Raw genomic sequence first — 72,089 nt, 5'->3', positions numbered from 1 at the left:
TGTCTAAAAATTTTCGACTTGCCGCATATATCGTACGATACGCAAAGTTATCAAGTGACGGCGGGGCAGAGTCAGTAGCAGCTCACTCACGTGCCAAGGGTCCTGGTTTCGATTCCGCTGGAGTGAACTTTTTTCTACTTCAACCAATAAAGTAGACATTTGTAGCTACAAGTAAAATGTTAATTCACCATATGTTTATAATGAATTAAAACAATAGAAATATTCAAATCTGTTCTAAAATCTTTCAATGTTCCATGTTAACTATCAACGAAATGTAATCTATTTCTTAAATATTTTGATATCACGAGTTATTTTATGGTAACCACAGTCGCTGTGTAAAAAATGTTCTTGACGCTTCGTGTCTACATCTGTTGATAGTGTGAATTAACAGCACTGGCGCAAATGGCACGGGGGTCGAGGGGAACATGTACCCTCCAATCTTGGAATTGGGGAACTATACCCCAAATAATCCGATTTGAATTTTTTTGGGGGGGGAGAAATGTGATGATTTGTGTCCGATTGGCACAAACGAAAGTGAGATTAAATTGATATCCCCCCAGAATAAGCCTCAAATCTGCCGCCTGCCATTGTTGAAGATAACTCTGCTCCCCTGATCTTGTACAATTGTTTTTCGACTTCATAAATATTTTGAACATCGCTTTAAAAATATGGGAACGGTCTTACCCGTCCGCCCCAATGTTGAAGACAGATTTGCGCCGCTGATTACAAGAAAAATAAAGGGGAAATCTCCTTTGGTTATATCAACATCCAGTATTTCCAAGCGGATTTCCTTCTCATCCCCCTTGTAATTCTCAGACTGTCAACAGATGTAGACACGAAGAGTCAAGAACATTTTTACACAACGACAGTGATAACCAAAATATAACTCGTGATATCAATATATTTACAAAGTAGTTGCTAGTTAACATAGAACATTGAAAGATTGTATAACTGATTTGAATATTTCTATTGTTTTAATTAATTATAAACATATGGGGCCTTATGCAGAGTCGTTTTGACGTCTGATTAAAGCTATATTACGGGGTTGACTAAAGCATGGTTATCAAAACTGTATTCAGAGTCTCAGATTAGGACTTAATATTTGACGAAGTTAATCACTTGTGACTAATTAATCTACAGCAGAGACTAATCTTTTACCCACGGTTCAGCGTGCGACACATTTCGTATTTCATGTATTTTCATTTTTACAGACTACGCATGCGCTCATCTACTTTTCTGTAGTTGCCACATTTATTTTTCTCATCTGATGCATTGCGGTTATATAAGTTAATCATACACAAATCAACTTTTTAGTTGTACTAAAAGTAGACTCTGAATACCAAAAAGTGCACTTTCCTTAGTAGAGAGAGTATTCAACTTAGGGGAAACCATACAGTTATTGGCACTTTAAGGATTTGTTTTCATTCATATCTTTATAACAGACTTATTTTATAACATATACTGGAGATTTTTTAATATATACTTTCTGGGAATCTCTAATTGAATAATTTGTAGAGAAATTACAATACAAATGTAAAGTTTGGCTATAAAAATATATTTTGTAATGTGACAATGATCTTACAGTTATTGGCACTCAAAAAACAGTTATTGGCACCCAATGAGGACAGTTATTGGCACTATTATAAAGCATACAGTAGAAGATACGATTGACAGAAATAAGGCTTGTAGGCCTGACTGGAAGTAATATCAGTTATTATATGTATTAATAGACAAGAAATAGACATTTTAGACCTTGAACATTATGAAGTAAAAACAAATTGAAACCGGGGAATGCGCAACATATTTTTAAAATTAAAGAAATGGGAAATGCACAATCAAAATTGTATGTTTCAATGATTTATGTCAATCCGTTTCATTAATCTCGTCCTCATCTGAGACCACATTCACTGTCATCCTGTAGAACGTAGCACCCTTGACACACAAATCCATCTTCTATGTCTTCTGGTATGTGTTCTTTATGGTACTATGGAATGCAACGACTGTGGCACAACTCGCATTCAAGATCCATCCTTCCCGAAAAGAATGGCTGAAAACAGTGTTTGCAGGATATTACGTTGCTTCTCGCAGCTGATGACGAATCGAAGTTCAGCATCCTTGTGAGCGTTCCATTTTGTAATAATTCCGTCAGCCCTTTGTCTTGTTCAACGTTAGAAGTTGAAGGACCGCTTATCTGCGTTGAATAATCGAGATAGACCTCATGCTTTGATTTCTTTGCAGATGCTTTTCCTCTGCGTTTTAACTGTTGTTTCTTTCTCTCAGACATCTTCCTTGTTTGCTTTCTGATCTTTTCTTGTTCAGCTAATTGCTTTCTTCATTTTTGTCTTGCAAAATAGTTTGAAATTTATGAGACGTTCTTACAAACGGCAGTCTTTCTACATTTTGTTTCCCCTTTCTCTTAGGAGTTTCTTGCCATACTAAAACATCTAGCAGCAATGGGTGTTCGGTCTTTAACTTTTTTGGAGTTGAGCCGGAACCTTTTTGTAAAACATTTGCATCTGTAGTACTGCCATTGGTAGGTGTACTAGGGTTTACTTCACAAAGAGTATGAGCATCACTAGCAGTGTCTGAGTGGTTGAAATCATTGAGTTGGATACATGCAGATGATACAGGTGAATCTTGCTGATTGTTCGCCTGCCCCGACTGAAGATTAACACATCTCTCTACCGAAGACTTAGGCCTACTATTATCTATAAAATGTTGAAATAAGCGATACAGTACATGTAGTTCTTTGTTCTTATTTACAAGGACTTGTTCATTGTCAACTTCCTGAAGTCTTCTCATTACATCAGTTCCTACTATACTTTCAAACTCGGTTCTGATTAATACTACATCCTTAGTTTGCTCATTACCACCGCATATTTCTTGAACTGTTTGTATTGTTTTTGCAAAGCATTTAGTGTATTCTATGTCGTTGGGATCAAATGGGTGTAAACCGCATGCCCTAAATCCATTTTGTATAATAGATGGCGAAATGTAAGTGTCAAGTGCTTGTTTCAACAGAGGAGCAAATTTAGCTTTCGTCAGAGACTGCAATTGATTATAAAGTTGCCACTCTCGTACCACTTGCTTCCACCCATCCTTCAATGGTGTAAATACGGCAACGTCAGCAGGTTGCAATATTCTTGTATAATTGGGATACAGAACAATGAGTTCAATTTGAAGCTTCCAGCAAAGTTCGCTAAGTTGGTAAGTAAGATGAGTTTTATGACCGTCCACAAAATATATAATCGGGAACTTGACATTTTTCGATTTTAATTACGGATACAACATATTACCTATATATCCATAAAGTACTTCGGCTTTCATCCACCCGTTCTCACTGCGACCGATACCCTATCCTGTAGGCACAGATAGAGCCACATCATTAGGCACACGAACATAAGGGAAAACTATCATTGGGGGTGTTACGTCACCTGCAGCACTGAAAGTAAACATAAAAAACTGTTAAAGACTCCTTTGCATTTCCGCTAACACCTTTCCAGTTTTCGGCCAAAGCAAAAAGTTTGTTTCATCACCGTTGTAAACACGTGTTGCATCCTGCAGAACATCTGTAAGGTTATTGGCTTCAAAATACTTCTGTATATTACGAAACCATGATCTTATGTCGTTTTCTGTTACACAAGCACTCGCACCTGTAACAGATTCGCACGTTCTTTCCGCAACCTTACGATTTCTTTGAAAGAACGATTTATACCATCCATCTCCCGGCATGTTATTTGGAAACGGATTAGAACGAGGATGTTTCACGAGAAAGTCCTGAACACTTTTAAGAATATCCTGTTTCTTTCTGGGAAAACTCTTTTCAGCACATTTTATTAACAATTTCACCAACAATGGTTCTTCCTATTTAAAATGGGTCGTGGTCCGGAAGATGATTTCGCATCTTGATTTCTCAGATGGAATTGTAATGTAGACCGAGGAACGCCATACTGCTTCGATCTGTCTTTATTCCTACACTTTTTGATATTGCTTAAAGGGAAGCACTTCTCTGTTATAGTGTATATCTTTTTCTTCCAATCTTTGGCATTGCGTGCCGATTTCTGCAACAATAAGAAAACGTTTTGTAATTAATTTTATATGAAATAATTAAAGTTTGACATTGAGCTAGGCCCTACCATTAAAAAAAAAAAGTAGAAAATAAATGCCCATGTTGCTAAAACCAACAATGTCCATAACCGTCCAGACGTTTGGGACTAACGTTTTGAATCTCACAGCAGACTTTTCTTTACCGGAGTTTCTTTACTCCGTTACTCACATTGACTTAGGCTAGCTCGCTATTGTTAATAACTATGTTTGTGTCTGACCACGCGCACTTTATGGCCGACTAGCTGAGTTTTGAAAAATACTTTCTTGCTGTAACTCAAAGTTCAAACTATTATAATAAATTTTGATGGTGGGCTAACTCTGTAACTCAGCCGGGTGGGCCAAACTTTGCCAGTCTGCCCCTGAACTCGACTAAATGAACAAATAATTTCAATAGGCATATTAGACATATTTCATTACCAGAACCTATTCTGCTGCAAATCCCTACAGTCATTGGCATGGTCATTTATACAGTTCTTGGCACTGTGCCAATAACTGTTACTTATTAGAGTAGGAAACTAAAATTTTGACCAAGAACAGATGTGGAGATGGAAAGCACTATCGGACAGTTTTCAAGCTATTTTATTCTTCAGCATCAGAGACAGTGATTGGCACTATAGTGCCAATAACTGACATTTTATATTTTCATTCGTACAGTTATTGGCACCCCATGCATTCACTCGCAGGACAAACAAATCGGTTGAAAATGTACCATTGGAATGATTAGTAGACCCAATTCCTCTCGTGCAAAAAATATTAGAACATTTTAAACAATAGCAAACTAATTACATTTTTCTTAAGCTGATAGATATCCTTAACAAAAAGTATAAGAATTACCTGCAAAATTGAAAAATCCAAATAGCTTCCACTGTCGACTAGAGCTTGCCTCCAACTGAAAGGTTTCCGGCAAAACAAACAACGGGAACTAGGGCAGAGAGGATCAGAGCTGCCAGCTGCAGGAAATTTTTACCAACACGTATTCATTTTTCCTTAGTAAAGAGAAAAAACTAAGGAAAGTGCCAATAATTGTCAGAGTGCCAACGACTATACGGTTTCCCCTACTAGTCTGTGACTACACATCGATTAACGAATTCTCTCTGAATACCGCCCATGGTGAATTGACATTTTACTTGTAGCTACAAATGGCTACTTTATCGGTTGAAGTGAAAAAAGAAGTTGACTCCAGCAGGAATCAAACCCAGGACCCTTGGCACGTGAGTCACAGCTGCTACTGACTCTGCCACGCCGTCCCTTGATAACTTTGCGCATCGTACGATATATGCAGCGAGTCGAAAACTTTAAGACGCTTTTTTTCTCCGCTATATTAGACCATTGCGCGCTCTCAGTTTGTAATGTGAACACTTTATAATGTGCACTATCATCTTGCAAAAAATGGCCCCGAAGTTCACTTACGAAAGTCTGATTTCTCCTTGTAAGTATTTCTCAAAACATGTTTATGTATAAGAGTTGTCTCAAGACTGCAAATTTACCGAAGATTAGTCTAAACACGTTTTACTCAAAACAAGATGTTCGTAGTGATAAGAAATAGTGTCTGATGAAACCAAAGTGGATAGTTGACGAAACTGTTATACACTGTTAATAATTTTTACAATTAACGTATTGTTCTGCTCAGCGAGTAGTTCAAATCAAATTTCAGATCTTTAGTGAGCATCATCTATGAATACGGCAGTAAGAATGCATTTTCTACTAAACAGAAGTTCAATGATAAAAGTTTCTGAGAACTGTATGTATTTAGAAACATCAACTAACTTCTTTCCATGCAGATGTCTCGCGTTCTTAACAGTTCTCCGATACGACAACACAGCAGTAACCACTTTAGTTGCTGTTCCTGTTCCTGTTGCGCCGAATATGACACAGAGAGGTTGCCTCCGTCTTGTATAAGACCTAGCGGCAATTTACAGAAGTAACAACAAAACAGTAAGATAGGTCAAAGAGGGTAGAGAATAAACTCTCTGAAAGTTAATAGATAAACTGTCGGCAAGAGAGAGCACTATTAACTACAGGAAAACATGCGATTTGTAGAGAGGTAAAAGAGAAAAAAATTGAGAAGAGAAATCGGCGCCGTGAATAGAATGGAATCCAAATCGAAAGGTCCCAAACCATAAGTTGTATACAAGAGAGAGTAGAACTGGGAACGATAAAGGGAGTAAAGAGGACATGAAAAAACAAATGATTACCTGTACCAAGGTCCACCCCACAGTCACAGCAGGGAGAGGGACGTTGACGGAGGCGATAGAGGCGAACGGGAGTAGGTGCGACATCAAGACGGAGTTGGAGTAAGATACGGATTTGAAAGGTGGAGAGGGAGGTGGAAAGAAACCATGGAGGGGAGGGGAGGGGAGAAGGGTGATGCCAATACCAAGTAGCTGTAGGACTTTGAGAGTTATAATGTTTCCAGCGCTGTATATGACGAGAAAGGGAATGGGAGCGGTAAGACGAGGGGGTGAGTTTGAAAGAAATCGGGTGACCAAACAAACTTCCAACACGTGCAACGAGGTCCGCTGATTCATTGCCAACGACACCCACGTGACTTTTCACGAGTAAAAAGAAAGTAGAATAGCCATGAGTGGTACGTAGAGCTACCAACGATTTGATCTCTAAAATAATACGGTCAGATGTAGAAGTCCAAGGGTATGATTGTAATGTGAAAAGAAGGGATTTGGAATCAGTAACGAGACATACTATAGCATAAGAATGGTGAAGAGAGTGGCGGAGGGCAGCAGCTACAGAGTAAGCTTCGGCTTGAAAGATAGTAGTAGAAGGGGGCAATTTGTAACTGAAATGTTGCTTGAGAAAAGAATCGTAAAAACCCGAACCGACACAGTCACGTGATTTAGAGCCATCTGTATATAAATAGCGAGTGTTGGAGGGGAAGTGCGAAAGCCAGGAATGGAAAATAGAAACATAAATACTGGGGAATCGGAGACCAATCGAAGAGGGAGGGTAAGGGGGAAGTTCGATATTGAGATCTAAAGGTGAAAGAAAATAATATACAAATATGGCAAAGGAGTCCGAGATCGGGAAAGTAGAAGAAGGAGAGGGGAAAGAGTGGTATAACTGTAATAAATAAAGAAAAGAGAGGAATGATAGGGACGATGATGAGATGAGGTATGTAGATAGTACAATAGTTGGAGTTTGGGTAGGAAAACAGTGGAGGTACTGGGGAAGCGAGAAAGGCAGAAGGTATCACTAAGGAATTTAACATATATTGTGAGGGGAGGAACACGTGCTTCCGTAAAGAGAGCTATGGCGGCAGTAGTGGGAGGGAGTAAGAGGGAACTACAAAGGGTGCGATATTGGAGGGATTGGAGGGTTTTAATACGTTTAACAGGTTTCGGAGAAAGGAGGAAAAGGCCATAGGTAAGCATAGGGAGGTAAACTTGACGGAATAGGGTAAGAAGGTGACGAATGTCAACACTCCAACGGGGATTACTGATCATTCGGAGAAGATGAGTATAACGGTCAGTTTTAGTTTGTAGGTATCGAAAGTGAGAAGTCCAACGCAAAGAGGAATCCAAGTACATGCCCAAATATTTAACAGATGTGACCTGAGGTATTGAAACGCCACGAATGACTAATTTGAGAGGGGAAGTAGAACTTTTCCGGGTAAATTCCACAAGATGTGTTTTTGTCCAGTTAACTGAAAAATTATATTTATCACACCAAAGGGCGAAGGATGTGAGAGCCGTAGTAAGAAGGTTTGAGGCTAGGGAAGGAGAAGAGGCTGTAGTATATACGACAATATCATCTGCAAAGCACAAAACACGAACAGTATTACTAAGATGACGGATCTGCCGAGCGATATATAAATTGAATAAAAGGGGGGCTAAAACAGAACCTTGAGGAAGGCCTTGGGAAGTAAGTCTGGAGGAAGTATACTGATGACCAATGCGGATGTAAATAGTACGATTGATGAGTAAATTATGTATGACACGAATAAATTTAGGAGGAAGACCTAGTTGCCAGAGTTCGTCTAAAAGAGAATAAAAGGAAACAGTATCGTAGGCACGTTCAAGATCTAAAAACACTGCAAACAGAGATTTACGTTGAGTGAAAGTCAACCAGATATCAGAAACCAAAGTAGTGAGACAGTCATAAGTACATCGCCCCACACGAAATCCAAACTGATATTGGGACAGTAGATTATGATGTTCCACAAACCACTGCAGTCGATTTTTAAGATGCTCAAAGACTTTTAAAAAACAGGAAGAAAGAGCTATAGGACGGTAATGAGTAGATATCCCAGGGGTTTTCTTTGGCTTTAAAATAGGAAGAACGACATATTCCTTCCAGAGGGGAGGAATATGTTCAGTGGTCCAGACGGTGTTGTATAGATGTAAAACTCGGATAGAAGGGGAGGAGGTAGATGTTGAAGGTGACTAAACGAGACGCCATCTTTACCGGGAGCAGTGGATTTAGGTTTTAAAAGGGCTATGGTTGATTCACGTAGAGAAAAGGGTGAATCCAGTGACGTAACAGAAGGATCTTGAAAGAAATGAGAAAACCAAATGGGAGGTAACATAGTCGTAGCAGGGGCTAGTTGGGCATGAAATTGGGAAACCCAAGAGGAAGAAATATGTATCCCAGATGTAAGGGAACGAATCGGACGAGTAAGGGAACGGTAAAAGGACCAAAGTTTAGAAGGTTTAGTACCGGAAGTAAGAGTAGAACAGAAGCGTCCCCAGGCTAATCGACGAGAAAGGTGGATAAGAGCTTTGGTACGTTGGTGAAGAAGAAAATTAGCTGTGGAACGGGTGCGGAGATAGGTTTGCTGAGCATGGAAACGGTGATTTATCCATTTTTGACATTCAGAGGTCCACCACGAGGGAGCGAAACGGCGAGTAGGAGAAGGGGTAATAGAAGGGTGTAGGCGTGATTTACGGGTGCTTATAGCAATTTTATGTCGAAAATGGATTGCTTGGTCGTGGGAAGAGGTAGAAGGCGGTGTGGAGGGTAAATGATGGAGAAGAGTTTGATAGTGGGTCCAGTCTAAAGAGGTGGATAGGCGAGTAAAGAAGGGAGGAGAGGGAGGTAAAGCCGATGACAAAGGCTGAGAAGGAGGGTGGGGGAGGAGGCATGGACAAGAAGTGGGAAATGATCACTGCCCTAAGCGTCAGCGAAGACTTCCCAACGGAGGAGTCGACTGAGAGAAGGAGAGCAGACAGACAGATCAGGAGCGGAAGGAGATTCGGAAGGACGGGGAATACGAGTAGGAGTGCCATCATTTAGAAGATAACAAGAGGAATGAAAGTAAGCATCATAAAATTCATTACCAGCTGTATTGGCGAATGTAGCTCCCCAGAGGGGGTGATTACAATTAAGGTCTCCAAGATACCACGGAGAACGTAAAGATTGAAAAAGAGATATCCAATCAGAGGCTAACAGATGAAAATGAGGAGGTACATACATATTAATGAAGGTGACAGAGCCAACTCGAATAGCCTGACAATGTATCTCGGAGTGTTGAAAGGGAGGGGGAGAAAGAAAATACGGAAGCGATTTACGGATTCCGATGGAACTAACGCCGTAGCCATCAGCACGAATTTCATGAAGCCAATGATAATTAGAAAGGAGACGGGGAGAAGGAGTTTTAAGCCATGTTTCCTGTAGGAATATAATATCAGGGTGAAAATAGGTACAGAGTTTTTGGAGAGCATAAATCTTGGGAGTACAACTACGCAAGTTCCATTGGAATATGGAGGGAAAGGATACAGTTAAGGGTTGCATAATGAAAGTGAAGGTAGGGATTTTAGGACTTGTAAACAGGTATTCAATTCGTGGGAAGTAAACTGTGTCGGACGTGTTTCCAGAACTTGAAGGATAGTCTTAAGAGCACTAGAGAAATGTGGTTGAATACCACTCAATTTGGTAGGAGAAGAGGAAGGAAAAGAGGAGACTCGAAAAGGTGAATGTAGAGTAACATCTGATTTAAGATAAGTGTGCGTGGGCGACGAAGGCCTTGAAACAGGTTGGACCCGATCCTTAGAAGGATTAGAAGGGACGTGAGCAAAGGAGCGTTTCTTTCGGGGTGTGTCAGGAGAAGTAGAACCAACAGTGAAAACGGGAGGAGGTAGTTTTGCAGTATCTGCAAAGGATAACGGGCGGCGAGACGGAGGGGGAGGAGAAGATGAGGAATGTGTAGGAACTTGAGGCGAAGGAACGGAAGAGGTTGAGGTAGTATGCACGCGACGTTTGGTTCGTGAAAAGAGAGGTTTTCCAGGGCCATTAGCTGATGGATTTGGGTTTGGAAGGTCCGTTCGGGACAGGTACGGGATGTGGCAACATGTGCACCAGAACAATGTAGACAGTGAGGTAGTGCTTTACAGACAGATAAAGCTTGCCCTTCTAAGCCACAATTTGCGCAATGGGAGCGCCCTTTACAATTTTAGGAGTAATGACCAAAATAGAAGCACTTGTAACATTACTCCTAAAATTGTAAAGGGCGCTCCCATTGCGCAAATTGTAAAGGACCCCAACTGAAACAATGACCAAAATAGAAGCACTTGTAACATTGTTTCAGTTAGGGTATATAAGTGGCCACCGGAAGGCGCATGTAAAAAAGAGTACAATTGTCGGGTAGAATATTGGTATTAAAGGTTAAAACAACTGTACTAGTCGGTGTTTTTAGAGAGGAAGAAGGGGGTGTAGACGGGGGACGGGGAGGAATCGTGGAGGATGGAGCATCCTCGACCGCTGTAGAGGGAGGGTGAGAACTCGGAATAGGAGAAGAAATGGTAGGAAATATACGCCTCACGTGCGTGATTTTAGCGGAACTTTTGATATGGGACAGAAGATCGGCTTCACTAGGAGACGGGTCCACATTACGGATAACTCCTTTGCGGGAAACTTGATAGTTAGGCACATAGGCTTTCCAGTTGTTTGCCTGTAATAATGGATTTGTACGGAAGTAGTTCGCTGCATAACCAGTACGAAAATAAACTTTAAGTAAACTACGACCTACTTGTTTGAGATCCAAGACGTCAGCAACACCATGTGTATGTAATAAGCGACCCAATTTCATAGGATGTTGTCTACCAATAGTGCCGGAATCCCTAACATGAACAATATAAGGGCCCAAATGATGAGCAGCATAAACATTATTAGAAACAGCAGGTGCAGAAGTTGAATGATTTTCTGTAGAATCGATCACCATAGCATTAGAAGAAGTAGAAGTAGTTGGCGTCAAAGTGGCCTGGTTAGGCACAGAACCGTCGGATGTTGCCGCCATCAAGGCGGAAAAACAAGAATATAAAGAATAGATAAGAACGCTACACAAAAAACTGACAAGGAAACACAAGGCACAGTTACAAATGACACCGAGGTATAGAAAACACAAAGTCAAAAGTCCAGCACTCGTAGCACTAGCACGACAGAAAAATCAAACCGCACTCGAACAAAACTGCTATCAGACCACTTTAGTTGTTCTATTGCAGTAATAATCGTGTAGGTATTCAGCAAATTCCCCTTAGCTGCACCTCCACTCACAGCTACGAAAAGGCTGCAAAGTAACACCAGTGAATTTTGGAGATATCTGCGAATTGTCTCGGTCATCTTGAGCCTCTTTCCATAGCGGTTTGCGTCAACACAGCTGTTACAAAAGGACTAGCTCAGGAGAGTAATGCTCCCGGAAGTAGGAACGAAAAACACAGTTCTGCTTGGTTGGCGTTATCTATGTCTTGCCACGTTGCATTCAAATAACAGAATTCAGACGATTGTTGTTGTCGGTACTCGTCGAGCGGGCTAGCGCTATATGCTATAGTTTATTCAAGGAATGTTCAGTACCTTATGTAAACAAATACACGTGGTGGTTGTTTCATCGTATTGGTTAAAGAGCCTTGGAACATCCATGCTGCAGTAGAAAATAGTCCATCATGAAATAAACTGTTTGTCAATGTTTTTGTTGCTTAAAAGGCTCATTAACAAAAATGCAATTTTCTTACAACTAAATAACACAAACAACACTGTACCTAAGAACTAAATTGAATTAATGCAGTAAAAGAGAATACGCATGCGTAGAAAGTGGCTTTGACCCACTTTATGCGCGAATCACAGTTTACAATATGGCCGCGGGCGGGGATTATGTAAAACACGGAACAGGGTACAAGCACGTGTTTCTCGAAAGAAGCGCTGGCCGATAACCAATCATCCAATGACTGGCGGAGTAATATCATTCTACAATGTTTACATCAGGATCAGAAGGTTCGTTGAATGAACTTTAGTAACGAAAATCTCTTTTGGTGTGAGTTAAAACCCGGCCCGAGGAAAGTTTTTTAAACATTTTTTTACATTTTTATAACACTTTTTAAATTAAAATAATACGAAAATAATACTAAAAAAATGTGATTTACTTACTTTTGTGCAGATAAGTAGTAGTAGTAGTAGGAACGGGTTACAAGCCCCTCAGGGCTCGTTTTGTTGCCCTTGTACTAAATGATATAGATTTTGTGACCAACTTAAAACAACTGACTAGGATAGCGCGTAAAACAGCTGGCTAGAGTAGCGCGCGAAAAAAACGTACTTCCGGAAGTATTACTCTCCCGAACGGGTCGTGTTACAAACACTTGTTTCATTATTTGCGTTTCGTTACGAAAGCTCTTAGAGACTGATGCTCCTTCACTGGCTAATCGCCTATTTCAGAGTTCCTTAGTACTTAGACAACTTCAATTTATTTTGGTGAGTAGGATTAAACTTACGACCTTATGGGGCGTTTACACTTAGTCGATTTGCGTTCGATTCAGTTGAATTGACGTCACTTTCAACTTAATCGACCGTGTAAACGGGAATTCAACTTAATCGCTTGTTGATCGAAAGCGACTAATCGACTGGCAACTGAATTAAAATACGTTCTATTTTCTGTGGTTGAAATAATTGAACACATCCATCGATCTGATTCGGCCTAGTTGCTTCGATTTAGTGGCAAATGCAGCGAGTCGATTTAGTCGTGCGACTAAATCGACCAAGTGTAAACGCCCCATTAGGTCGTAAGTTTTACGTCGTGAATCGCAGCCTTACTTCAGTCCCGTCTGAGACAGGCTTTAATTGCACAGATGCTGGCGCATCAGTCATCATCATCATAGGTATTCTGCCTTTATTGGCAGGTCACTTGCCGCGGCTGAGAAGCTTCCATGCTCCACGGTTCTCCGCTAACTTCTTCGTCTTCGCGTATGATCTTTCTGTTTTTATATCATCCATTAATTGTAATCCCCATCGCCCCCTTCCTCTCTTTCCCGCCACCAAACCCTCCAGGACGTCCCTCATGATACAATCTCTTCTTAGGCAATGCCCCAACCAGTTTCTCTTCCTCTTCCTAATAATATCTAAAAGTGTTCTTTTCTCACCCACCATTTCTAACACTCTCTCATTCGTTTTCCGCTCGACCCAACTAATTCTTCCCATTCTTCTCCACACCCACATTTCGAAGGCTTCCAGTCGATTTTCATCACCTTTACGTAATGTCCACGTTTCCGCCCCATACAGTACAACACTCCACACGAAGCATTTTATGAGTCTTTTTCTCAACTCTTTATTCAAGGTCTCACAAAACAGACTTTTCTTCCTTCTAAAGGCTTCTTTCGCCATTCCTATCCTTGCTTTTATTTCACGTTCGCACTTCATGTTATTATTAAGAATACTACCCAGATATCGAAAACTATTCACTTGTTCTATTTTCTCCCCTCTTACTTTTATATTTGACACAGACCCCTTCGTTCCAATCACCATGGCTTTTGTCTTTCTAACATTTATTTTCAACCCATAGTCTTCAAAGCCCTTTCTCATTTTTTCTAACATTTTATTGATTTTCTTTTCAGATTCTGCTTCAGATTCAGAGGCGCATCAGTAGTGACAGGAAAATATTACTAGATTGAAAACTATAGTTCAATAAAAATATCCTCAAGTTTTATTTGGTCACTACTACAGCCATATTCTAAATTTAATTTTGCAACAAACCACTTCTTCTATTCCAGAATGTCGTATTTCCTTTAAAAACACTATCAGACTTAACTACTCCTTTCTCAGCTCCCCTCAAGAGGTCAGAAAAGTTAAAAAGAAACATTTATAAGTGAAAACTTTCAAAAGTAGCACCAACCAGATGGAATTTTAGATCTTGACTTGTAAATACAATGCTGCGTTCAACATTATCAAACCGAGAATTAAACACGGGGCCACATCCATCAAAGGCACGTGCGCTGGCGACTAGATCAATATTCAGAAGATAGGCATTACTAGAGGAAAACTAGGCCCCCTAGCAATTATTAATTACTCCAAAGGAAGGTAAGCTCGTGTTATTATTAATAATGATAATAATAACAACGTACAAGTGTTATTAAGGTTAGTGGTAGCCCAAGCCATCAAACCAGTATACGCCACTCATAAAATTATAAAAACAGTATGAAAAGAAATTTGATCGATCATTGGTCGCAACCCATCCACTTTTTCCACACATAAGTAACTGGCATCACTGTAAAGGTTAAACATTACGCTTACAGCATTACGTCCAGGGATGCCACTTTTAGTGATTTCGTACTAGATTTAGTGATTTTATCATTGAATTAGTGATCTAGTACGTACTTCGCGTAAATATGTACAATCTAGTGATTTTTGTCATTTCATTTCTCATGGAGTTAAATGACAAGGAAATGATTTTTCAAATAACAAGGAAAACTGTGTTTCGGCTCGGAAAGAATGTTCAAACTTAAAGAGTTAATCTTTTTGTTCCTCTCTGAGAGCAACCCCTGCTGTGAAATGACCATGGGTAAACAGACAGTACTTTTGGCCTCCACCTCTTTATGTTCGCCGACATGGGATGAGATTGTGAGTTACTTATCGTGAGCAGGTAGGTTTCTGAAGCAAGTGGAGAAATAATAATTCTCTGCTTCAACGTTTTGTCACGTACGGAGGCGCTGGCAGTATCATTCCCTTTTCTTTTTTCCCAATGAGTCTAAAGAAGGAGGAAACCATACTAATATATGTATTAATAAAATGTACCAGCAAATAAGCACAGTACCGACGAAAGTTCCATCTGTGACTCAGTTGTTGAGCATAAATCTATTGATATTGTCACGTACAAGCACTCTAAACTTGTCTTACCCTTTCGTATTATCTGTACAATTTTTAACCTCACTAATTTCTCACGAGAAAATTTCTAGCATATGGGATTTGAAATCTGCACACTTGTACTTTCTTCTTTCGCTAATGAGTAAACTAATTTAGGTTTCTAAGAAAGACATCAATAAACAGGAAGGTCAATAATACTAACCGCCGCTGTTTGGTAGATTTTCAAATCAGCTCGTTACTCTTATATTAGTTTAGTTAGTAATTTCGTGCAGTATCTTGTGCAGCGCGAGTCGCTACGTAGGTTGTTCTCGTTGTTCATAATATCCGTAGTGATTTCCACCAGAACTTTCAGTTTGAGGTGTTAATTAATTTCTCGCGAATATCTTTTCTTTTGCTTAAGTTCGGGCTTGTGTTGCAAGTCACTGACCCATAGTGTGTCCCATCGGTGGTGCTGATGAGTTGAGGACATGGGTGATAATCAAAAGTCAACTCTATTAAAGTACTTTAAGAAGGCGTGTGTGCGTGAGGTGTCTTCAAATTGTTCTCAAGTTGGGGGTGAAATTTCTAATAGTACTACTGCGTGTGTGATTACTAATAACCCTGAAGTGAAAAAAAGTGCGCGTAACTGTGTTGGTACTTCCAGTAATTGTAACAATACCGAGATTCAGAATGAACGCGTTTCTAATGATAACAGTAATTTCGACAACATTCGTACAAAAAGAAAAGCTAACGAAAGTGTGACACCAAGTGATATGAATGATGTCGAACACTCAACTAAAAAAATCAAGCATTACCAGCAGAAATATAAAAAAAGTTGGGAAGACAAACCGCAATTTAAAGACTGGCTTACGTGTAGCCCTAAAACCCCTGGGAAAGCATATTGTAAATATTGCGATATAGAGCTTTTAGGAAGTGTATCAGCAATGGAACGCCATTTACATACCTCAAAGCATTTGAAACGCGTCGAAGAAAGGAAAACCACTGTTACTTTGGACAGTGCGTTTCGAATACCTGTTGAAAATAGCTTAGGGGATCAAGTGACATAAGCCGAGGTTAGATTATCTGCATATTTAGCAGAGCAAAATCTACCTATTTCGGTCATGGACACTTTACCTGAACTCTTAAAAGTGTGTTTTCCGGATTCCCAAATTGCGAAACAAATTCGATGTGGTCGTACAAAATCCGCTGCTATTATTAAAAATGTTTTAGCGGAAGAAAACATTGAAGTGATCGCCGAAGAACTGCGAAACAATTATTTTTCAATTATTATTGACGAATCTACAGACATAAGTAATTCCAAAACTCTAGCTGTTGTAGTTCGTTACTTTAGCTCCGGAAAGGGTCAAGTATTGGATAGTCTTTTAGGTTTATTGGAAATTCATAGTGGGAAAAGCAATACAATTTTTGAAGCAATAATTACGCTTTTCCAAGAGAGAAATACCCCAATTTCAAATTTAATTGGATTTGCTGCTGACAACGCCAGTACTATGATGGGAGTTAACGCAGGTGTAAGCGCGAAACTAATGGAATTGAATAGACATCTTTTTGTTGCGCGCTGTATTTGCCATAGCTTTCATATATGTGCATCTGAGGCTTGTAAAGAACTTCCTCAATCACTTGAGAACTTTTGTAGAGATATAACCTCTTTTTTCAATGCAAGTTCTAAACGAGTCTCAGAACTGAAAGAAATTCAAGATTTTTTCAAGATGAAACCCCATAAATTATTAAGTTTAAGCCAGACACGATGGCTCTCACTCCAGCAAGTTATTTCCCGAATTATTGAGCAATGGGATGTATTGCAGGCATACTTCCGATCACTATCACTAGAGGAAAAGCGTGACAGCCGCCCCCAAGATCTGCTACGAGGCCTGGAAAATGTAATAATGAAGGCCTATTTCTATTTTCTAACATTTTTCCTCCCTCATGTGACGGAATTGAACTTAGAATTCCAAAGCGAAAAGTATAGGCTGCACACTCTATTAGAAAATGTAGGAGCAACGCTTAAAACAATTTTAAAATATTACATGGATAGGAGTTACGTAGACAACACTCCTCTAAATCAAATTAACCCTGCAAATTCCAAAGAGTTCTTGAAAATAGAAGATATGTATTTGGGTGCTCGAGTGCAGGCGATTTTTATTAGGAATGAAAATCTCTCGAAAGAATTCATGGAGTTCAGACGTAGATGTCAGCGATTTTATATTGAATTCTGCAGACAATTGTTGAAACGTGTTGAATTTGGGAATCACACGTTGCAATCTCTTCTGATGCTTGACCCTTCAAACGTACAAAAGTATAATTCTGTGATCCCTTTGGCTGTGCGTTTTCCTAATATAGTGGAAGAGAACGAATTTGAAATTATTGATTCCGAGTGGCGTCGATTACAGAACTATAAAATCGATTTCAAGGATAAAGATATGGAGGAATTTTGGTGGCAAGTGTGTAAATTGAAGAACGGAGCAGGAGAAATTGCTTTCCCGACATTGTCAAAATTTGTAAAGGGGATGCTGGCATTACCGCATTCATCGGCCGCTGCAGAACGAATATTCTCAGCGGTCACCTTGAACAAAACTAAAATTAGGAACAAACTTTCGGTTCCAATGTTAAATAGTATTCTCATAACAAAACAAGCTTTGAAGGGACAAAACAGTGCAAGTATGGTTGTTTCAAAGAAACTCATAAAACGCGCTAAATCGTGTTTATCTTCACCAAGGCCCCAAAATTGAAAGACAAAGTGCATCAATGTAAATATGTAAATATGAATATCATACATAATTTCTATCTAGAACAATTACCGAAATTTGATAATTATATAGTGTGAATTGCAACGTAGGAATTAGTGCCTTATTTGAAGACGTCTATGCTGCATGGTAAGTTTATTATTATTATTATTATTATTATTATTATTATTATTATTATTATTATTATTATTATTATTATTATTATTATTATTATTATTATTATTATTATTGTAGACCCCTATTCAATTGTGTTTCACACACATATATTTATTTCAAGTCTTTTAGGTTCAGTTCCTAATGAATTCTTAATTTTGGGAAGTTGCTAAAATCACATTTGTGCTAATCGTTCAGTGTATTTCAAATGATTTGTTTCTACGTAGTACATAATAATAGCGTTTATTTATGTACTAAAAAACTACAGATGTATAGGAGGTCATATGGTAAATATTTAAATTTTATCGCTAAGCTAAGGGAAGAAATACCTAATGTATTTATTCTTGTATACATTATAAGGAATTAGCGCATGGAATAAGCTTTCTTTCCTTAGCTTGTAGCAGTAAAATTGTAATTTAATTTTTTACCAATATGACTTCCCTCTAGAGCCGCCACTGAGTTATTCATCCGAAATCTTTTCGTTCCCCTACTGTCCTGTTCCGGATACGGGGCATACTAGAAAGTAGGAATAGTATCTAGCCATTATAGTTTGATAAAGTTAATTCAGATTTTCTCTCTCCATTACATTATATATATATATATATATATATATATATATATATATATATATATATAGTATGGAGTGTTAACATTTGGTGATTTTTAGTGATTTTCTACTCTCTAATCTAGTACTAAATGTTAATTGTTTGTTGGCAACCCTGATTACGTCAACAGCTATTGCCATTTCTACTTGTTGCTTTCATTTCACTAACCCTCAAGAGGAAATATAAATATGAAATTATCACAATATCCTTGAGAATGAACCTGATTATATTCATTATTTTCACAAATTCAGTTATTTCTAAACAAAACTAATTATTACTTGTAGACGGCGTAATTAGAAATGAAAAATTGACAAGATCGCCAGGCTGAAAGTGAAAGTACTTGTTTCATTCTAGCCTGTGACACATGTCATAAAAAAAAGTCGCATGTCTTTTGTCTACAATCATGCGGTGCGGTGTTTGGAAGTTATCGTCAATGAAATAAACAGTAGGCACACGTGACGGTAAGAGATGCATATAAAATTAATAAATTAAATGTGCATACCTTGTAAAAAATATAAAACTCATCTCTGACCGAGAAAAATATGTATCAATAAAAGCTTTAATGTCTCCCATAAATATGACAAGGTATTAACTGGATATTTTTGGGAAACAACAACCTGGGCGTACACGGAAACAAATTTTCCTTCTGCTATTAAGTTTTTTAAAAATATAATTCGTCCCATTACAGTAAAGATGTAATGTAGAATGATAGAAAGAATTTCTTACAAAAGTAGAAGCGTAGCAAACCATAATCCAACTAAAAGCATAATAGAAGGTTGGGGAGGCCACATCAAACGTTATAATGGAATTTTTATCAATATTTCATGATTGCTAAGGATATTTCCAGAACACCTAATATGCTCGGAATGTAGAAAAACGAATTATTTTAATGTTTAAGTACTTGAGGATACGTATACCGGTATGTTCAAATGATTAATAGATAACTTGACAAGGCTTGATGTGTGCTGTCATCGGTTGAAATCCATTGTGTATGAGTAGCAAATTTTCTGATAGTTCGGTGTTCTAATTGTGTATATCAAAATATGACAAGTAATCAGCTTATCTGCATGCTAACCCAGAGTCGTTACGGTGCCTTCTTTCGTGCTACTCAGTCTATCCCTGCGTGAATTCATATAATGTGTACTTTCATCAGGAATTGCACTCCTTGTATCTTGAGTTATTTCTTGTGGGAGACGTTGCGTTCGTAGATTCCTGAGGTGAAAAGTCCCTTTAGGAGAGCTTAAACGTTATGGATATAAATACAGCATCTGGACATGTGCAAAAATTAGTGCAGAAAAACGAACTCACGTGTGCTAGATAGGCACTAAATCCAAGAAGTGTATCGGGATATATTATTCCGCAGATGTTTTTAGTGTAAGTCTGGCTCCCATCTGAGGATCAAAACTCGGTTTATCTAAGCGAGTCAGGGCAAGACGAAGTTGGTGGGCTCGCACTAGAATATGCCTTTCTCACGTTATTAGGCAAGTCATAGGTAAGATCTTCATATATGTTTATAACTTACGTATTCCCCTTTTGAAATATATTTAGGTATTTCTTCTGTAAATTTTATAAATATATGGATTGGTGAACTCTGAAAGCACTTCTTTATGCGCACATTGCTATAGAATGACACTATTTTATTGAAAGGAACTCATATATAATGTCATCTTTGATTAGATATTGAATTGAGCCTGCTTATTGAGATTGATTTTTTTATGTATATAAAAGGGTGGCGTTTTTAAGAATAACTAAAATTTTGACTTTCTTGACGTTTTCATTTTCTTCCTTTCTTCAAACTTCCAATCTTGCTTTCCTGTAGTAGACACTACTGAGTCCTAGATTCGATCTGCGATTAGCTACTAGTCTTGGATTAGTTTTCAAAGCAGCAGTACATTACCGGTACATTAAATATAAAGTAATCGATTTTATTTGTATATGTTCTCGCGAATTGAATTGTTCACTACAGGGTTCCTACTGGTCAGGGAGAATGGTGCAGGTCAGGAAAACTCAGGGAAATAGACTGGAAATCAGGGAAAGTCAGGGAAATTTTATAAAATGTATATATATATATTTTTTTAAACAGTTGTACACCAATCTTAGCTTAGCCAAGATCACAGTATGGAGCGTTGCACAAATTTTTTATGGATGATAAGTGGAATGTACGTATGAACAATTGGTTACTATTTGTTCTCATATATAAATGTTCACCGTTATTTATTCCTTATTTATGTCAACGTCATCCGACACCTGCCATGAAAGTCACAGAATTTCTTGCCAAAGATCAGGGAAGATTTCTTCAGATCAGTAGGAACCCTGCACCATTTGGCTATATGGTTGAATCATGCAATCCAGCTTAAATGCAGATTTAGAATAACCCTGCATCATAAAAATAGAAAATTAGGGTAAAAATCTCTTACTGCACAAAGAGAGTAATTTCTGAGGAACTACTATAGCTATTTGCTAAATGAGGAAATGACCGATTTTATGTAACACCTATGTAGATATTGAGTCACCTAAGTACGACAGAAGTAGAGTACCTGTGATCTGAGTGACAGAGCACCGACGTAAAACGTGGAAGAATGTGTGATGTTTAGGAAGCTGAGTGGGTAGCATAGTGAGCATCACATCGTCACAATCAGCCGAAAACCATTTTTTTTTTTTTTTTTTTCACTCTGTTTATCGTGTCTCTGAAATTAGTTTGTTAAGAAGTAAATTTGCAATTATAATATTAAGATGGAAATAATATATATCATGTTAGCCTGACTTATATAAGCCTCCATTTAGAATGGAAAAAGTGCTACATTGCTGTTGAAGCTTTTTAAATCTCGTTGACTTCAAATAGCTTCCTTGCCGCCCCAGCTTCGTTACTCATCTACCGTCAGTCTATCTGGCCCGTGAATTTCCCTGTGGGCTACGACAAATCTTATCCTGCAAGCATGCGTAGCAACAGAATAAGTCTTTACAAGACAATAAGATGTTGCTTTTGCTTTTTAAATAAGAAAATATGTATTTTGTGGCACTAATATTACGCAGAGCTATTCACAATTTGCACTTCAACTTTAAGTTGTATTGTTTGGGTTCTCTAATGTCAGCCGTATCGGTGCCGGAAGGTTGTACACTTTGTCATTTGGATAACCTATATAGTATTATTCGGCCAATTTTCCTGAACATAGCTATAAGCAAATATATAAATTAACGGTCACTATAACTAGTAACTTAAGCTAAGGAAAGTGTCTAAACATGAAATTTTCAATGTCTCCGCTATATATATAGTGGTTCACAAGGAAGTGGAAATACTTTGGTAGTGATGGTACCGGTATTAGTGATTTTAAGAAAAAAGAACTTCTTGAACATAGGTATGATTCTCAACGGTTTGCGAGCCACAGGTTACTAACCATCTCGAACACCTGCCTACAGTAAAATACTTTTTATTCTGCATGTAATTGCCGTTCTAGGAAGTATAGCGTGTTGGAAAGGTAAGGAAGTGACCTTATATTAAACTAGTTTCCATTACCACATTCTCACATATTAGTCTCAAGAAATGAAAGTCTAGTCTTATTTGACATAACATTTTAATTCTGCATAAAGATAAGTAATACACACAGCTTTCAAACACTAATGCTTCCAAAATATATGTACAAGTTCCAAAACATAGGCCTACTACAGATTCCAAAGCAGATCACTTTTGTGCACTCTGCCTAGGCTGTAACTGAAATTAGTAATTCAGTGAACGTAAAATGTATTCAACTTTATCAGTATCGTCCTTTGATGTTGAGTGATGTTTTCCTGTTAGAACCAACAGGAACTGGGTTACCCGCAATCTTTGAAGCATCGCGAATTGGAAATGAACACTGGTGGTAATGTTGCTGTCTTGCAAGTACAAATCTATATCCAGTAGCTGGTTCATATGACAGCTTGATGTTCATGATGATTTCGTTTAACTCACAACTAATATCCTTCTCTGCAAATCACCAGTCACAATCATATACGCAAGCCACATCCCTCTTTCTAGGTTGTGAATCTGAATATTCTCGTGCCATTTCTGAGATCTTGGTTGAACAAATGAGATTTCTATTTTGCTTTTGAAAGTTCGTGAGTGGGACGAGTAGCCAAATCGCAGTGACAGGAACATGTGTATGTGCTGCAGCAGAAATATCGCGAGAAGCAGACAAAATAACTTTCCTTTTCACCAATCAGTAAATACTCGTGCTCGCAGTGATACAACATCTAGTTACGCGGTTTGTTTTGGAAGGCTGGAAAGGAATATGAAAATCGCTTTTGAAAACAGTGTTATGTTATTTACAAGGGTTCTGCTGACATTTGTGTAGCTTTTTTCTTTCTTTCTTTCTTTGCTTTTCTTCCTTTCTTCCGTTGTGGTTCTGATAAGGGTATTCGAGATGAAATTTAGTTTGTATGCAGATTCTCTAAAGAACTACTTGATCCAACAGGATGCATATTCTATATTCATTAAAAACTACTTATCCCAAAAGCACCCAAAATTCTCTAATTATAAACGTTTCGGCAGAAAGTTATTGCATTCTTCAGCACATGTCTTTGCAGAAAACTAAGCATGTCTGTTGAACTACATCCCGGTGATTGTCTTCTTTCGAATAGCATTACTTTTCTTCCAGTAATCCTCCTTAAAAATAACCCTTGTACCTAAACATTCTTTTGTATGACCACTAACAAGCATCTTATATAGCTGATTTGTAATAAAAATAATAATAAAAACTCAGTCTCATTAGTTTTACAATATTTTTATTGCACTCCAGTAATAACGTAATCGGTCAAAAAAAAAAAAAAAAAAGTGTTTACACTAATGGATGAGCTAATAAATATGACGTCTTTTCGCTAGTCCTTTCAGCATGATTTGTTTGCGATCGAAGTTAGGAAATTATATTTCTTGGTTTTCGGATTCTATGGACAGTTTAGCCCATGGCATTCCAAGCTGATCATATTACCCGAGGAAGTGGGGAAGGAAGTGGCCTGGGACCTTTATGTTACCATCCCGGGATTTGCCTCGTGTGAATGATGAAAACCACGAAATGCCTCCTCAAGCTGGTTTGCCGGAAAAAGGTTTTACACCTTTCCGACGAGTGTCCCCGCCTGGAATCTAACCTGGGATTGCTCATACCCAAGGCGAGAGCAATTAGCGATTATGCGCGGAGCCATTGTTTTCGGTGGATTCCAAAGCAATGCACTACATATGGAACTTAAAATCGTTATGTTTTGTGTTCACTGATTATATTGTAATGAAGAAGATAATTAAATTGTTATTTAAATTTCTTAAAGAAGGTGATTTAAAGAGGATACAGCTCAAATATTAGGAAAGTAAGGAAAAGTATTTACAAAAATATGTGGTGAAACACACACTGGCCCATAGTTTGTTCACCTAACAAACGTTTTGTTTGTAATCGAAATTATGGCTTTTGCAGCCTTGTATTTAGGTTTGAGAGAGTAAGTGACGAAGCTACTTGACTCATCCATTTGAATCTTTTCAATAGTTCTCAAAAATTTGACTTGTACTTCCTTTTTAATCATTGTATTCTTTTATACTAGGAAGTAATGCGACTTGAATTAAAAACACGTAAGCTGAAGTTTGAAATATATTATTTCACTCAACGCACAATATTTCTTCCCATTTCAAATTTTACATATTATGTTCACGACACTCATGGACCTTCCGCACTGGTGCTAAGTATTCATATAATGGGAGAGGGTTTGCATAATCTGTGTGTTCTGTTTGTGGTAAAAGTTGTGTTCAATTGTTCAAAGAACTTGTGTTCAGAAAAAATGTAACAAGAAACGGACATAAATCTGTCATCCGAATCAAACCTTGTCCATTCGAGAAGCATAACAAAGATATGTTCATGCACAAAAAATTCGGGGCCATGGACAACGGAGTAAATCCCTGGGACCCATTAACCCTGTTAGTATAAAGAAAATCGTAGACTAACAGTGAAATGGCTATTGCTTCAACATTGTTCATTGGAAAATAATGGTTTATAGTTCGTTCTCTTCAGCATGAAACAAGCTTTCCAGAGGTGCTATGTATTGGGGTCCATAGCGTACTTGAACAGGGAAAATCGGGAGAATGTCGGGATAATTCCCTCCAGAAATTCCTCCCATCAATTTTGGACCCCTCTGGAGTGGCCCCGGGCGAAAGCACACAATCCAAATATATCGAAAAATACTGTACTATAGAAAATAAATGTTTGTTCCAAGTTTTGCATTGACAAAAAAAAATAGGTATGAGGGATTGCAGCAAATTTTTGTTCATGAACATATCTTTGTTATGTTTATCAACTGGACTAGGTTTGATTCGGATGTCCGGATGACAGGTTCATGTCTGTTCCTTGTAAGAATTATTATATTTAATTTGATTTACCAGCTGTTAAAAATATCTTATCATTATATATGGAACTAGATCCCGTTTATTATCATCTTCCTTATTAGCATTATTTTTCTTACTTCCCGTAATTTTCTATAAAATCTCCTTTCTTCATGAGTTCTAACCAGTATTTTATGTAGATGATTAATAATAATTAATGAAACTTGCTTTTCAATCTCACTTGTTTCACGTAAGTTTTATTTCACTTCACTAACAAAGTAATTTGTCGAAGAAAGATATTAACACTACACTCTTGAACATTTCTCAAAAGTCAGAATTTGAGTTCGCTGAATACCGACCATAAAATTAAAGACGTGCAAGTGCTTTACACACACGAATTCTGTATACATAGAAGGGAACGTTTTTGAATCATATTACTTTAGAACAAAAAACCCAACATTAAAAATTCAGATATATAGGGGCGATCAACTGAAATCCGTTCAGTGGTCATAATTCATGAAATAAATTTTATTTCGAGCAGAAACTTGTACACTATCTAGAGGCGTCTATGGTTAACGAGCAGTAAAAATATTGTTCAGAAGTCACCATGAGCGTTGAGACACTTGACCCACTATGTCACTAACTTACAAATCTCGTCCATGTAAAATTTGGACGGCTGAGTATCAAACCAATCACGCATAGCGTCCTGAACCTCAGCGTCAGACTGAAATCTCTGACCTTTCAGTGCCTTCTTTAGGAGCCCAAAGATGTGAAAATCACAAGGTGAAAGGTCTATCCGCAGCTATAGGCGCATTCACCTTTTCACGCGTGTCTTCTGTGGCAACATCATGGGTTTGACCAGGACGGGGATAATCAGTGGTTTGTTCACGCCCCTTCCGAAACATTCTGCCACAGTCCACCATTGTTGTTTTGGAGACGCATACATTAGAGACCTGCACGGGCCGGGCTTGGCCCGAGGCCCGAAGCCCGGCCCGGCCCGCGGGCCGGGCTTGGGCGGGCCGACTCTGTTATTTCTTTGGGCCGGGCCGGGCTTGGGCGGGCCGACACTGTTATTTCTTTGGGCCGGGCCGGGCTTGGGCTGGCCGACACTGATTTTTCTTCAGGTCGGGCTGGGTTGGGGCCGATCAATTGCAATTCTTTAATAATCATTGACTTTCGTTAAACGATAATTGGAATAAAGCCAAACGTTGAAGAAGTGTGTCCGTGAAAAATGTTACAAAGAATGCAATAGCTATTTACAGTTTGTGTTGCTTAGCAGCTCCACTTTCACTATAGAGGATTGCAGGCATTATGCGCTAAATTGAGCTCTGACCTTGACCTTCACTGAACTCAAAATATAACAAGAAGGGGTGGGAATGGTTTGCCTGTCCAAAAATCAATTAAGTTAGATTTTTGTTACAGGGAATGGAGTTTTTGTTCTCTCGATGACAGCCAAAGTTCTAGGAGGCAATGGTACCATTCGGGAGGCAAGCGTTAGGTTGTAAACCAGAGTTTAGAAAATGTTTCTAAGGTTAGGTCAAATTTAGTACTAAATTTTGAGAAAGAGTGGGGCTTGAGCTAATTTTTTAAAAAAATTATCGGGCCGGGGTCGGGCCAAAAACTTTTAAAATTTATTGGGCCCGGGCCGGGCTTGGGCCAAGAAATTTAAAAAACTTATCGGGCCGGGCCGGGCTCGGGCCGAAAATCCCCAAAACTTTTCGGGCCCGGGCTGGGCCGGGCCTAGGTACGTTCGGGCTGGATTGGGCTCGGGCCGAAAAATTCGGCCCGTGCAGGTCTCTAGCATACATCACCATACACGTTTTTCATACGCCGGAACACTTCAGCTGGTTGACAACGTTCGGCACTCAGAAACTGGATGACGGCACGCTGGCCCTGTTTGGACGGATTGGGGATCTTGAACGCTATCTTTCACTCGTTATACCTGCAAAACGGAAACACGTATCAACAATATTCCTACACTCAACACAGAGGGACATTAGCCATTACACAGTATTAAACAAATATCCTCCTACACACTACACCAATAATACATGGAACGAACGGGTTTCAGTTGATTGCCCCTTATAATTTTATACGAAGGACCAAATATATCATATCATATATATATATATATATATATATATATATATATATATAGTTGCCATGGTGCCAATTTGCAATGCTATATCAACGTAACGAAATTTGACAAATGAGCGAAGAACTGCGTTCATTCACCACCTGACCCAAATGCTTTTTTTTTTTCTAACTGCAAAAAGGGCCTCAATTTGCAGTGATAAAAAAAAAAAAAAATCACTCGCAATTATTTGTTTTCCATAATCCACTTGTGTACGACTCTGTTCGACAACGCACTGCCTGCTGGCTGACTAGGAATCCCAACCTCTTTCCTGGACGAGTACAGAGTTTGTGAAAATGGAGTCCTTAGTCCAGCCATGTGTTGTGTTGCTGAGATGAGTTTCGTACCAGATGTCAAAACAGACATTTTATTCCCATCAATCTAATAGTTCGCGAAGAAGATAGGAGAATAATATAAAGCACGATTTTAGCGAGGTAATTTTAAACAGTTCTAATTAGATTGACACGCCACACACTAAAATATATTGGAGATCTTCTGTGGCGATAAACCTGTTCTTTAATTCATAAATTTACTTCCTAGTAGAGATGCAAGGGCTCGGAAAAAAGTCTGCTTTTTTGGAAAAAAAACCCTCGGTTTTTTCTCCTCTTTTTTGCTTGGATAATTTTGGGCTTTTTTTTTTTTTTTTTTTCAAAATTTTGCTTTAAATTGATAAAGCATACTTTGTTTCGCTTCTCTACAGCACAAGAACTCATTTGATTAGTGGTTGATGTTGATAATAATGTATAACCTCTAAAATAAACCATGAATTTCGAAAAGATTTTTTTTTTTTAATTCTTAACATATTTACTGTACAGTATGAATTCCAAAGGTATATATATATATAATTTTTTTAACTTCTTATACACAAAAATAAGTACTTTTTTTTTAAAAAAAAAAAAAAAGATACACAAATAACTAGCAAAATTGTATGTAGTATTTTTACTTCGAAATATCACACACCCTCTTTTGGAAACAAAACATAAAACGTGAGAGAAATACATTTATATGATAATCTTAAAAGCTGCACATCAAGAGCTTGGTTTCGGGTGGTTATGCACATTCTTGAAATTTTTAAGTTTTAACTTTCATATACATTGTATGAATATTTCGAACAAATTTTTCATTTATTGATCACATACGTAATAATGTTACCACCTATGAGGTGTTTGGAGTCTGCAAAATCGGTAAAATTCCGAATTCTATAATGCACTGACTGTTTCTTAAGCTTGTTCAGAACCGGGAAAGTACTAAATTTTCTGTTAATGGATCATATGCGTAATAGACTGTTCATCAGATCGTGCGGTTTCCTAGACTTATAATCACCATCACGGTTTACCTAGTCCTGAAGGTTTCTGAATTTTTAACAATTCAACATATCATTATGAAACTTTATTTAAAAAAAAAAAAAAAAAAAAAAAAAAAAAAAAAAAAAAAACCCTATGGAATACTTAAGAAGAGTGGAAAGAATCAATCACTGTTCCAATTCACAAGAAAGGCGACAAAACTGAATGTAATAATTATCGAGGCATTTCTCTTAACGTTCTATTAACAAGATTGATTCCATACACAGATGAAATTATTGGAAATTATCAGTGTGGATTTAGGGAAACCGATCAACTGTCGACCAGATATTTACTATTCGATGAATACTCGAAAAGAAATGGGAATATATTACCCAGTACATCAGCTGTTAATTGGTTTTAAAAAGGTTTACGACTCGGATAGGAGGGAAACATGTACAACATTCTTACGGAATTCGGAATACCGAGAAAGCTAGTTAGATTAATTAAAATGTGTTTAAATGAATCCCAAAGCAAAGCCCGAGCAGAAAAATTCTTGTCCATGAGCTTCCACGTCGAGAATGGCCTGAAACAAGGAGATGCGTTATCGCCGTTATTGTTCAGCTTTATTCCGGAGTACGCTATAAGGAAAATTAAAGATAGCAACCAGGCCCTAGAGCTGAATTCTATACACCAGGTTACAGCGTATGCTGATGATGTAAATTTAATAGGGGATGATAGGAGAACAATAGAAAGAAATGCAGAGATCTTATTAAACGCTTGCAGCGACATTGGTTTAGAAGTAAATGCAGAGAAAACTAAATACATGGAAGTTCGTCGAGACCGTAGTACTGCAAATTATGGATGCATTAAAGTATTAAATAATACTTTTGATAAAGTGGATAGTTTCAAATATATAGGATCAATATTAACAGACGAAAATCATATCCTCAAAGAAATTAAATGTCGACTGAAATAAGGAAATTCGTGTTATTATTCATTTCAAAGTATTTTGTCGTCGCGAATTCTGTCGAGGTATTTAAAGCTTAAAATATATAAAACGATAATCATGCCTGTTGTGTTTTATGGTTGTGAAACATGGTCGCTTGAGGGAAGAACGTAGACTTAAAGTATTTGAAAATAAAATCCTGAGACGAATATTAGGACCCAAGAGGAGCGGGAATGAGGGAAACTTCATAACGAAGAACTGCATACTTTATACGGTTTACCAAACATCGTTACGGTCATCAAGTCTAGGAGGCTCAGGTGGGCAGGTCATGCATCCAGAATGGAAGAAGGTAGGAACGCTTTCAAAATTTTAACTGGAAATCCAATCGGAAAACGTCCATTAGGAAGACTTAGGCGCAGATGGGAGGACAATATTAAAATGGATCTCACAGAAATAGGAATATAAAGTAAAAACTGGATCCAGTTGGCTAAGGATTGAAGTCAGTGGAGAGCTTTTTTGAACGTGGCATTGAACCTTCGGATTCCATAGGCCATAGAGAAAGAGAATATATTTAAGTTAAGCACAACTGCACAACAACCATGAGTGAGTGGTTAGCTTTTGCGCTTCTATCGGGAAGTTGGGGATTCAACCATTTTGACAAAAGTTTTTCTTAATTGTATCTGTGAATGTAGAGATAATGTGTGTACTGAGAGTTCTGGCCGACTTCCTTTCATATCGTTTTTAAATCGTTGTTATTACTAATTACTAGCAGTGATGGATCTGCAAAGGGGGTTAGGGTGGGGATGTTTTACGGGTGAAGCTTGTACCCCTAAATTACAGAATTTCTAAAACAAACGAAATATTTGTTATGCCTGTACTCAAACTTCAAGCTCTTCTCAAATAAAAATTAGGTATTTTTAGAAAAACTAAACATTAATAAGAAAAACCCCTCCCAAAATACTTTTCTAAATCCGCCACTGATTATCAGTATAAATGATTTTCAAGGTTGTATCCGGAAGGTTATAGCTGAATATACAAACAAAACGAAATATTAGTTATGCTTGTACAGCGGGGGACACTTCTAAATGGTACACCTTAGCCGTAAATCTTCATATGGCTGTACCATTTAGAAGTGTCCCCCGCTGTACTCATGAACTCCCAAATTTTAGAAAAAACAAACATTAAGCAGAGAAACGCCTCCCAAAATACTTTTCTGAATCCGCTACTGATTATTTGTATAAAATGATATTTAAGTTTGTATCCGGAAGATTATTGCTAAATCATTGCACAGCTACAGTATAACAAGAATGTGGAAGTACGCTTCAGAGTCCTGCAAACCCAGGCCCGAAGACGGCCCGGATGGATCTGTATTCTGTGCCCGGCTCGAGCCGGGTGGAGAACGGGCCGGGTGTAACCGGCCTGAGAACAACCAAGTCTGATAAGTCAATCCTTCAATATGCAGTGGAAAATGAGAAATGTGTCGTCATAATATTGCAATGTCTATTTGTCCTGGAATGGGAAAATCGTGTGAAAGGTTACACAAGGTTTGATTTCTATATCCCTATTCTGTCTGTCTATGTGTTATCTGTGCTTGCTCTGTCCAGCCATGTTTATTATACCTAGATACAATAATACAGCTCATGGACGTAAAAGTCTTATACTACACTCATTAGTGCATTACGAGTAACAGAGAAGATATGTAAAACTGCTACACCATATGTGATACTAATACTACTATTACTATTACTACTACCACTACTGCTATTACTAGTAATACGAAAACAAAGCAATGAAAATGAAATCTTTGAGCTTTAAGTCCGACAGTTATGCCGGCTAGGCTCAAGGAGAAATGGTAAATGAATAAAGTGGGAGGAAACGGGAGAACGCCGAGAACCCCTCTCCCACACGGTGTTTGTCCACCACAAAGTTCACTTGACGAGAGTTGGGATCGAACCAGGGACCCTATGCACCAGAGGTGAACTCTCAACCACTGAGCCACCGTTCCAGGAACACCTAATCGACCCTGACGTCTTGGTAATTTATTTGATCATTATATTTTGTTCTATTTGTAGTATCATACTATAAAGAATACAGGAACATGTAACACCATTTGGTATTTCCCTTGCTAATTGAACATTACTACAAATTGCGCTAATCTTACGAGCACGCCAGTTTACGGTTTTGGCCTCCGTGGTCTAACGGTAGCGTACCAAATTCTACTTAGTAGGTCAAGTACTTGACTTTATCATAAGTTTTTTAGGTAACTACGGCTCAGGGCGTATGGGTGATGATGGGATGAATTGGTGGAATGAAAAGTGGGAGGAAGCGGTACCACCCCGGAAACTCCCACGCACACGGTGTTTGTCCACCATAAAGCTCACATAGGACGATCAGGGATTGATCTGACGTCCTTTAGCACCAGATGTGAGTGCTTTTCCTAATGAACCACCGTTGTCCCTAGTAGATCAAGCATCGGTTCACATTCGACGCAGACTGGCCATAGTAACTAGTATTTCGCCTTTTTTTCTGTACTTAGAAGGTACCACAAGACATGTCAACTCTGACGCAAAGTCGTAGCAGTTGTAGTAGTAGTATTAGTAGTAGAAGTAGTAATAGTAGTAGTATTACAGTACTTTGCAGTCTTGAATAAAGAGTCAGTTTCCCAAACACATTACGATTAGCATAGGCTAACATTAGTTTCCGATCCGTCTTTCAGAGTGTCCGGGCCAAGCCCGGTCCAGTTTGAAACGGGCAGGCATATTCCGGGCGTGCCCGGCCCGTGCGGAGCTCTGGTACGCTTTGACAGATATACTGACAAACGTACGTTCTGACGGATATATTGAAAAACAAAAGTTTAACTTATGTGCTAGAAGCTAGAGTAGGTCTACTAATCTCTAGTAAATGAAACACGGATGACTAAAAAAAAATTAAGTAGAAAAGAAAAAAATGTCGATAACTCAGAAGTTAAAATAAAGTTATATATCTTCTACAGTTGCCCTCAAATACTACGTACTTTATGTTTACTTTAATTCATAAAACATGTGTTCCATCCATCATGATGGTGAATTCCAGAGCGAAATATAGCATTTAGGTCATGAAATCTTATTTAACTTTAGAGTATACTATAAGAAAGCTATTTAAATAGAAAAATCATAAAAAAATTTTTTTAAAAAAAGCCAAAATTCTCCGTTTTTTTACCAAAAAGCCGGCTTTTTATGTGCAAAAAAGCCGGGTTGTTTTTGCATCTCTACTTCCTAGCGTCATTTTTTATTATTATTTGTTATTTTTGTTTTTATTTTAAGTAATTAAGGCAAAAAGCAAAATTTAAGTTTTGGAGAACATAGCATCTAAATCTTCCTATGAAACGAAATGATGGAAATTGACCATATTGATTGCAGCTGACAAGAGCGCCATGATTTTGTTCTCTGTATTTCAATTTTATAACTATTCTGTATAAACTAAAAATGCGCGAATTTGATTGCGAATGACTCAGTTTATTTCTTTTGCAATAAAAGTTGTCGGAAAATTACGTTTGATTTCCTGCTATAGAATTCTTTCACGAAAAGCATCCTGAAAGATTTTTTATTCATACATTGTACGTGAACCGATGCTTTTGAATGTGTATAGGATTCCTATAGGTTGGCAACTTGACACGATGCTCTTGTGCGTCGCATACTAATCTCTGACCCCATTTCCTGTCCGTGTGTAATTCCAACATTCCCTTCGAGTGTTTTGCGAAACCTATTTTCTGCTAATCACATTCGCACCTTGTCGGTCGCTAGAAGCAAGTCATCGTCGCGCATTGCGTCATATTGTGCACTGCTTTTCGAGAGCTTACATTTGCGTCTGCGCGTTAATGTGTCTTGCAATCATGTATGGTACAGTTGTTTATCAGAATTAATTGCTCCAGAAGGTTACTCATAGTATTTTCTTGCATGTGTCGCTCTATCAACTTAAATTATTGGGAAAAGTTCGTCTAATAAAAGACGTAAGTAAATATAAATTTATGAAGTATAGTCATGAAACTTAAGACGTGAATTGAAAAACAAAATCATTATCATAATTCAATATTGTAAAAGTTTCATATCCCAAGTTGAGAATCTTTTTGTTCTTATTTTTCAGCTGCTCTTTAACTAAAACTTTTCAGTATATTTTTTCTAGTTTAATCTTCACCCGCACTCTCACTATCGGTTACGTCTTACGATTTATTTGTTTATTTATTTGCAACTCTTTTCTGAAATAGCTTGGATTTTTTTTGTCGCCACGTCATTTTCCAAAATGGTGGACTGAACTGAATGGCATTGTTTCCTAACTTTTTTCGTATCTTTTCCCTTTCATTTCCTATGCTCTGATGACTGGTGTATTTGCGATAGAAAAGCTACCAAGTTGGTTTCGTTAGTGTTTTGCAAGTATACAATTTGGAAAATAATGCACGCATGCGCCCACTCCAATTTATTTATTAATATTATAGTTGTAACAGAAGTGCCCGTGTTCACACGGGAAGAGTAATATTTATACACTATATTTGAAAGTAAATCACTGAGTGGAATAAATAACGACGAGCAATGTGGCGGCCGAACAGATAAATATATGAGTGTTAAACTCTCACTTTTTCAATTTTTCACTTTCTAAACAACTTTATTTTAAACTTAGGACAAATTATATATGTCTGGCACCACTCCCCTCATTATTCTTACAACTTTTAGTGTTAACAATTTTATTTAGAACTGGCTATAGGGCCTCAGTACCGGGCCATTTCGGTTACGACTCATGTTATAACTTTTAAATCAATTCCAAGCGTAAAACAATTTTATTTATAAAGTCGACATGGCTTTATAGCTTCAACTATAACAGTAAACACCTGCAAGGGTATAGTATAGAACATTCTGAAAGTATTGCTATCGTTGTAGGTTTTGAACTATATTTATTTTTCGTTGTTTCCAATAAAACTCCATAGACATAATCTTCAGTGAAATCTTGTGAGGCATAATCAAAATAAAAGTACGTTAATTTCGTATAATAACTACTTAGAAATTTTGGAAACCGTGTCACGAATGAAATTGAATAAATTTATTAGAAGTAAAACTTGTGTGCAAAATATGAACATTAGATTTTACTAACTGTTGAATAAAAGTCTAACACCTTCCCCCTCCTCACCAAAGAAAAAGAAAAAGTTTTAATAGTTCGTAAGTAGTTTGGTATGCTTCTCGTAGTAGTTGAATAATTGAAAATTGTATAATTTGTTTAAAGGTGCATGTGGGATTTAGAGTTTTTACTTCTTTTTAAGGTGGCTGAGATCAAGTAAAGAAATAGCCTAATTCTTTAATGGGAGGACTTCTAATGTAAAGTAGCAGAGCTGGAGAACCTTAAGATAGACGAAATAGAAGAGTAAGTTGCCTTGATTTCTTCAGTAACTTTTTTTACTAATTAATAGTAAATGTATTTACGTTAATATTTTTTACTTCTTTTATTAAAGTATTCGTTAGATTTGTAGAAACATTAGAAAAGTAACCCATAATGTATTGTTACCATCTGCGTTGTAGCTCTACTACAATTGATTTTTCTTTTGTTACTTTAGTCTGTTAAAACTCATAGTCTCAAAGAAGGTATTAATTATCTTCGACTTTAAAAGTAAGACTTAAGGTTTTTTTTTTAATTGTTATAATTTACTGTTTTTTTTATATATATACACAAAATTATAAATACGTATATTCTGTTTTTGTTTGTAAACACAGGCACGTAGTACATTATAATATTTACAAAAATTATAATGGTACAAACAATTACCCAAAATAGTTATTGATTAGATGAGTACTTATTTACATTTATCGAAACATAAATAATCAACTTCGATAAAATAATAAATGTTAGAATTTAAAAATAAGTGAATAAATAAAATGACTCGATGCCTAGAGCGACACTTTCACCAACAAATTCTGCGGATTTCTCATGGAAAGCTTCGCACTAAACTCTTCCTAATACATTAAGACTAATGTTTAAGAAAAGGTCAATGGTTCCTCGTAGAGAGACGATGGATAATCCTTCAGTTTGTTCTAGCGTGTCATTCATATCTTTCATGTTAATGTCTTACAGTAGAAATACTTCTTCTAGTTCTTTGCCTTTGGGCATGGTACCCTGTATTGAGGCGACATTGCCTCTTAGAACTGCCATACTTAATCTTTGTATGAGGAAAGTAGTTGCTCTGTCATCGCCAGATAACTGCGTGATACGTCTGCCTATTTCTTTTATAAAGTTAATACCTTCTCTGCCCCATGAACCACTGGATTCAATAGCGATAGTTATAAAATGATATTTTCCCGCAAGATTACTTTATTTTCTCTTTTTTTCCGTTTCATTTCGGCTGGCTATATTTCCCGCTTGAATTAAAGAAAAGGGGAGATTGGAAGGAGCGAACGTATCTGAACATGTAAAGTCCCAAATTAGCGCTTTACCTCTCTTCCACGGTAACAGAGTCATCCCATCTGTTCTGCTATACCCAATAGGTTCTCTTATTGCAGGTATGCCGGCTGAGATTACTGCTCTCATTATAATGTCATTAACATTTGAGTGGCGAGTGTGTCTACCTGCGCTTTTGGAACATGAAGGGTCATGTAAACCTTTTTTATTTACTTCGCTCTTACATGCTTGACATTTGTGGGCTTCACATATATCTGCCACTAGACGTAACGTAATGGCTATTCGGAAACATTCATTACTTAAATGAAGGTCAAGCGTGGGTTTATACTTATTTCTATACAGGATCTAGTTTAGGATTTTTTTTTCATTGTTATATGGCAGTGTACTTTGCTTGTATTTTATAGAACTTCGCGCTTTAAATAGGAGTAATAATAATGAAAATAATAGTAAAATCTATGTAAATAAACTTCTGACTTATTTGTCACCAGATCTCCGAAATTATAGAACCGAAGAACTTAAAAGTTTATACAATTACTTTCCTTAAACCGTAGACCAGTGTTTTCAGTCTTTTTTTCAGTTTTTGGCACACTTACTCCATAATTTAAAATCCTACGGCACATCTATAAAAATGTAACTTTTTCTTTTTTCATAGTTAATGTAAATTACTTTGTACTTTTCATAATAAAGAAATATTATCTATGAAATTAACTGTCTTACTATCAAATAACAAAAATATTGCTACCTTCTTGAAAAAAATTTTTTTCTTCTATAAAGCTTGCATTAAATTCTGTGATGCTCTCCTCTTTTTTTTTTTTTCTTTCTTCTTCATACCAGGAATTTCGTCGCGACAGAATATTATGGCGGGATATATTATTTGACAATGACTTCCTTAGGCTAGATGAGAGGAGGTTTCACGAAATTCGAAACTAAACGGAGAAATGAGGATCTCGCACTACGCCAGAACTTCAAACAACATTAATAGGAGTTTGATTTATATATATATATATATATATATATATATATATATATATATATATATATATATATAATATGCATAAAATTTGGTATGGGTAGAATTCTGTCTATCGAAAATCCTCACATATCAAGTTCCATGTCTTTCAAAAAGACCAACTGCGTCTACCATATTGTATTCATGCATGAAATGATACATTCGTACTCTGTGTGTCCTACTATGTTAAGTTATGCATTTATGTTCAGTGGTTGAAAAGCATTACATAATAATAAAAAAATTCATATGTAGTGATCAGTTTTCCTCTTCACCTTGTTTCTCTTCCTACGCTGCATGTTACTGGGTAGGAAGTCCGTTAGTTGAGTGAGGACTTTTTGATACACTTCTACAAATTTTAGAAAATCTACTGCAAAGTATTAGAGATAGAAATGTTTACTGCTTTTGGACATAAAGTTTTAAAATTTGAATATGAAGGCGTCTTGCTTTACAGAATATAAATCTACCAGTCATTTGCTCGGCTTCCATATAGCTTGACAGGAGGAAGGGAACAATTGTATAGTGCACATTGGTGTATTTACTAATACTAATACGTAATAACGTTGTTTATTATAATTATTATTATTATTGTACACATACACACACCCATATATATAGGGTAGCCCATTTTAATCTTTTCATGGAAATATCTCGAAAATGGTTGAAGATAAATGAACCAAACAAAAACTCAAGCAAGAAATGCCATGGGGCACATTAAATGGTATTGCCGTGGTGCCCACCAGGGCCCAAGGCCCAACTTCAAAAGTTTAAATGGAAACATGGGGCGACTGATATCTCGTTCGATAGATCTTTAAAAACTAAAAAGCACTGTGGCAAAAGATTTTCATATCGGTCACTGTTTTCAAAATGGCCGCAAGACATGATGAATATACCAGATAAAACGTCGAGTACCACTAATATGAAAACGGTTGGAGATAAATGAACAGAACAAAGAGTGAAGCAGGAAAATGGCATGGATCACGCTGAATGATATTGTCTCGGTGCCCCCATGGCCGCCTTCCATGCGGGCTCAGTGCCCAACTTCGAAATTTTAAATGGAAACATGGGTCGAGTGATACCTCGTTCGGTAGATCTACAAACACTAAACAGCGTAGTGGCGAAAGATTTTTCATAGGGATCACCGTTTTTAAAATGGCCGCCAACACATGGTGCCTATTTCAGATAATACGTCCAGTACCACTAATATAAAAACGGTTGGAAACAAATTAACAGAATAAAACTCGTATAGGAAATCACAGAGGGTATTTATCATTCTGCGGCTCGAGAATGATGTAAGAGAAAAAGATAATTAAAGTAAAAGTAACATAATAAAAAGGAGGAAATCTAATTATTAGAAAATTGCCTTTCCGACCTCTCTCCCTCAGTGGGTGTAGCGGGAATGAATTGTAAAAATCGCAAATGAGAACTCCACTTTTTCTTGGCAATAGATATGCTTTGTGTGAAACATTGTTGTGTACAAGTGACTGGTACTATAATTAATAAAAATAAGGTGAAATTCGGTTTGAAGGGTAACACCCATTTTTATTGCAAAGTGTGATTTCATTGGAAAAAAGAAGTAACTGAAATGCGAAGTAAAGGTTTTAATGAGACATTTTGTTAATTATTATGCTGGTTATGTTAATTGTTACTTTTGATATTAGTGGTACCGGACGTTTTATCTGAAATAGACACCATATCTTGGCGGTCATTTTGAAAACGGTGACGGATATAAAAAATGTTTTGCCACAGTATTCTTTAGATTTTAAAGATCAATCGAACGAGATATCACTTGACCCATATTACTATTTAAACTTTTGAAGTTGGGTCTTGGTCCCCCATGAAAGGCGGCCCTGGGGACACCGAGACAACATCATTTGACGCGCTCCAAGTCATTTTCCTGTATCACTTTTTGCTCTGTTCATTTATCTCCAACCGTTTCCATATTAGTGGCGCTAGACGTTTAATCTGATACAGGCACCATGTCTTGGCAGACATTTTGAAAACGGTGACCGATATATATATATATATATATATATATATATATATATATATATATATATATATATATATATATATATAAATCTTTTGCCACAATGGTCTTTAGTTTTTAAAGATCTATCGAATAAGATGTCACTCGATCCATGTTTATATTTAAAGTTTTGAAGTTGGACCTGGGTCTCCATGAAGGGCGGCTCTGGTGGGCACCGCGGCAATATTATTCGATGTGCCCCATTGCATTTCTTACTTGAGCTTTTGTTTGGTTCATTTATCTTCAACCATTTTTGAGATATTTCTATGGAGAGATTAAAATGGGCCACCCTATATATATATATATTCTTGAGGTCAGAGCTCAGACATTGAATCATGTTATTTGAATACATGCGACATATCACAAGAATGGGAAGAGTGTGACTAATCATCGTAAACTCAGATTAGATTCTCGGCTAATAACGTCAAATAACTGTTATTATGCTGTGGATAACGGTAGCGGACTTGGTTTTGGAACGACGGTATTCTATATATATACATAAAGAGAGAAAGAGAGAGAGAGAGGTAGACGATTTCTACTATCTCTCTCTCAAATTTAATAGTAATAATTGATAAAGCATATGTATAATTCAGAAAGGAAGTTTTACATGATTATGGGAAGTTAATGAAACTCTCTTGAATGAAGTACTACAATGTAAAGGGACAGAGATATCATTCACGGTTTTTGACATAGTTACCCAAGATTCTGTAAACAGCGATCCGAACATTCTACAAATCGTTTAATTCTCTGTTGATAAGAACCACACGCAAACAGCTTGAATTTATTCATCGCTAGTAAATTGTTTTTCACATAAATATTTTTTAAGCTTGTTGCAAACATGAAAATCAGATGGTGTCATATCTGGATTGTAGCATGGACGCAGCCATACCTCCTTCCAAATCGTTCAAATAAAGTCTTCGTTGTGTATGCTGTTTGTGGAGTTGCATTTTCTGAACTTGCCACATCTCTTGTTCGTAATAGCAATGCACAGCGATCGTAATGATGGACAACACGAATTAGCATTAGTGATTGTAAACAGTTTTAAACCACTGCTTCACAATTGACAAAAAACAGTAATCATGACTCTTCGTGCTCATGACACGACTTTACTTTTCTTCCGCACATCTAAGGGAGTTCCTTCCATAGAAACTCTGTTTCTGTTGTAAAAATGGTGAAGATATGTCTCATCCCCCCGTAATGACGCGAGACAGTAACTTATTGTTTTCTACAGAATAGTTCTGCAGGAAGTTCAGAGAAACCATAATTCTTGCATTTTTGTGGTCGGATGTCAACACCTGTGTGACCTAGTATGCCCACAATTTCTATTACAGAGGATCTTCGATAATGAAATGAGCACTGCTTACAAAGATAGTCACTGTACGATTGGCTCCAGTCAATCTCCTCCACCTTTCTGATGTGTACTTAACTAGGACTGCCTTCAATTCCGATCAGCACCCTCTAGGCTTGTGCTGCCTAGTTCAAATTAAAAGTACTATTTCACTTTGGCTGGAAGCGATGTTACATTTCGTTCATACACCTTTGAAATTCACCTTGCTGTGAATCTCTGCACAGTTTAGCACTTTGCACACAGAAGGCATCCCGTTCCGTGCACTTCTTATTTGGAGTACATTTTTAGTCACCGCGCCATTTCTTTCTCCCACTACGATACACTTTTGACTAGTACCACATCACGACTGTCCGTGTAAGCAGTGTGACCCAGAACTTTCTTCCCAAAATGCATCATATAGCGCAACGCACTCTGGTTCAGGGAAATGTATGACCTCTTTTTTCAAATCATGTTTGTAAAGCCTCCGATCAACGTAAGTCCAAATCAGTTTATTTTAGCAGAGCCTAGGAACTAGTCTAGCTACCAAACACCAATGATGACATCGGCAGCTAGCATGGAGTCTTTTTATGGGGCAGGGAACTACAACGCTCGGGCAACAGAGCGCCTGTATCATCGCCATGTACTCCATGTATATTTGCTCAACGATGGTGATGCAGAATCGCTTTGTCGATTACCTAGACAGACAGAATCGAGAACGCACAGTGAGAACGGCACAGTTGTACATGTGTTGGCCCAAGTGGAACAAAATCCCTCAACAACTCGAACAAACACCCATACAACTGCTCATAATTTGGATACGATTTATTAATTCATGTGAACATACTGCATGTGCTCCACGAACAGCAATTCCATCAATTATTTCACGTACAGTGTGCGTGAAACCCGACTCATGCCGATTTTTCACTATTCCTGCAATTTGCACGAAGTTACCTGGTGGTCTATCAAATGCAACCACTCCTTCCGTCTTCAGTATTGTTTATCTGCATTACGCGTGACGGAGTGTTTAATACCCATATTACGCATGGGTGGAGTGACATTAACCTTGAATTTACTAGCGACGATTGTAGGAAAATGTGTGGGCGAGTAAGTATTATTAGCAACATACGATCGGTCCGGCGTCACCATCTACTAGTACACCTTTCTAATGGATGTGTTGCCACAGTTGTTGGATGATAAGCACCTCGCCACAAGAGTAGAATTGTGGCTTCAACACGATAGGACGCCAGCACGTATTGATGATCGTGTGCATCCCTAATTTCTGGGACAATAAATTAGCACCGGTGGACCAGTTCTATGACGTTCCCGATCACGGAATTAGTACCGATTAGACTGTCTTAAGGATCGTATGCGCGCTCTCGTGTACGAGACATCCATTATTTAAATATAAGAGGCTCAAGTGTGCTGAATACTTAGAGCGGTAGGGTACATCCAAGACTCTTGATAGCTTTATTCGTGTTGAACAGTCCATGATCAGTGGACGCAAGGTATGCGTAGAATTAAATGTTTGTCATTTTGAACCCTTTTTGTAAATGTCCGTGATATTGATATGTACTATACATGTGTAGTAGTATGCGCAGTTGCCATGGCCATACCTAAATGCATTGCTAAATGCCATGGCTAAATGCATTGGCCATAACTTCGTGGTGTACTAGTTTGTTAATGTCTTATATAAAGTATGACATCCTGTACAACGTTACCTCCTGGCTCTTGATGTTCTCCGTATTGTGTCACAAGAGCTATCAATAACAATGCCTTAGCCGATGTACATTTAGGTCTTTTAAAAGATAATGGGGTATTCGAATTATTAGTAGTACATTAGACAAAGCTGATGACGTCAGAAGTTTTCCCATTACATATACATAATAGCTGATAAATTGCCCACGCCTGTCTCTGCACAACGTTGGATGACTTTGTTTTCATTCCAATTTCTCCTCCTTTGTCGATTTAATTATGTTCCTTCTTCCTCCTCCTCTGTATGTTACCACATCTCAGTTGTTACATTCTTATGTCGTCTTACATCTGTTAAATATATCGATGTGACAACAACTTCGTGTTGTCTGCATTGTAGTTGGCATATTCAGCTTCATTTCGACTAATCTTTATGTTGGAAAATTGCAGGAACTTTCTTAACGTCCTTTAGAGCAGTATTTCTCTTCTTTCTCCCTTCTGCAGTATTTCTTATATGTCTCTATAGTTACTTTTATGAAGATCAGAGATGATGTGATTTAGTGATGTGACAGGAATAACCCTCCAATAAAATATATATACGTATCACAACAAGCTTAGTACACACGCTTGTTAGTAACAATATACTACATGATACAAATGTAAAGGTATGAGTGTCAAACCACTTGTGTGGAACATGTATCAAATAATAGAGCATATAACCCAACATCTGTTTGTTATTTGCAAATAATCTGGATTTTGTAAGGTCTGTTTAAATTACTTAATTTGCTCTTACTTATCGTCAGGGCTCATAGCGAGTTACTTTTTTAACTAAAAGTTACTCTCTTTCAGGTTGGTCACTAAAAGTTACTTTTTTTCAAATGTGTCACTAAAAGTTACTTTTTTGGGGGAGATGAAGTAACTTTTTCATGTGATTTATGTTCTGCATTGGCAGTTTTCTAAGAAAAATATAAAAATAAATGGAAAAGGCAGAAACTTGTTACTCATTACTCTTCTGAAAGTTTCAGTACTTGCTGCCACATGTGAAACAGTCAGCTTTATTCTCACTTCAGCTTTTATTCTTTCTAAAGCATAGTGGTTGGTTGGTGGATGCTTAAGCTCTCAAGGTGGGGTTGATGAGAACCCTTCTGTGTCTATTCTTTCTTCTATCATAATAGTCCTTTAGTTTTCTCTCGAAATAGTTAATGCTCCGCTCAACGTTGTGTGGTGTGTTTGTGTGGTTCATCATGTTAGTCTTGTGTTATGCTTCTTGTATGTTCTTCTTAAGAGTATGTGATGAATTTGAATATTTCACACCTTTGATAACCCTCAATGCTAAGTTATATAATGTCTGGGATGAAGAAATTCGGAAATAGGCCAGAACTGATTCCACTTACTCAAAAGCTTCTTACCGTAACTACAAAGCATACTTCTTCTTCACCTCAACCATAAGTTGGTGGGCAACATGGAAATTTTAAAACTTTTCTCTGGCTTGGGAGAGCTGTTTTATTCTCTGATAAGGCCTCTTCTTTGTAACTGCATCTAGATATTCTATCCTTGGTCTTCCTCTTCCTAGTTTTCCTTCTGCTTTTCCCTCTATCAGCACAGTGATCCAATCAGAGTGTCGAATAAGATGGCCCAGCGTGCTGTTTCTTCTTTTTCCTATTATTTTCATGATCTGTCGTCCTTCATTAGCTTCCTTTTGTACGTCTTCATTCCTTTTCCTTTCGGTTCATGATATGCGCAGCATTTTGCGCTAACACAGAAAACCTAAGCAAGGAGGAAGCTCAAAAAAAAAGAAAAGATGAAACAAAGCAACAAAGAAAGAGGTGATGGAGAAATTGACAAAGGAAAAAAGAAGCATGATGAGATTGTGGTCACTTTTTGGTCACTTTTTCATGTGCTTTTGGTTATTTTTCGTGTGCTTTTGGTCACTTTTCAACTATTTGTAAGAGACCAGATCACTATGAGCCCTGTATATTGCTTTGATCTTTGTTTGTGACGTTTATTGTGACTATAATTAGTCTTGGGTGACCAGATTCTGAAAGCGAAAAGTAGGACACAAGTATAATAATATGTGATAGTTCACAGCGTCGACAATACGCATGTCCTTATTTCATTTAACGTTAACCTTAAGTGAATCATTCATATTTGTTGAAAAGTACTGAACAAAAGTATTCCAGGAATTCAACACAACTACAAATACTTATCAGTGACAAAATGGTTTATTTTTATGAATGTACAGTGAAACTTTGTGTTGGGCTAAATATTTTTTTAAGCGACTTTCGGAGCGTGGTATTATTTTAAGGAATAAGAGAAAATTTAGATCGGCACAAGGGAACTTCTACTGAACTTGGTTAGCATCACTGTCATAAGTTGAAAAATAAACGTTTCCTAGTTTACCGATATCTCAACAAGCCCTTCTCAGTTAAAACAATGTGTTGTAAAACAATGGTTTGTTGATTGTTCTACACCTCTAATCTTTGGAGGATTGTTAAAAAAACAGCAGTTCATCATTCAGGAAAAGAGTGCCTGTGATTCAAAATGCTATGAATAAAGATATTGGAAATAAATTAACTCAGGACATTTCGCAGGACAATTTAAAAAAGAAGGGAATTTCTCGATTTCCTAGGCGTCTTCTTAACACGCAGAACAGCTCTTTGAAAAATAATACTGTACTGCGAAAATCAGTATGTCTGGTCACCCTAAATTAGTCATAGTACAAATGGTATTTCACAGTATTTCCATCCCTTCTAGTATTTCAAGATGAGTGAATACTTTTATTTTGTAGTCAAAATTTAGTTAAAAAAAAAGAAATGCTATTAGTGATTGTAATTTGTTGTTTCGCATTTCTAGCACCCCAATGGATCGTAATACCGAGATGACTAAAGACCAGCAATTGGCGGAGTTGAATGAGAAATTCAAACGTTTCCTCACGGTTCCAGGTAACATTGATATTGCTGCTGAAAATGTTCTAGAAGAATTAATTGACGAAGTTATTTTAGGTTTTGTTTTTGATATTCACCGAGCAGCTAAATTAGGTTATCTTCCTGTGGAAGATGGGATCCTAGAGGAGGAAGATAAGATAGTAGATGATCCGAATCTAGATATTTTTGGTCAGTCTCCAGTTAAGAAACAACACGAGTGTGTGTGTCCAAGTTGTCATCGTAATTTAGCAGCGTCCAGGTTTGCACCCCATCTAGAGAAGTGTATGGGTATGGGTAGAAATAGTTCCCGAATAGCGAGTAGAAGAATAGCAAATAATAGCAAAGAAAATGCGTATGGTGGAATGATGAGTGACGATGATGACGATGCTGATTGGACTGCTGGATCGGATAGACGACGCAAGAAACGAGATCGAAATGGATCGAAAAAATCGAAAAATCAAAAAGTCCGAAATGGCGATGTTTCGTCCCATGATACCAGTGACATCAATAACATGGCACTGAACTACGAGAGCATGTCCAACGAAGATAGGAAGCATTTACTCTCGCAGATCTGCGGTGTTATATCAGAGCATACCAAGAAATTATGCACGAGGTCACAAAGGTGTCCCCAGCATACTGATGATCAGCGTCGCGCTGTACGGCTAACTCTTCTCAGTGACCCTCCAACAATACTTGAGGATGTCAACAATACAAGCATGACTGAAAATGTGCAGGTTGATGTTGATACATACGAAGAAGGGGATGGGCAAGTTGTCCGGGAAACCTTAGGTAAAACGTGGGAACAGGAAAATTCAAATAATTCATCTCCGGCTGATTCAACATCCACAAGCTCTTCGTCTTCGAAGAAACGTGAAAAATCGTCCAAATCGAAGAAAAAGGGTTCACCAAAAGGTTACAAAATGGCAGGGGCGGCATTTCAAGGGAATAGTCTTCAATCAATGGCTGAATAAGAGTTTTCTGTACTGTTTTCGCGTCCAAATGTTCGATGAAGTATGTTGTATGATTGAATGTATTATATTTATTTTCGTTTCATAGTAAAGAAATTGTACATTGTATGGGTGTGGGATTACGTTACAAGTTTAGTTTGAATATTTAATTTATCGTATTTTCGTAAAAACTGTAATGATAAAATCGAACTTTGTTAACTATCTTATAATTAACAAAGATTTAATTAGAAAGACTGAGATGTAATGAACGCTGGTGCTATTATTTAAGTCAGTCATTAATTCGAAGATGTTCGAAGATAACCAGTTAAAACTACTGCTTTTATTAATGATTTGAAGAGTTGTAAATAGATCGAGCAGTCAGAATTGCTTAATGAAATTAAAACTATATAATTCAATAAAAACCAGTAAGATAAGATTTTTTTTTTCAGCACGTTTTGAGATTTTATCGGTACGTACTGAACTTGACCAAAAAATTTAAAAAATGATAATTTATTTATGTTTAAATACAGAGAAGATCAGGTAAAAAAAAATGAATTTTATAGTGTTACGTTTAAACAGCTACAAATATTAAGCTAAGTAGATATGTTTTATATTTTGATTAGTGTCATTCCCTCAATACACTCTTCATATTTTGTACAATATTATATAATGTTATTGTTCCTAAGTTTAAACATTTTCTTTCTTTTTTAGCCTTTAAGACTGTTGTTAATATTCATTATAGTGTAAATTAAAAAGTTAAACCTTGTATAAATGATACTAAAACGATACAACACAGATTTGAAATCTGATTTGAAGCAGTAAGTTGAAAATTGCTACAACTCATATCAACGCTTGTAATTCCTTGTTTTCCAAGAATGGAAACCGGTGCAGAAGCTTGCACTGCTAGAATGAATAAATAAAAGAGTAACGCTTTAATGGATAGGAGAGAAAAGAGGTGGAAAGAAAATAATATTAAAGAAAAGATCAGTAACTGTGGTATGTAATCTTCGGCGCCATGTTGACTCTCAGAGTTCATATGATACGCACTTACGAATGATTAAATTATATTTCACTATACCATATTAATTCCATTTGTAGATAGCAATTTAAGTTAACGTTTCATCATATTCAGGGAAATAGTTAATAATAAATTAAAGCCCTTAATTTCTTCTGCTTTACTATTTCGTAAATTTTGTAATTTATTTTTATATATTTGAATTTTGGTAGGAGGATTGAACCACTGGATCCATTGAAATAAAAACCACAAATAAATTTGTTGGCGAGAAAAGTGAATGGTTAGTTTGTGTTCATGTATTGTGTTCTAAAATGCATAGTTCCTTTACATATTGTTTTGTCAATAACTTAGGAAAAGTTAAACGTACCAATTTCAGCTCGTTCTGTCAGGTTTAGATGTAGAGAGGATATTATTTTGGCTAGATTATTGGAAACTGATTTTTTTTTTTAAACTGGACTTAATAAGTAAAGGTATATACATTTGCTGGCAACTGAATAAACTTAGTAACTGATTAAGCTGTAAGTGGACTTATTTCGTGTTGTTGTGCGTGAGATTGTTGCTAAAGTTTGAGAAGAAAAATATAAATTCAAAATAGTTGTTGTGTAAATGTATATTCAGGATGTCAGTCTGTAAAATGTGATACGGTGAGAAATACCAGCAAATTTCTTGAAAATAAGAAAACAGAAAAAAATAGACCCTTAAATTTGTTCCAGATATTTCTTAGAATGATGTTAATGTACGGGCTATGTCATTGCATTTATTTATGGTCGATTTATAGTATTGTGTTACGTATGTTGAACCAGATCTAGATAGAAAATAATAAATAACATTTTGTCTTTTTGACATTACCATTGCAGGATATAGTAGCAACTTCTGTCCATAAAAGAAAGCACCTGATAAGGTTGGAATTAGTTGATCAGATACTTCCCAATGATGAAATTAATATTTATAATTACGTAATTCTTTCCATTATTTAATTAGTTAAGTAAAAGCACTATTCGTAAGAAATAATTACTTGTACAATCACGTTAAAAAGTAAAATTTTCAGATAAATTTTCTGTGCTCAATAATTTCCAAATCAGTGGTACAATTTGTGCCCTGTTTCCCGCAAATAGAAGAAATAGTGATCTAATTGAAGACATGAAGTAAGTAATTAATAGTTTCTTCAGAAATTATTAACTTAAGAAATACAGAAAAGAAAGTAGATTTGAACGCACCTGTACATTTTACTGTATTTCTTTAATAATGCGAACTATGAATTACTCATCGAGAATAGATATAACCAACAAACCCAATACGGAAAGGTACAAGAGAGAATTAAAATTACTTCTGTAATTTTATAAAGGTTCTGAGATAAATGCATTAGGCTCACGTGTAAGTAATGTATTTATTCATTTAGTTTCGCAGAAAATAAATTTTAATTCGCAGACTTCCTTCTTGCATAAGATTAATTTCTTATTTCGAATCTGGTCTGATTTTTTTTATTTTTAAGGAGAGGGGAAGAAAGAGACGTAGGAATTATTTTTCCTCTCTCTTGTTTGTCTAAACAGCTTAAAATTAAGAAACGGTATCTGTAAAAAGAATGAAAAAATAAAGTGAGAAAGCTTGATCCCTTTTTGTTAAGAAAAATACTCAAAATAAATATAGACTCAGGTACTTTAGTTAACAAGCGTTGTGAATTTGTCATTGTTAACCAAACACTAGTTTCCTTCATCATCAACATTTCTTGCCTTATTACTCCATCATAATTAAGGAACAGTCGTCCTAAGGTAAAAGCAGTGTGAAATTTCGAAATTATGATCCAGGTCAATCACTTGTGATCCATTATAATCATTGTTGAAATAAATTTGAAAAAATGAATAGTTAGAAGATTTAGACGACCTTAAGAATTAAATATAAATGTTGAAAGTGTAGTGTATAATAACATTTTGAATGCATTCTAGCAAAGGTTTCGAAAACATAGAAACAGAATTCCTTAAAAATACATTTATCTTACATTCTTTTTTTATATCAATCTTCGGTTTCTGTTGTTTCAAAGCTACGTGTGCTTCGTTCCCGAAATTACACAGAGTTGAGATAAGAAAATCGGTTATTGATCACAGTATTCTTTAGTTATATATATATATATATATATATATATATATATATATATATATATATATATATATATATATTTTCCAGCGTGCTAATGCCTCTCTGCACTTGTTATAGTCACAGGAAGATTATCATTAGGCCCATCAGTTTTGTTACTTCACAATACTATAGAGTTCAGACTATTTTCTTCTTAAAAGATTACAGGGAATCTAAATCCTCTTCAACTTCGAAAACGTTATGGGGTTCCATTTACAGATTGTTTCTAGCTTAAAAAGGAGTATATTTGCTTTTATTCCTCACCAGTTTATTTTTTACTTCAAAGAATTGTTTGTTGGAGTCCTTTTTAATGGATTATCTTTACGAACTGAAGTCTTGGAAAACCTTCAAATCTGCATTTTGTCTGTACAGTCCATGACTCTAAGATCTCATTTAGTGATCAATGGTCAACTAAGGACTTCTAGCAATGTGGTTATTAGTAACCATGCTTTCTCTACTTTTCCTAATCTTATAATTGCAAAATTTATTTCACTTTGATGTTGTGCTTGCTTGCTTGTTGTTGATTACAGAAACCCGAAACGGGTGTTACTGTAAGCAAAATCAGGCCCAAAAATACCAGCAAGTATTCAAATATTGAGTGATCCATGTACTTCTTGATGTGCCTAAACCATCCGTCACAGTTTAATCATGACACTTCCTATCTTCATCCTCAGTGATTTTATCAAGAACTCATATAATTCATTGAAATGCCTTATGATAGTTGGAACCTGTAGAATGTAAATTTTACCACGCATTACGGGCCTGTAATAATATAAATTCTGTGCTCGTTAAAGACTTGAAAACACATCCATTGACTAAGCGCCATTGAACAGCATCTAATTCAATCCGTAGGCCTAACAGTGAATAAAAAGTGCACGGACGGAATAATGTTTGTCAACCTGTTTTTGATCGGCTTGTAAGTCTGACATGCCACTTTTTGTTTTCCTCGTTCTTGGAACTCCTGATGTATTCGACAAATAAGTAGCAGTGTTGTTTCTTCCTCACGATAAAGGAACCAATGCGTTTTTCGTCAATTTATATTTTTACATCATAACGAAATATTGTACTGAATTGGCTTTAGCATAAGACATCTTAAGATTTATGTGATTGAATTAATATAAAGGGACAGTCCCAAATTTCAGAATTTACATTCTCATTCAGGATATTAGTTGATACTTCGATTAAATTATTTTGAATTTTTTCTTTAAAATAGATGATTATTTCAATAACTTCCGCATAAGAGACTCGCGTAGTGTTACGATGTCTGAGAGGTGTCTAAATATGAGTAATCACTTCTATTACTGACACTTCCAAGTTCTATGTGGATGACGTAAAGTAAATTCCTGTTGGTCAAAATTATTGTTTGAATAAGTCGCCTTAATATGGTATCATTTGATGCAACTATTCATTGTATCATATTGCTTAAAAGTGGGCTATTTCTGAAATGACATGCACAGTGTAAGTTTGTCGTATTCAGATAAATAAAACTCGTAACAGAGCACTATAGTTAAAAAATATATATATATTACTAAGCTGTGTTTCTTATGTCTGATAAAAGCGTTTTTTTAATGTCGAAACAATAGGTCTTCTTTTTGGCTTGTGACAAGTACTGTATGCCAGATTTACTAACTTCTTATATGTCTGTTTTAGTTATTCTTCTCTTAGTCTCCTTCATCCAAAGATCAATTGTGTTGTTAAACTGGTCCGATCACTTGACATGTAATATAAACTTAGATTTAAAGTTCTGGAATTTTCTTCTTCTTTAGTAAATGCCTAATGTTTCTCATTAGTGAACTGATGGGACAAGTCTCGAGCTTCTACATGCTTTTTACTTCGGTGGCTAGTCATTTATTCTTCGACATTTTCCTTTCGTGGGTATTGTGTAGGGTAGATACTGTTGCTAAATCATTAATTTCCAATTTCTTCTCTCTTGCAGTGTAGAGCGCTAGGTATACTCTGTTTGCTTTTATTGTAAAGACCACCTCATCCAAGTACAACTTTAGAACCTATTTTCCAACATATATTTTCTTGTTTTGAATAGAGATGAAAAAGACGCTAATTTTGAGGGGATTAAAAAAAAATAGGAAATCAGCTTCTTTTTCCTAGGAAAATAATGTTCCTTTTAATGATTTTGTTATTGAGTTACCATCTTTGTTATTCTGAAGTAAATTCTGTAATTAAGAAAGTGCCCTTACAACATACAGTACTTATAGGTCCTTTGTGGGCCGGCTAATTGATTGGTTTACAAACTGTTATTGCATTTTTTGCGTGACTGCCGTATCAGTGCGTGCAAGTTTCACATTCTTCCATTTGTCTTTTATTGGTTGCCAAGTTCTAACTTACAGGCAAGTAAACAATACTGTTTAAGTTCAACGAGAGGCACGAAACAGCTAAAACTACATATTTAGTTTAGTATGAATAAAAGAAAACGACCACATCATTTCTTAATTTGAAATACACTTTTCCTTAAACTTCAAATATTCAGTGTGGCCTAATGTGAATTCTATTTGCAGAATTAGAGAAATGAAATGATTTTGGGTATTTAGTAAGTCTATCACATTGTAAGTGTTGTAATGAAACAATGATAAAGTTATTTTCACAAAACATTCCTTTCTTTATTATTCTATTTTGACATTATCATTGAAGTGTAATTCTTGGTAATACTCGTAACATAAAAGTAACTTTTTGCTCTATAGTTTTAAAATCCTCTATTAATTCCAAGTAAAAGTTTGTTCGCTCTATGATCTCGCATAAAATGAGACATAAAAAAATCTTCTAAAACATATGACTATCTAATGTTTAGTGTATACTTGAAGTATAAATGATAATTCCATGGAACAAAATTTGCCCATTACATTTTCAATAGTTATTGCTAACACTATTCAGATTTGCACTAAAACATTTTTTTTACTAAGCATTAACAGTTCTACAAACAATTCGTTGGAACTAAAGAATGCACTGCGTTCACTTATTTGTTCCCTATCTTCCCTAGCGAATGAACGATTTCTTGTTGAATTCGAAATTTTTCATATTTTCTTTTAGAGTAATTGCATGTATTCTGTACGAATTATTGTTTCTTCATTAGCATTAACATGTTTTGGGAAACAAGCCCAAAATTTCCCACGCAGAAAGGCCGTGGGGAAAAGCTTCGTTTCTGCCATTGGTTGTATAAGATGTTGACATGAGGCATTAGGGAATGAAAAAATGAAGTTGAAATTTTCCCTTTGCAAAATTTCAGTATGAGAAATGCTTGGTCGATGGTACTATTATTCAAGTCTGTATTTGGATTGTTTCTACGCAATTAATCGGCTCTTCTCTATATTCATAAACAGTGTTCACACTTCGCAAGTTAAAATTCCATTTTGTTGGAACAGACAGTAGCAACTGCTTTCTTACTATGTCGTCCAATATTGATGTCCGCTGTGAAAAATTTGAGAAGAAAGTACAAATACCGTGTAGATTTGCAAAGAAAATCTTGACGTTTCTATTAGTCGACCCTGCATTTAACATAATCAAATTGAGTTGATGAGCGTGACAGTGAACGTAAGGAACACTTGGTTAATCTCTTTTCACAATAGCCTGTACACCCACTCATTACTGCAGACCGTCGTATGCTTGTGATATCATCTTGTCTTTATTATTTGCCTCGTGGAGACCAACTTCTTCAATAATACAAGAAGCCAAAGTTCGAGCGTCGTATTTAGAGGGAGTGACGAAGTTCCAAAATCATTCTACTGGTTTGCCATTAACAATGTACCTGTAGACAATCACCATTTGAAATACGTTAGCTGCGTCACTTGCTTCGTCTACTATGACAGATAAAAATTCCGCCTCTTGTATTTCCTGAGCGATTTCTTCATGGCATATTTCAAGCATGCAATGGAGAAGCTCATTTTATATGATTTTTGACGTACCCTTAAAAATTGTTGTGCATTCTAAATGACTGTTGAGAGCGTTGTCAAGTTTAGCACTGAAATTAATCCACGAAATACACTTGGAGTAGAAGAAGAGTCTGTTTAATCATGTCCTCTTAAAGCTAGTTCGAAGGCGCCACAAAACCAAATGCAATTGATGATTATATTGAGCACGTACCTGTTTCGCGTCACTGATTGTGATTCTCAATGGCCCGCCTATAACCAGCATCTAGTTGAGCAACAATATTCACATTTCCTAACACAGTAAGATTAAGAATGTGTTTTATATGAACTGACGAATTTTCATATTTTTTGATTTTGTCGTGCAGATGCTGGATATCCACGATACCTTTTTTACTCCATACATCTTCCCCCACCCCCAACAACAAACACAGAAAACAAAACAAATCATTTTTAATTTCACATCCATATAACCACTTATGCTGTTCTTACAAGTTGGGATTAAACTTACTTGTAAATGTTCGTCTGTGACTTCTAATTACTTGCGTTATATTGAGAGTCGGAATCGGCCTTCTGGTGTTTTTCACAAGTAGCTTTGCTTCTAAAGTTCTTTTTTGAAAACGACTCATTCAAAAGAGACGTTACAGAATTCATTGTTACCTCACATATATCAGAGACAGACACGTAATTATGCAATTACAACAACCATATTCCAGTGAACAACAAAGACCTGCACACACACGCACACACACACTCACACACAACACTCAAAGTACGAACAGATTCGACAGTTCGATTTGTCACTAGCAGCTTCGTGAACATACTCCCATCCGACTCCAAATACATGATATTTTTTCCAGTATAATTTATTTTGCGCCAAAAGAAACCATACCCACATCAAAGGCCTTTCAGTAAGAAGGGTGCTAGCCCTTATTTAAGCAGCCAAAAGTGTGGGTAATAGTAGACGGAAGTGAAGAAAGACAAGGGTTTCGTCCCGAATGTTCTCCTACATTGCATTTGCGAGGACATTGGTCAATCGGGTTGAGGACAGGGCTTGCAGTTCACTTTGAAATCTTATCCCCTCCCCAATTAAAACTGCTGTAACTCTCTCATCCGCCCATACATATAAGAAAAGGAAAACATTCTATTTATGCTGCCAAATTTCTACTCATTCAGACACGAGTATATTAAATATTGAACGTTCAATCTGTCTTTACTCTTCACGGGGTCGCCTTTACTGTTCACATAACTGCCTTGACCTTACTTGATTGACAGAACTAATAGTTATGACCACTTGGCAATCTCGCATTTAGGCAAGGCGCAAGATTTTTTTTTTTTCTTCCTGTGTATATGACTTGGTTACTATACGCAACATTGTCACAAAAGGGCAGACCAATCCCCATCAGGCGAGAACCGTGTCAACCAATACTGCAGGGGAGGGACGATGCAGAATTTCCAATTCCAAAGCGTTTTGTTTTGGAAAAGTTGTTTTTCTTTAGTAGACTTGCTTGTAAAAGATCTGCAAACATATGGATCCTTATGAGGCAGTGATAATTCCTGCACCGCGCAACCCCCGCAGTGACCCAGAAACTGTTAAGCTGGGGGAGTTTATCGGAAGTAACTAGCCAGCCCCGTTTCAAACGCATTTGTTTAAGAAAAGATGATGTTGACAATAAAACGAAAAGTGATTTAGCACAAATAAAAATTGAAAATATTGGAAAGAGGTTTGTACAAACATGCAAATATTAAGAGAAACCACCACTGCTATTTAGTACAGAATATTTTATAAAATAAATTAGTTTGTTTTGCAAAATCTCTACCTACACACACACACACACTATACACGTGTACATGCGAATAGATAAGGAATCCCCTGGTCGAGAAAAGTATAGTTGCTTTTTATTATTATAATTATTATTACTATCTGTAAATTGTGACCTGGGAAACTGGAAAAGTCAGGGAATTCGTGCTCGCCTCTTCTTGATTCTTGACATAGGAAAAGTGTGACGTTGTTGTTTGAGGAAAGTTTGTAAAGCAAATTATTATTATTATCATTATTATTATTATTATTATTATTATTATTACGAATAAAACAAATTCATTTTTTTCACTTATAACATAAATGATACTCCAATTAGAATTGTAGATACTATTAAAGATTTAGGTATTGTTTTAGACAGCAAATTGCTTTTCAAACAACATCTTGAGAATATAACTTCCAAAGCGAGAAGGGATCTTGGAATTCTTAAATGGATGTCCAAAGATTTTAAGTCTGTTAAAACATGCCCTATTCTTTATTATCCCAATGTTAGAAGTCATCTTGAATATTGTTCAATCATATGGAATAAAAATATAGATTATATATGTACTACTCTGGAGACAATTAAAAATCTTTTCCTTGCTTGGTTACGCTGGAAGTTTAAGTGTTATGAAGGTATGTCGTTGGAAGAAGTTAGGATGTCCTTAGGTATGTTTAGGTTGTCTGAAAGAAGGATTATTTTGGATCTTAAAATGCTACATTCAATTCTTCACGGTAATTTGAATGTGTTGTCAATAATAACTCTGTATACAACCAGTTATCAATAAGAAATCCGAAAATATTTAAACCCATTCAGTTTCTCAATGATGTTCCTTTGTATAAAATTTTATCAGTAGCCAATGATTTTGCCAGTGTTATTGACATTTTTGATCATAATTTTAGTAACATACAAAGGTAGTTATGTAATCATTTAGTTATCAGCTGGGAGTATTATTTTCTTTTATATAACAGCATGTTGATTTTATGAATGATTTTTTTTCCTTTTCTGTGAATGTATCATTTGTATTTTATAATGTATTATGTTTATTTTTGTTATTTGCATGTTATTTGTGTGGAAATAGTAAGTGTGCAGTTCTGTCTGTAATTTCCAGTATGCAATAGAAATAATAATAATAATAATAATAATAATAATAATAATAATAATAATTATAATTATTATTATTATTATTATTATTATTATTATTATTATTATTATTATTATTATTGTAGTAGTTCTGTTTTTCTTTTTTTTTTTTAAGAAAATAAAATCGTCATACTGTAATACTTATTTATATTTGTTAGTACTTAGATTTATTTCGTATTTTAGCTGAATTTGTACTTAATCATTATTTGACTGAAAAGCATATATATATATATATTGGTGTTACCAATTATATATATTTGTTCCGATAGGTTTCTACTATTATTTTGTATTTGTTTGTTTGTTTAATTTTGTTTTATGGTAATGCATATATTGATTTTACAAATTAATTGTAATGCTGTCGTGTATACTCCTGAAAACCCTTTTTGAATCGGCAAGCGAGATAAATTTATCATGTAAGAAAGATAGACTTTATTATTGTCATGTTTTGGAAATTGTAACTAAGGTTTCTTTTCTAAACAATTCATACTTGATCACTGTCACACCAGGTTATGCTGGTGTCTTTTGAACCGTTCTGGACAAGACTATCTGTCTTAAGATTCAATGTATATTACTGTTCTTGACATTATTAACTATTTCTTTCTCCTGTTTAAGTAACAACACGTTCATTTTTGACATGAATTAGAACTCGTAACTATAATGTTAGCGTACATGCCTTTGGTGTATGAGACCCGAGTTCAATTTCTGGTGGGAGTTCATGTGGTTCCGATCTCACGTTAAGCTGTAAGTCTACGTCTCATATAGCTTGGATGCTGAATGGAATACTGAACTCCAAATCAACCAAACAATCTACTAAATTAATATAGAAAGACAGAACTCCCACATTGTTGTTCTGATTCTACTCTTTTTTTTTTTTTTTTTTTTACCTCGGGTATTCAGATAAACATCAAACGAGGAACGGTGACCTATAATAGAATTAAAAATTAAACCAACTTTTCTTGTCAGTGGAAAACCTGTCAAAAGGGCATTGGGGCCATGCACAATGCCAAAGATTCGATTGCTACCACCGTTACAATTATCACCAAGAGCCACAAAGGAAACTGGCTGGCTCCTTCCTTGTTACGCTTAATTTTGACAATTGAAGGAAAAAGTTCGCTTTTTTATGTGCAAATTATATACTAAAAAGCTTCATAATAACCATTAGGAAAGGAGTTCTACCTTTATCCTATTCAATATAAATTAGAACCACCCTGTTTTACGCACAATAATAAATATGTCATCTTAATTAACTTAGGTCTTCAAAGAAGATACTTTGTAAAAGTAATCGGAAAGAGTTTGGATAAAAAAAAAAAGAAAAAAAACTTTAGCGGAAGAAAATTGTAAGAAGTTTTCACTTTCCAAAAATATTAGGTGCTATTATATCTCCGTACTAAACTTCTTAATGAAATTTCATCTTTTAAAGGTTCGTTTCTCAGTAGAAACGTTATAGTCTGACTTATGCTACTACGTTCCGACCTTAAAATTAGCGTGAACAACAGGTACACCTATTGTAACACACCTTAGTATTGTGTTTGCAGAAGTGATATATATATATATTGGTGTATGATTTCTTTAAATCTTTTCTTAAATATTCCGTAAGAATTTAATTAATCGAACCATCATGTAAATTTCCAGTATTTTTTCTAGTAAAAATGTGTAATAACTTGATGTAGGTATAAACTTGCTGCTGTTCATATTTTTTTCTGCTAACAATAAAATTTAATAAAATTTGATAGAAGTTTCTCTTATTAAAAAAAAAAAAGGAATTCCAAACAGCTGTTTGCGAATATTTTTTGTAAACATGGCATTCTTACATTTGTCACTAGATTTAATACTAACGATCGTATTGTTTCTACGTTTTTTCATACTGACACTTTTTGTGTTAATTTTTATCAAGATATGGAGCTTAAAACATAAAGCTTTGTTATCCTATCTGCACAAACGGATCAGTACTTTAAATATGTATGTAATATTACTTTTTGATAGCAAAATCCAGATGTTATTAATTGATAGTAGTGGAACTGTACATAGTATCCAATGTTGCAAATGTAATTATGATTAAGGTATGTTATTCGTTAGTTAAGAACAACATTTGTTCTTAAGTTATTAAGAAAATGTCTGTGAGAGATCTTGTGCCAGTGGATATGCTACTCCCAGCCAGTAAACTATAGAGGCGATTTAGCTCATATCGTCTCTACTTTTTAGCAAAATATGAGATAAATATTCATTTTATGTTAATATGCTGAGTTATTTCACAATGTTTAATTAGTTTCATCTTTGACCTACATAGAAGTATGTATTAGTATGAAAGTGGTTCCAGGAATTGGTTCCTTCCTCCAAAACCAAAGTCTCATGTTGGCAATTGCATTTTCATCATTGTGCAATATGTGTTAAAGCTATGCCCATTCGAGTTATCATTTAGAGCTGTTTTATATTATTAAAGCTTTTCTAATAAATTAAAAGTATCACTTCGTTCAATTAGTTGTCATTCTCTTCCATTATTACAGAACAAAACAAAATTTTAGCAGCGTTAGTAACTCCATGGCGTTACTGAAGGTGAGTTGTCAGAGAACAGTAACTCAAAAAATTTAATAGCATATAAAAGTAGAAAAAAGAATGTGTATTTCAGTTGGCATAGTTTGTTTCCTTGGTATACATATAGATGGTGTAATTATATCTTTTTTTGAAATATATTTTTTATGTCTTTATTTTGTTTAATAATGAATGTAGTTTTATGTATAACTAGATTGATTTTTTTAAGGTAGCTGTAGAAAATTTGAATATTCTAGAATAGAAATGGAAGGTATTGATAGAAACTTCGTCCTTTCTTGTAAGATGTTAGTCCAAAACATTACTTTGTTACATATTGTCCTACTCAGATATTGATGGTATTTTTAAAAGCTACCTCAGAAGACCATGAAATATATTGTACCTAAAATATGTTAGTGGTGAAAATAGTCATATGTCTTTATTCCATTGGCATCGGTATTAAATATTTGATAATGACGTACTATAAGAGCTTATAGAATGTGATTCAAGACTGTTTCTTCCTAACAAAACTTCGTAATATGTATGTAGAAAATTTTCACTAAGCGTGGTGTGTAAACTTTGCAGAATGCTCAATTTCTGTATATTTATGCTCATTGTAACCATTATAAACATAGATACAGATCGTAGCTGTGATAATTGTATGCGTGTATCGTTCTGTAAGATTGTAAGTAGTAATATTCTCAGAATATTTATTTCTCCCTGATTACAAATAAACATTGCAAACTATAAAACGTTGTTTTCTTTTACTACTACTAACAAAGTTTTCAGAATTTGAACTCCCATCCTGTTCCTTCGTCCCCCTTTTCTTCCATTTTCTCTTCATCCTGATGAATGTTCAGAGTCATTCCAGGGTTCCTACTGATCTGGAAAAATGTATTTCCACTACTTCTCCCTGACCTTTGGCAGGAAATTCTCTGACTTTCATGGTAGGTGTCGGATACCATTGACTATAAATAAGAATAAATACAGTAACAATGAATATTTATATATGAAAACATTTGTTCCATAGAGACAAATAATAATCAATTGTTCATACGTACATTCCACTTACCACCCATAAAAATCTGAGCAACGTTCCATACTGTGATCATTAATGGTTGGCTAAGCTGAAATTGTTGTACAAATAACGTTAGAAAAAAATATATTTTATAAAATTTCCCTGACTTTTTATGATTTCCAGCCTTTTTCCCTGAGTTTTCTCTGACTTCCCTGACCAGTAGGAACCCTGCATTCATATGCGTCATGCATTATTTTTCTACTGCAGCACGTCTGGATCTTGGAAAAGGAAATAGAGTGAAACCTTTCCTAACGGACGCCTCCATAATACGGACAAACTTTTTTTCTTGGCAAAAATATGTATGTTATGAAAGAGAATCCTCTCTTTTACAGACACGAACAGAACATATTCTTAGCAAATACGTATTTAGCACAGAAAATACTTTCTGCAATTTGAAATAAACCTTCCGTTGATCCCTTCAGCTGATCCAGGAGTTACAAGCGAATTCCTATAAGAAACTGTAGTGTTTGGGGGATTACACGACTAACAACTGTTGCAGACTTTTTCTCAAGAAATCCATACACTGTCATAATTGGTTAGATCTTTGTACACTTTCAATATTTAATAAATAATGTTGCATTTTCGTATTACGTTTGCTTTTAATACAATCAGTTAGTGAATTAAGGGATGACATACTTGAGGAGAAAGTTATCACAAACATCATAGTTTGCAATATAAGCCCACGAAAACACATCCCGCAGCTTTTGCTTTCGTATAGAGGGGAATTTCATATTCCCCCAGTAATGTGAATACTGAATTCAGTATTTCGATATTATTATATATTTATAACTTATGTATTGACTGTATACTGATAAAATTACAGCATGAGTTGTTGTTAATATAATTTGTGTAACCTCACTATCGGAAAAAATCGTTACTAAAAGGTTTTATTCTAGTTGAGATGTCATACATGCAGAAATTCTAATTTTACATCCAACTACTTTTAAACTACTGCGAGTAATGAAACCCTGTTGACATCTATGGCATGTGTTACTTCATCTATGTACGTATTTCTATATTGATAATTTAATATATGAGCTTAAACTGAATAAAATTGAAATAATATACAGTGTTGCCATTCGACTGCGAGACGTCAAAGCTAATCAGCTGCAGCTAGGAGAAGTGGTGTGAGAGACGTTGAGCAATCACTGACCAGTCGTGTTCAATCGGCAAGAGATTATGTGAGCGGCTTAAACAGGAAGTGTACGTTGCGTGCCACATGCGATCCTGTTCGAGAGTGTCTTAACTTAAACATAACTAGGTACAACAACTCATTCATGTAACAGTGACTGGTCAAAAATCTGTTAATGTGTATGAGATGCTAGGGCATGGAATCAAGTGACCATACCATAAAGTTCGTTGCCAGATCGGTGTGGCGATGCAGAATGCAGACGTCATCCAGTCAGTTGCCAGTACCATCAGACACGGATGCTGCCATTTTGATGATGTAGCAGGATTTGTCCCGGAAGAGAATGTCGTGTCATTCGGTTTTTAATGCACGACGTTTGCGGCACCTTGCAGCCACATACACCTATACTGTGAAGTCAAAGTACCTACAAATTATTCAAATTTATGTAGAACTTTCAAACAATTAAATACATAAGACAGTTTCTAGGTCATAGCTCACTAGGACTCACATCTGGAGCACCAAATATTCACTTTTAAACGGTGTTATTGAAATGAATTGATTAAATATTGCACATATTTCTCAGTTTTGAAATTTGAAACATTGTATCTGCACTAATTAATAAAATATTGAAACACGAAACACCAACATAACGAAAGTTAATTGTGTCAACAGAGTAATTACTCAGTGATTATGTTTGTAACGCAAGTTTTACTTACAGTGAGTTGCTAAATCAGGACCTAGCCAGTTCCTCATATATCCCTTGTATAAAACGATAACTTCTTACGTACATGATATAGTTTCTAAATAAAAATGTCCATATTTTTGCAACTATAAAAAAAGCTTAGTAAGGTCTAAAGTACGTATCTCATAATATCGTCTTATCAAATGTTCGCTATCCCAAGGAGGTTCTCGATATTATAATTGGAACCTGAAATGTTCATTATATGGCCCCTGTCCAAGTATCTGGAAAGATGAAAGAAGCATAATGTAATTTACAAAATAAATGAACAATCAAATAGCTTATGACTATGAAGGGAATGATAAAAATGAATAAATAATAATATAAAACGATTTGAATAAAATAAAATTAATTCTTTTGAATACAATGGGGATTACCAATAAAATAGATACTTAATATTTAAATTCAAAAATAAAACATTGGTATAAAATGTCCCTTAAATATTTTTCAAGCACTTTTCAATATTTGCAGAATTACAAAATAAGAAAGAAAATATGTAGTAGAGCAGAAATCAAATGAAAGTAGATCCGCATTTACAAGTTAATTCTTAGCTTATATTGATAATGAAGGTTTCTTCTACAGTAATTTGTGAACCAAATATTAATAAGTCAATATGCAGTCCCCCCTCTGTGGATAGTATTTTAGTATATACATATTTCTTTTATAAAATAAGTATATTTTATACTCTTGATAAAACTATGGTGGGGAACGCCACATTGAATTTGGGACTAGTTAGTAATGCTCAGAGGCGTAGCCACGAGGGGGGTCCACCGGGTCCGGACCTCCCCAAAATTTCGGAACTCGACTAGCATTTGTAGACTTTCTTAACGAACTATACTTGTTTAACAGAGAAATGATTGATGTAAGCTAAATATTCTATTTTACGCCTCATCATGTATTCTTTCTTTTCTTATAGAAATAATCGTTCTATCATTTTTCAAAAAATATAGGTAACAGTAATTAAGAATTACTTATCTTTTCGGGTACAGTAAAAGACAGGTTCGTTATTACGTAGACGTATTGGACCTTCCTCAAATACTTTGGACCCCTCCCAGCTAACATGTTGTTCCTATATCTGGCGGGTTTCAAGGTTGCTTTCCAGAACATATGACATTGATAAACATTGTTTCGCCTCATGTGGAAGTATATTGTGTTTATCGAGCATTGCGCAACAACCAAGACGGATGATTTGGAATGTAGTTTCCTCTTTTACGCACACACACACATGTGTGTGAATAGGGTTGCCAACTCTATAAAATAAAAATAAAAACGGCACTTCCTCAAAATTCTCTATAATATAGGTCTCAGCGTGAAGTATCTCTGTTCGGACCTATCCATGGAAAGGAAATGTACTATCGTAAACAAAAGTGCATTAACACATATATTCTGTATGTCCTTAGAACATTCACTAATAAGCTTGATAGATACATTGTGCTATAAATGAGAAACTGAAATTGATCAATTTATTGTATTTACCAGTAACTTCCATTTCTTTAACACTTTAAGCGCCAGGGGTCAAAATCAGAATTTTCCTCTTGGGACCAATTACATATTTTCTATTTTCCCTTATTTAGCCATGTGCATAAATTGTATGCACAAAAAGTTTTTACCTGTGGGCCATGTGCATATATTTTCTGCATGGTTCAATGTACTGATTATAGGCTTGTGTAGAGATTTTCTATAGATTTATCGTTGAAACAGATGTACAAATATTTAGTACTGGCCCCCGGGAACAGCATATAGCGATAGGCCGTTAATTACTCAAACGTTGGTACCACTGCAGGCAGTCAAAGTTCATTGTTGTTAGAAGCTAAATTTTAGTGCATCTCAGTTAATATTAAGCTGTTGTGAGAAGCACCTGCTCCGTGTAACAATTCTTTTTCACCTCAATATGGCAAACGAGGACGCAATAAGAGATATTTTGCAAGGAATGGAAAGTGATATGAGTGACTTGAGTGAAGATTTATTTAGTAACATTACTAATTCTGACGATCCTCCTTTTTCATCACCCAAGACTGTCAGTGATTCTTCTAGCAGTGAAGAATACGAACATATCCTTAAGCCATGCCGAAAAAGAAGACATAGATCAGAGAATGCTGAATCAATATTTATTGGCCATCAAGTGAGTGATTCCGAAACAGACCCAAAGGAAACCGAATCTGGGACTAGTTCCACAAAAGAAATTGTGTGGTATCCAGTGTCTAGAAACTTGCAAGAGTTCGAATGTGATTTCGATAGTGGTGTGACGAGCGAGGTTATTGACATTTTGCAAGGTACAAATTCTAAAATACTATGAGCTATTTGTTGATGACTCAGTATTGGACTTAATTGTAACTGAAACGAACAGATACGCAGAGCAATGTATTATTTCTCATATTGAAAACGAAACGTCAACTGATCATGCACGATTGTCCATGGGGTATGATACAGGTAAGAGTGAAATACTCCAGTTCCTAGGTTTGATTTTATGGATGGGGTTGGATAAAAAAACCAAATATCAGGAAATACTGGTCTAAAAGTCCACTATATGAAAACAATATTAGTAAGTGTATGCCTCGAAACCGGTTTGAATTACTTCTTAGTATGTTTCATTTCTCTGATAACGAATCAGTGGAAAACAAATCTAACCGAATGCATAAGATCAATCCCCTTATTACCATGCTGAATGAAAAATTCAAGACTGTGTACATACCCGAACAAAATGTATTGATGAGACAATGGATTTGTTTCGAGGAAGACTTAGTTTCAAGCAGTACATACCAGGTAAGAGACACAAATACGGACTGAAATTATTCAAGCTTTGTGTCAAGGGTAGATACACTTGGTACGTAAAACTCTACGGAGGAAAGGAGACCAAATCAACAAAGCAAGCTGTGTCAACAAAGATAGTGATGGAAATGATGAGTCCGTTATTGAATGCCGGTAGAACGTTGTTCACAGACAATTTTATACCAGTGTTGCTTTGGCTCACGAACTCAACAGCAATCAAACACATTTGATAGGAACCTTGAGGAAAAAAACGGAAAGGAAATCCAAAACCAGTAGTTTCAGCGAAACTCCAAAAAGGTGAAATGATTGCTCTGCAAAGCAATACCAATGTGATTGTGGGGAAGTGGAGGGATAAGCGTGATGTTTTATTTCTCTCCACCAAAGATGTGCTAACCATAACAGAAGTTACATACAAGCACAACAAAACACAGCAAAAAAAAAAAAAAAAAAAAAAAAAAAACTTCCACGATTTTACAATAAAGCAAAATCGTATATTGATGTATCCGACCAGATGGCTTCTTATGCAACAACAACACGGAAGGGAGTGAAATGGTACCGAAAAGTGGCAATAGAATTACTTACTAACACGGCTGTAGTTAATGCGCACGCAATTTTCAAAAAGGTGACGGGCGAAACTTACCAAATTACTGACTTTCGTGAAAAGCTTTCCCTTGCTTTGATATTTCGTAAGAAGAAAGAAGACACAGTTCATCCCGATGGGCATCCTTCTTCAAGAAAACACATTCTCAAAACATCAGATAAGAAAAGGCGTTGTTGTACAGAATGCTATACCAAGCTGTCTCAGAGCTTTGGAAGAACACATGCAGCGAAACACTCTAAGCAAGTTTTAACCGCGTGTCCCGGGTGTTCAGAGGACAAAGCGATTTGCCAAGATTGCTTTTTTGAAAAACACATTGTAAGTTTGAAAAACTGAAAAAAATTGTGATTTTCCTGCTAACTCTTGAGATAAACTGTCATTTGTTCTTATATTTTCTTATCAGAAAATCTTTGTTATCTCTTGGTTTATGAAAGCTAAGAATGAATATTTAGAAAAAAAATAAGAAAAATGTACTTGTTTGAAATGTTATCTGCAAATACTTTGAAATTTCGAGCATTATAAGAACTTACTTAGCCAAACTTTTGAAATAAATTTATCGTAAATTTCAATAGCATGAAAATTTACTTCTCAATTTTATCCCAGGGGCCATGTGGATATAATTTATGCACACTCGTATTTTCGCAAAAATCAACATAAAGTATAATCAAATGTATAGAACAACAAAAAAAATAATATTTTTTAACAAACAAAGAATAAAAAAGAGAGATCCGAAACAGAAAAAAATGTAATTTATGCATTGGCCTCCAGCAGAAAACAAAAGTGTGCATAAGATATATGCAATGGCCCCCGGGAACAGACCAAGTGTGCATAAAATATATGCACATGGCGCTTAAAGTGTTAAAATTATCGGAACAGATGAACAAAAGTATAATAATCTTTACGTGACAATTTTGGATTTGGAAAATTAAATTCACTCTTTAAACATATAGTCTCTACTTCAACTATAGAAAATTGCTTTAAGAAGTCCTTTTCCACTCTTAATAAATGTATAAAATTCCTTGAAAGTAAGTTTCAAATTTTCCCTGATACAGTCCCTGTCATCTCTCTAAAATTTTCTAAACAGGTGAACAAAATATATTAATCGTTGATAGATGGTGAAAGGTAACAGTTTCGAGTTTACAGAATGACAGCTACTTCTCAATATCTATACTTCGAACTAGATGCAAATTTGAAAAAAAAAAAAAAAGTTATAAAGGGGCTGGTAAGAAGTTTGTACCCGTCACCGGCTTTAATCAAAATAATATTTTTTCCGGCAAGGAAGGTGAAAAACCGGCCAGTTGGCAGCCATATGTATGAATATGTGACATTCGCAATTCATATACCAGTATCTCTTTTGTATAAGCTGTTTTGGTTATTAGTTATTGGATTTAATTTTATTGTGTGTGCTTTAATTCTGTACATAACCTACAAATTCTGAATGAATTGCACACCATGACTTCTGTAAATAACTTACAAAAAAATTGCCCATGTTTCAACTGAGGAAAAACTTACAATTAAGGCTTAGACAAAAGCAAAGTGCAATTCAGGAGAGTGTTTGAAATAAAACGGTTTAAATTTACAGGACATCTTATGGCAGTAATGTTGTATGCACTAGATACATTTCCACAATTTATTTTAAATTTTCCTAGATAAATTGTGAATAAACCGTGTTCAATGTACATTTTTTTTATAACTAATCTCTGCTACGAACTCTTTTCAGTCTACACTGAAGAGGAATTCGGATCACTGTCAGGGACTGAGTTTGCTAGAATGAATTGTTCACAATAATCTAGAAAAAATATTTAGTGAATCCATAAAGCTTCTGAAATTAATATTAACTGTACCTATGGCTTCAGTAAAAGATTTTTTTTTTTCACATCAAAAAGAATTGACACTTTCAAGAAATTGAATGTCCCAAGAAAGGTTATCACCATTGGTTATGCTTTCCATCAGAAAAGACCTGACAATAAGAATACTAGAGTTCAATCAGCATGTATTAGGCAGATTTGTTCCAATCGAAGAGAGAAGAATAAACTTACTAATTAAATAGGGTGATTAATCGGATAAAATGTTCTGCATTTTTTTATTTTTTAAAAACAGAATTTTATTTAATTTCACATGTCACATAGCATTTGCATCTAAAGTCATGCTGATTGTTTATCCAAACAACGGTTTGTTGTTTTAACATATATTTAATAGTAACACATAATAAGGATTACACAAATTAATGGACTGTATTTAGTACACCGAAGATTGATAATTATTCCAATTGAAAAGGAATGTAATTTGGTCCTCCAAGCACGATCGCGGTAGCGCGTTACACACACAAAGCTCTCACTCCCACACACTGACAAAAGATGCTTGGACGCGGCCTAACTGTAAATTTTGAACAATGGGAGGAAAGGAACCAGTATGCGAAACTTCGGGGTAGAGAAAAAGTTACCCCAAGAGCCATCTGTACACAAAAATTGGCACTACATACAGACTGTCAAAAATTGAATATAAGGCTGTTAGAAAAATTAATAATAATTAATTGGCAGAGAACAGAATGGCCCAAACATAGCCCCCACCTTGAAACGCTCAAGTTTCAAAGAAAATAGTAACTTCACAATCCTTGAATCACACAAATCACATACACTGCATAAGACTAATGAATATTAATACGCTGAAACATGAGAACACTATTTACAAATTATAGGACAGCAGCCAGTGCACTTATCACGACACCGCTGCCATGACCTATTTATTTTCGGAATTGAACGGGATCAAACACAGTTTCACAATAGGACGTTTCAGTTCGCCCTGGGCTGTTTTAATTGTAACTAGACGCACTGCTCCATCGCGGCCTGAGTGAACTTCCTTGATCCTCCCAAGCTTCCATTGTAGTGGGGGGAGGTTGGATTCCTTTATTATCACCATGTCGCCCACCTTCAGGTTATCTTGTAGCATAAACCACTTTGCCTTTTGCTGGAGGCAGGACAAATACTCTAATGACCAGCGACGCCAGAAATGCCTTACAAGCTGTTGCACAAGCTGCCATCTTCTAAGGTGAGAGAGGTTAGGGGACGAGCAGTCCTTCTCTGGGAGGGACAAGAGGGATTCCCCAACTAAGAAGTGAGCAGGGGTAAGACAGGAGAGATCATTAGGATTCTCTGACAACGGTGTGAGAGGACGCGAGTTCAGAATAGCTTCTATTTGGGCCAGCACGGTGCACATCTCTTCGTAACACAATGTTACATTTCCCATTATTCTTTTTAAATGGTGCTTTACACTCTTCACGCCGGCCTCCCATAAACCACCAAAGTGAGGGGAAGATGGGGGATTAAAATGCCATGTTATTCCCCTTTCGGAGAGGAATGATGTGGTCAGGTTATTTTCCTTGGAATGCGCACTGGCCTTCAACAGCTGATTTAATTCTTTACTAGCGCCCACAAAATTTAGACCACAGTCACTATAAAAATCACTTGGAACACCCCTGCGGGCTATAAATTGCTTCAAAGCGGCTAGAAATGAATTGGTGCTGGCGTCAGATACCAATTCAAGGTGTAGGGCCTTGGTGGCGAGACACACAAACAGAACAATGTAGCCCTTACCCTTAATACGACTTCTTCCATAACTGTTTTTCAGAACATATGGCCCAGCGTAGTCCACACCAGTTTTGGAAAAGCACTCGCCGGGATTAACCCGGGATGCTGGCAGTGAACCCATAATTTGAGTCTGAGTTTTTGTATTGAAACGCTGACACCGTACACATTTGTGAATGACATCACGCACTAAACTTCTGGCCCCCAGCACCCAAAACTTTGTTCGCAGGGTAGCCAGCACTAATTGAGGCCCACCATGCAAAGTGTTTGCATGCTCACATTCCACCAATAGACGAGTAAGTTTATGCTTTTTGGGCATCAAAATAGGGTGCTTCCTATCCACGGACATCTCGGCATTCTGAATCTTCCACCAACACGTAAAATTCCATCACCATCAATAAAGGGAGTCAAACATAACAAACTGCTCTTACGGGGAAGGGGCTGTTCATTCTGTAGACACTTAAGCTCTGTAGAAAAAACACTTTGTTGCACTACCTTGACCAGGCACAAAAGACTTTCTTCTAATTCTGTCGCGGTCAATGAACCACGAAGCTTCTGGTTGGGGTTTCTGCAATTGTAAATAAACCTCCGACACCAGCTCACCACTCTTTTCAACTTTGACAGGGAGGAGTAGCGGTTCGCAAGGTCATTTTCGGTGTTTACACACATGACTGTGACACATTTTCTTCTTTCTTCCTCAACTACACTTGAGGCAGCCGGAGTACAAAATGACGCTGGCAACACTGCTTCGCGCATCCACGAAGGACCCTCCCACCACAGAGGGTGACCTAAGAGCTCCTGGGGCATGACCCCCCGCGTAGCACAGTCCGCTGGATTGTCCTTACTCTCGACATGTCCCCACTGGGGGGCGGGCAGAATATTTTGTATTTTCGCTACTCTGTTAGCAACGAAGGTTCGCCATTTGTCCGGTGACTGAGCTAACCACGATAACACGACCATAGAATCCGTAAAGGCTCTAGCTTCTTTCACATCAAGATTAATTGCATTAGCAATTGTTTTTAGTAGCTTAGCCAACAATAACGCCGCACACAGCTCCAAGCGGGGGAGAGACACAGCTTTGATGGGCGCAACATTAGTCTTAGCCGCAATGAGGCTTACGACCACACCCCCGTCTGCACATTCTGATCGTAGGTAGGCCACTGCACAATAAGCTCGTTCGCTAGCATCACAATGACCTATCAGCTGACAGCTGACAGCGTCAGATGGCATGATGCATCGCGCTACCTTCACCTCACGTAACAAAAATAATGAGTCACAGTAGGCTTGCCACACTCCACTGGTTTCAAGAGAAAGGGGTTCATCCCAGCCTAAATTTTCCTTCCATAAGGATTGCAATAGTATCTTAGCCTTGATTGTCACTGGGGAAAGAAGACCAAGAGGATCGAAGATTTTGGCCACTTCCGATAGTACCTTCCGTTTTGTCCACACAGCGGCAGGAGGAGGGATGGATACACTGAAACCAAATTCGTCACTTACAGGTGACCACTGCACCCCGAGAGTCTTAAAGTTGCTTTCTTCACTGAAATTGAAGGGCACTTCCATTTCGCGCAAGTGGGGGGGAACGGCCTCAAGCACTTCTGGTTCACTAGATAACCATTTTCGAAGCTCAAAACCGCATTCCCGTAACAGTTGAATTAGCTGCTGCTGCAACTCAATTGCGTCCCTCACACTGCTCGCACCTCCGAGGTAGTCGTCCATGAAAAAATCCCGTTTCACGGCTTCGGCTGCTAGCGGGTATCTCTCCCCTTCATCTTCGACCGCCTGGAGTAGGCATCTCGTGGCAAGGAAGCTAGCAGGAGCGGTACCATAAGTGACGGTGAGTAGGCGGTAGTCCTGTATAGTTTCACTTGGCGAGCTTCTCCAAACAATCCTTTGATAGTCCACATCGTCCTTATGCACTCGTATGGCACGGTACATCTGTTTAATATCAGCACATAATGGCACACGGTGTTCGCGAAAGCGAACTAGAATAGGAAAAATGTCTTCCTGTAATTTCGGGCCCACCATGAGCCTTTGATTTAAGGACACCCCAGAAGTAGTTTCCGCACTTCCATCGAAAACCACTCGTACTTTCGTGGTAGAGCTGGTAGGTTTTAAGACCGCGTGATGCGGCAGATAGCAGCCTTTTTCGGGGGGCACATTTTTCTCACTTGCGGGGATAAGCTCCATATGTCCCAGTTCAAGATATTCGTCCATGAACTCACGATACTGCCGCTGTAACACAGGTTGTTTCGCTAATTTGCGTTCCGTGTTCAATAATCTCTTAATCGCGATCTCGCGTGATTCTCCTAGTTCTGTTGCGCTACCCCTGAAAGGTAGTCTAACCACATAACGTCCCTGTGAGTCACGGTGGTGGGTTTTCAGAAAATGTTGTTCACAATCTTTTTCTTCTTTGGATAAGTGCGTTTGCTGAGGAAGCTCTTCTAGTTCCCAGAACCTTTGAAGGGCAGAATCTATTTCACATGATACACGGCATGATGTCACTGTCACGTTGCTGGCTTTAGAGCCCACACTTCCGGATAACACCCATCCCAGTGTCGTTTCAAGAGCAATAGGTGAGCCTGGAAGCCCGACCCGCTTTCCCCCGAGCATGAGAGACGGAAACACGTCAGCACCGAGAAGAATGTCAATGGGCCCCACCTCATTAAAAGTGGGGTCCGCCAACCTTAAACCTGTCAAATGTGGCCAAAACGTTGCTTCGGGACATGGCTGTTTTGGTAGATTTGAGGTCACCTTGGGCACTACAACAGCCTTGGTTTCGAATGTTTCACAACTTCCGCCTAGAGGTTGAAATTTCAAATTCACCATAGCACTAGCAGTTCCTACCCCTGCTCCCGTTATACCGGAAATCATCACACTGGATCTGATTTTTCGAAGACCAAGTTTCTGCACGCAATTTTCGGTGACAAAACTGCACTCTGATGCGGAATCGAGCATACACCGGAATGGATATGGCACACCATCCTTCCCTAATATTTTCACGATAGCAGTACACAGTAGGACATGGGGAACACTGACTTCGGAAGTCACATGAGAGGCAACACTGGTTTCCTGAGATTGTACTGGGTTCGACGTCGACTCACTTCTATTGAAATGTAATAATGTATGATGTTTCTTATCACACTTTCGACATTTGCTGGATGAGCATTTGTCCTTCCAACATGCTTTGCGCATGCAATTAAAGCATAGTTTTCTCTCCTTCACGAACGCGACACGATCTTCTACTGTTCGTTTGGTAAATTCGGCACATTTGTAAAGAGGGTGGTCAGAACTACACATTTCACATTGAGTTTGAGTTCGTTGAGCGGTACTGACATAAGACGACGCTGATTTCTTTTCGCGGCCTTTCATTGGGTCACTAGTGGCGGGTGGTTGTCTCGGCTTGTCATTGGCTGCAACAGCAAGAGCGCGGGCTCTGTTGTTCAAAAATGCCGCGAGTTGCTCAAAAGATGGCTGCTCACTTGAGTTCAAAGAAAGCTCCCATTGTCTACGTGTCTCGTTGTCTAATTTGTCCGCTGTATGGTACACTAAGAGCGCATCCCAATGTTCGATTGGTTGTTCCAACACCTTAAGAGAACGCGTACACTCCATGGTGGTGTCTATCAATTTTCTTAACGCGGCTGCTGATTCCTGTTTAATGGAAGGTTGTGTAACTAACCGTTTCAAAATCGAGTTTACTATTTCTCGCTTATTATGATAGCGCGCGTTTAACATGACCCATGCTTCCTTATAATTACTATCCGTTATCTGCATAGCTTGTAAAAGCTGTGCCGGCTCCCCTTGCAACGATGTTTTTAAATACTGCATTTTTTGAGCACCTGTCAGTTTCTCGTTATTATGCACAGAGGCCACGAATAAGTCATGGAACGAAAGCCACTCGAAGAGATTTCCTGAGAACACTGGAAGCTGGAGTTTGGGTAACCTAATGTCACTCACTTGTTGCACTTCAGACACAGGGTTTGGGGGAGGGG

General features: G+C 36.7%; 4 protein-coding genes across 7 annotated transcripts in view; 2 read left to right on the top strand and 2 right to left on the bottom strand.

Annotated features, from left to right (window-relative positions):
• Positions 1-16,280: 16,280 nt before the first annotated feature.
• LOC145665250 (zinc finger protein 862-like) lies at positions 16,281-17,906 on the top strand. The gene has a single exon (XM_081732542.1). It carries the CDS (start codon positions 16,281-16,283, stop codon positions 17,904-17,906), a length of 1,626 nt encoding a protein of 541 aa, XP_081588668.1.
• A 901-nt stretch (positions 17,907-18,807) lies between these two features.
• Sgf11 (SAGA associated factor 11kDa) lies at positions 18,808-58,952 on the top strand. 4 transcript variants are annotated; one of them, XR_014127432.1, is made up of 4 exons: positions 18,808-19,140; positions 34,661-34,761; positions 44,695-44,783; positions 58,179-58,952. XR_014127432.1 is itself a non-coding variant. In XM_081731066.1 (3 exons), exon 3 carries the CDS (start codon positions 44,702-44,704, stop codon positions 45,734-45,736), a length of 1,035 nt encoding a protein of 344 aa, XP_081587192.1. In that variant the 5' UTR covers positions 18,808-19,140; positions 34,661-34,761; positions 44,695-44,701; the 3' UTR covers positions 45,737-46,566. The 4 variants fall into 4 exon arrangements, 3 of the variants coding, with proteins under 3 accessions (XP_081587192.1, XP_081587194.1, XP_081587193.1); XM_081731066.1 differs by lacking the exon at positions 58,179-58,952 and having other exon boundaries at positions 44,695-46,566; XM_081731068.1 differs by lacking the exons at positions 18,808-19,140; positions 58,179-58,952 and adding an exon at positions 19,151-19,598 and having other exon boundaries at positions 44,695-46,566.
• An 8,300-nt stretch (positions 58,953-67,252) lies between these two features.
• LOC145665249 (uncharacterized) lies at positions 67,253-68,221 on the bottom strand. The gene has a single exon (XM_081732541.1). The coding sequence runs from the start codon at positions 68,219-68,221 to the stop codon at positions 67,253-67,255; it is 969 nt and encodes a 322-aa protein (XP_081588667.1).
• A 194-nt stretch (positions 68,222-68,415) lies between these two features.
• Positions 68,416-72,089, bottom strand: part of LOC145665248 (uncharacterized) — a 3,948-nt gene continuing 274 nt past the window's right edge. Inside the window, exon 1 of the mRNA XM_081732540.1 lies at positions 68,416-72,089. This exon is cut by the window's right edge and continues 274 nt beyond it. Within this exon, the coding sequence (XP_081588666.1) occupies positions 68,416-72,089 (3,674 nt within the window).

Source organism: Thermobia domestica, chromosome 11, assembly GCF_964235325.1.
Source record: "Thermobia domestica chromosome 11, izTheDome1.hap1.1, whole genome shotgun sequence".
Lineage (NCBI taxonomy): Eukaryota > Metazoa > Arthropoda > Insecta > Zygentoma > Lepismatidae > Thermobia > Thermobia domestica.
The sequence above is the reverse complement of the archived record's forward strand: the minus strand, read 5'-3'. Positions and strand labels throughout refer to the sequence as shown.

Bases quoted from the DNA above. Each gene is read 5' to 3' on its own strand.
- LOC145665250 (XM_081732542.1), top strand. From the start codon at position 16,281: ATGGACACTTTACCTGAACTCTTAAAAGTGTGTTTTCCGGATTCCCAA.
- Sgf11 (XM_081731066.1), top strand. From the start codon at position 44,702: ATGGATCGTAATACCGAGATGACTAAAGACCAGCAATTGGCGGAGTTG.
- LOC145665249 (XM_081732541.1), bottom strand. From the start codon at position 68,221: ATGGGTTCACTGCCAGCATCCCGGGTTAATCCCGGCGAGTGCTTTTCC.